Below are 72089 nucleotides of genomic sequence, written 5' to 3'. Positions count from 1 at the left end.
AAAGCAATGCAACTATGTTCTGTCAATCTAATTGACTTTTATTGGTTCTGTTGTCTTGTGAATTTTAGCTAAACGGCCTCTTTTCTGATTTTTATCTCTCAATCTATGAAATATACACGAAAACTATGTTGGAACGAAACTTCTAGAACAATATGAGGAACATTATGCCGTACACTACACATTTTTATATCATATGGGTGGAAAATTCGTAGAACAAATACTTTAAAATTCTTCACATTTTAAGATATCTTCGAGCATGAAACTAAGTGAAAATTCAATAAAATCACTTCGAATAGTCAACCTTTGACCACAAAGTTGGTAGATAACACATTAAGCTTTGCTATGAAAGTTGTTACAGCAGCTTTCGTTGTTTCAGTCTCGAGATACAAATATTGTAAGCCGTAAATTACCTTAAAAACATAAAATTAACTTGAAGCACCTCTAAATCATCACCGATTTTGCTGAAAATTTGCACAGAAGTTCAAATTAACATGACGAACAGTAATCACGGTTGACCCGTTACATTCCGAACATTTCGTTTAAAATGAACAGGTCTATTCTATATCGTATTATTTTATATTATGTCTAAAAATTTTGGTACTGATATTTACAGGCAAACTAATAACGAAGAAATTCCTAGAATTACTGGTAGAGAGAGCATCTACGTTACAAAAACCACTTTCTAAGGGTGAACGTGTATGCCGGGACGTGGAACTGAATGCGTTATTCAAAATATCTATAAAGCACGTATCAGTGACTGGTGCCGAGAGACAAAATGTACGGCTAGCAGCTGAATTGTTAAGCCACACAACAGCTGTGAACTTGCGAAGGCACTTTGGAGAGTATGAAGAGGCTATGTTATTGGCGGAGATTATTGAAAAGATTAATCTGTGGTTCGACGTTATGAACTCTTATCAGATTTACCAAAATATCCCGAGTAAAAAATGCTACGGTATGGATCTTGATAGTCAGAACAAAATCCTTGAAAATATGGCATCACTGATAAATGACATTAGAACCTTGAACCGTCACTGTTTGCCAAAAGCAACACACTTACAGGTAACTTATTTGATTTAGGTTAACCATAACATACATCATTTTAGTTTAATCATAACATACATCATTAAGTTTAATGAAAACATACATCATCATTCATTAATGTAGCGTTTCATGTTATAGTGTTGCTATAAATTATTTTTATTGTTTAATATTACAGTGAACCTGTTTTGGAGTTCTTTTTTCTTAATGTTGTACCTATTTCGTCAAATTTCGACCAATTTGGTTGAGACTGGTTCCAATCGATCACAAATAAGCTGGAGTTGTCAGTATGCAAATTTGTCGCGTGTATGAAAAATTGGTGGGATACATAGTAGTAGGTAAAAAACATCAGTCTCAGCCGAATTGGTTGGAATTTGACGAAATAAAACAAACAAAATGGAAAAAAAAATCCAGCGCAGTTGGTATCGTTAACAAGGGAATAATTTAAGTACAAATCATGCAAGTAGTTGCCATAAATAGGATGTGACTTTTTTAAAAAGGGAGTTTCTACAACTGCCAGTAATTTTATATTATCGTGAAATTAAATATTCACACGGCAAATTGCATATGCAACTTTGTAGCAAACAACTAAATGCATGATGTTTACAGAGATTTTCCAAATGATACCATTTTCATTTCTTTTCAAAATAAACTTAACTCAAATAAAATAAATCAATGGTCCCAAATTTTCCATTTTGAATAAAACTATTAAATTTAAACATGTGTGGACCATAAATCTAGACCAACAATTGAAATAGACGGAATAACCAAACGTAAACCATTGTTTACGTTTGGTTGTTCCGCCTATTTCAGTTGTTGGTCTAGAAATAACGTTTACTAATGCTAGGGAAGGATTGGCATAGTGAACAGGTGTGGCATAGCGAGCATCCCGCACTTTGGCTCTGGATCTCCAGCTGCTTGAAACAAATCAACTGGTAGTAGGTTCAATATCATTATAATATTGATCCTACCACCAACCAATTTGTTCCGAACGGCCGGAAGTCCAAGCTGGTGCACGGAATGCTCACTATGCCCTACCTGTTCACCATGTCCCTCTTACCCCTAGCACATGCTTTAAACCTCATTTCTGGTCATTTTCAACTAATGCATAGGACCAATAATGCAAAATACAAATAAAACTAATAAAAACAATACTTTTTGATTCAACAGACCTTTCAAAAAGCGGTGCTTGTATCAATATCTTCCGTAAAGCAGTTACTTTTGAAAATGCAAGTGCAGTACAATATGTCATTCATCATGACCTACAAGCTCAACCAAGATTTCATTGAAAACTTGTTTGCCGTCCTTAGGCAGAATGGAGGAACGCATGACCACCCGTCTCCCTTGCAAGCACTTCATCGTTTGCGTTTGGTATTCTTGGGAAAGAATCTTAAACAGCTTAAATCAAACCAGAATACACTAAGCAACCAAGTGGAAGAAGAATTCGTTATGGCAAAAATATTTCGCAAACGGAAAGATTATAAACGGGCTGGAACAATAGCTGATTACACCGTGGATGCACTTAGTGACGAGGATGAGGACGAACCATGGCAATATGTTCCAAGTGAACGAACTCTTGAGGAAGAAGATGGAGCAGATTATTTCGCCGGTTTCGTTGCTCGCGGAGTCATAAAAGAATTCCCTGATTTAGCCAACCATACTCATGAACTTGAACCTAGTGGGCTGAATGAAGAAAACTATGTCCAAGATCTGTCTTATGGTGGACTTATGCAGTCCACTGAAAAATGGTTCAATGTTTTTAACCAAATGGATTCCTATTTCAATCATATCCATAACAATAATGTTGGGACAATTGAAAACATTGGATTTCAGAATAAAAATAATGTTCAAAAACGTTCCATCGCTTTGCTTAAAAAGCAATTTCCGGACGTACCCGAAAAAGTTGTGCAAGCATACGCGAATAAGCGAATAAATGTACGCGTCCGACACATGAGGAAGCGACTTGAAGAGAAAAAAATTCATAAGTATAAATTCGAAACGAAGAAGCGAAAAGGAAAGGAGAATTCAGAAAATCAACAGAAGGAGCGAAATCCCGCTGTAAGAAAGAATGAGAGGAAATTAAACCATATAATCAATTGAAAGGTATATCTTATGTGTGTAATTTAATAATATCAATCATTCTTTGAATCATGTTTATTTTTGTATCTTTACAGTTTTCAGCACATGCATTCGACATGCTTACTGGCATTGAATAACAGACTCCATACGATTGAAATGATGCACAAAGGACTAAATTTTTCCGTTTGTAGAATCACGAGATTTTTATTTTCTCCTTTGTCTGTTAAATACATCTAATTTTAAGCTCAATTTGTGTTTTAACAAATTTTTGATCCAAAAGATGGCAAAAGAGTAAACATTACCTATCAACCGCTAGTACAACCTCTGGAAAGTAATAATACAATACTTTACACCCTACTCTTTTTTGCACGGTTCGTATTTTTGAAACCACAATCTTCAAATGCAATCAAAATGTATGCAACTGGCTTAAAAAACTAGGGAAAATCAAAGAAAAATAAGTTTTCCAACATAAATTGTCCATGATTATAACAAAACAAAGAGTTGGGTATTCGATGTACCTGATTAATTAAAATTAACGATCATCTCCGTTCGTGAGGAATGATTTATTAACATTTTCTTCTTTTAATTGTCCACGTGGGCTGTGTACAACCCCTATAGTTCCTGGAAGCAATTATACTCATCCACCAATTAGCTTTCAAAACGCTATCATTGAACACATTAGAAGCAATTATGGATATTCTATACTTGCTTAGCATTCTGTTTTTTTTTCTAATTAAGGGGGAAAACGGAGGAAATAATACTTTTGCATGGTTAATGCCTTTTTCATCATGGGTATGATGTTGAAATTGTGGAACATAAAGTAAGTATCTCATTTATTTAGCCGATTCTATAATTTTACTCCATATACGCCCATAGAATGTTGTGCTAGTATTACGTCATCACTCGCTAGCTCAGCGATGTTTACAACATTATGGATTCCAATACAACAAAGCAGTATGTTGACCCAGACCTTATATAAACGTCATTGGGCAGAGCCTACTCCGTTTTTCACCTAATGAAGCTGTATTAGTAACCCTAAAAACAAACGATAACGGAATTTGTAACGACACTGAGTGACAACACTAGCTGTGTGTGTCCGATTGCTTCACCTCAGTAATCCAGCTAATTGGTGAGAAATTATTCGTTGCATTAGTGTTTGTGAAATTCTGTCTGGAGAACCCCATAGCAAAAAAGTTAGCTGATGCTCGATTTGTCAAAATAGCTCCAATTGTACCAACCGTTTCCTTACAGAGGCTACATTTGTTTTTATCTCGTTTGAAAGTGCATAAATGGAAGTTCCGCGAAGTGAAATCGTTGAGTTTTGGATGCTTGGACGCAGTTATGAAAATGTTATAAAACATTTGCTAGACAAATATCCTAATATTTGTGTCACGAGTGCTCAAAAAATCATAAGAACTGAAAAACTTAGCTATTCGACGCGTTGGATGAAGTGCAAACGTACACTTGCCCGGTTCCAAACTAAGAATGAGAGATGGCTTAAGGGAAAAGTGTTTTTCCCTGCTAAGAATCCGAAAAATAACCTAAAACGACAGTTAAAACCGTTCTCCGAAAGCTCCGACAGGATAAAGAGAAACCGTTTACGAGTGGTTCGAGAAAATTTCACCACCGAAGAGCTCGGATTTGCAGCGGCATCTAGCGCAAGAGAAGCTGGTCATCGTCTTGCTGGTAAGATAATAGAAAAAATTGCGAAAAATCCTAAAGCAGATCTGACCACATCGTTCGCATCTGAGAATAACGAGGTAGTAGCATTGACTCCTGAAGAGGCTATTGGTTTTATCGTTAAAAACGACCTCAGCAAAGCCCAATATCAAGATGTTCGAATGACCACCATCAAACAAGGTGCAAACATATATCCCTCTTACAATACCGTCCTTGATGCAAAGAAACTTTGCTATCCCTCTGGTATGTAGATAAACAGAAGGGAATGCTATATTTTTAATTCATTTTATTACAATAGGCATCTCCATCAAGTCGTCCGAAGCAGATGTTGTTCTCCAAGAGCTTGTTGACCACACAGTAAAGCGTATTCTTGAGTTCCTTAAATATGATACTACAATACAGAACAAAGCTTTGGTTCTGGTAATGAAATGGGGATGTGACGGAAGCTCGAATCACTCCAGGTTAGGCACTTCTTCACTAAATTTTGAATAATCGGTTGATGATTATTATAATAAGACTATGACGTATACTTTCTTCTTAATGTTTTGTTTTGTCATTTGCAATGGTAGTTATTATTTTTACTGTCTTCAATTATTTTCCAAGATATTAAAATATAAATAATTACACGTCTCTTTGCATAGGTACCATCAAGTTTTCTACGATGAAGATGAGGATGGTGAACTGCGTGAGTATATCGACTCACATATATTTGCGGTTTCAATGGTTCCATTACGTCTGTCCGAGGAAACCAATGGGGTTCAGCAAATCATATGGAACAATGATCACCCTTCTTCTGTTTCTTTGTGTCGTCCAAAATCATTGATCTTTGAAAAAGAGAGTGCTGTTCTCACTAATCGAGTGATTGTGAAAATGAACGCAGAAATTCAGGAGCTTGAGCCGACGAAAGTAGGCGGAATATCTATTACTACAAAAATGTGTTTTACCATGGTCGATACTAAAGTGATTAACGATTTGTTGAGCACGCATTCTCAATCTTGCTACATTTGCCTGCGTAGTGGGAAAAACTTAACTTAGCTCTCGAAACAGAAGACTCGGTTGACCCACAAAAGTACAAGTTCGGTGTGTCGCCACTACACGCGTACATTCGATCAATGGAAATGTTGTTGAAAATAGCTTACCGTTTGTCCATGCAGTCCCCGAAATGGAAGGTTTCCAAGAAAAAACTTAGATGTCAAGCAACGTGAAGAACATATCCGTTCAGCTCTCAAGGAGCAGTTGGGGTTACGGATAAGCGAACCTCGTCTAGGGGGAGGCAACTCCAACTCCGGAAATGTCGCAAGACGTTTTTTTCAAGAAAGAGAAGCAGTTGCTAAAATTACAGGGCTTGATGAAAATTTGATGGAGAGGTTTTTCGTAATTCTTACACTGATAAACAGCAAGGCAGAGATCGACGTGGCAGCATACCAAGGGTATGCCGAAGAAACCCGAGTGATGTACAATAACTTATACAGTTGGTATGCGCTGTCTCCAACTGTGCACAAGTTACTTGTGCATGGAGCAGTGATTATCCAACACTCCCTACTTCCGGTAGGAATGCTTTCAGAAGAGGCTGGGGAATCGAGGAATAAGAGTATCCGAAAGTTTCGAGAAGGGCACGCGAGAAAGTTTAATAGGGAAGTCAACATGGAAGATGTTTTTAGGAGGCTATTGTTAACATCCGATCCTGTCGTATCATTGACCAATAGAAAAAGAATATGTTTTTCAGAACTCCGTCTCCCGGAGCAGGCTAGGCAGCTTGTTTTGTAATTCAACTGTAATATGTTTAATTTTTTTATGTGCAATAAAATCAAATAAATCTAATAATTCTTAATATTTTCTTTAATATACATATATCCATTACTCAATATCTATCAATCAGCCATAATAATAAATACAGGTAATGATCAAAACCGATAAAATGCTCTTTGTTTCTTGATAATAAAGCAAGATATTTAATACGTCATAATTTATTACTTTGAACATGCAGTTTGACTATGCTTATGACTTTAAAATTGCTTGAAACCCAATACTAGCGATCTACCATAGACATTTTTAAACGTATTATTAAACATGTATCCTAGAATACACAGATACCATAGTTTTTTTTTTTTTTTTTTTTTTTTGTAGTGATCCAGTGGCAGCAACTTGCTTAAACTCTACACTGGACCCCTTTTATTGATAAATTTTGCTTATATGAGCCTCTATTTTAAATCAACACACAGACGTTCCTAGGCTATGGTGCCCGTTTGGTCACTGTTGTTTTTGTGCTGATCCAAATAGTTTTGATAATATAATTGCGCATTCTTTTTTTTTTAAGGTTGATTTTGTCCCAGTCTTGTCTTCTGTCGTCACTTATTTTGTCATTTTGTCTTGTGTATTAACCCCCACTTGTCTTGTTTATTGTGTCAACTTGTGTCTATTGTCCTTCCCCATCTGTTACTCTGTCATGACTAATTTCATTGATATGTAAAAAATAGTAATATCAATTACAGGATAATATGGTTATTTCTCGATTACTTTTTCAAAGGGAAGCACCAGCTCCTGCAAACAATGCATTCGATCGTCGATCCGGCGCAACCGGCAGCTCGCACACGCTTATCAACACCACCAGAAGGTAGATGAAAATTTCCCCTATCTGATGATAGTGCCAGCCCGCGTGGGCGAGCCACCAGTTAAGCCAAATCAACGACCAAACGCACCGCCTACAAAAGCCGATACGCTCCCTTGAAAAAGTTATCGAGATTTCTACTAATTAATGAATTATTGACAATTACCTCTCATGATCCTTGGCTTTGATTTTAACTTACCACTTTTTGATTATTTATCAAATACCTCTCCCAGAATATATAACTCCCCGATGCCTTGTTGGTTTCTGGTCTCATTTGGATTGGTCCTGAATTTGTATGACATCCTGTTCGAAGTAATTCTTTGAGTTCCAGCTTGTACGTGTCTCACGTCATATGATTCGCCATTCATAAAGATAATGGGTTAAAAGGGAGTAAAACATACATAAAGGTAGATTAGTATTAGTTGTACTTGATCCAAACAATAGAAAGAAGCATAGATGACTTAGTAGAAAAATAAAACTAATATATAACTAAAAGTGCAATGGATAAGTGTTAGTTCCGGGATCATTTTAGTGTTAGTAGTTATGTTAGTTTTGATCCGTATTCAGCCCTGCCGGCCCCTCCAGCACTATTTGCAGCAATTGTCATAAGATTATGCGACACTGCTACTACTACTATGTTAGATTTTCGCAACGCAATGTCTTTCAATAAATCACTCAATCAATTTGATGTTTGAAAATTTGCTCTTAAGGGCTTTGCTGACACATCATACATTACCGAAAACTAAAGCACAACAATCCTAATTCTTATTTCAAACCTATCAACATATTTAACACATCTTTCCTAAAACTTCACTTGTTCGTAAGCGCCTGGTAGAAGATATGACTTTCGCTATTGACATTGTCTGTAATTAACAAATACACTAAATAGGAAGATTTATTATACAACTTCATAGGCTAGTCGCCTCCCTAAGCGGACCCCCCGCGTCCTATCTCTTATGTTAATTAACTTTCTGAATTCTATAACTGAAGTTTATTTAATAAATAACTGAAATCTCTAATCTACCTACACAATCATAACCCATGCTTTTAAACTACAATTTAACGTGTTTCAAGTACTTCTGGCTTTTACATATATTAATTATATCTTTGTTCGTCCCAGATGACACCTTGTGACCAAGTGACTCAAATGCTTCACTTTGAAGTTAGTTTCCAAGCTAATTTTAAATTGTATATTGTATAGGATAAATGTTCCAATTACGCTCTCACGTTTCCACTATGTGGCACCACAAAAATACATATGGGTATGTCACAATAGAAGCACACCCCAGTGGAAATCCCGAGCCATAGTTCAAACACTTATCCCAAATCAAAATGAAGCACATATAAGATTAGTTACAATACCATGTACAAAAATGGTGTTTAACATTGTTTCCTGAGTAATAATTCAATGAAAACAACAATGAAAGCTTGTCACGCAAATAGAAGGAGCACTGTTGGGCACTTTCTGAAATATTTCAATAGTATAATTCCCTTGCAAACCCAAATGAATCTATCTGCGTAAAAATAAATAAAATAAGAGTGATTTGCGGCAAAACCCGCCAGTATCACACCCAACGTCAGTGCCTATACGTAAGCGTACTACGACGCGGCTCTCAATTAAAGGAGTAACAAGTGTGATACTATCACTGCTAGACTAGATCTTTGGTTCTCTCATGCAGTGGTTTATCAGAGAGGGGAAGCTCAGTAATCTCCATTGCCTGCCCATGACGCCATTCTATCGCGGCATGAGCCAGCAACGCCGACCATAAACCCACCGTCTCCAACACTCCACTAGCATGAAATTAAGCCCGCCCACCAACAGCAAGGTGCAAAAACTAGCCAAGGGGAGGGAGAGAATACACAGATACCGTAGTGCATGTATTTAACGAGCCCTCAAGAGTATGATTCTTCTTCATATTTTAATACAATATGAAGACGATGTGTGCATGAAATTTTGATTCAGAACGATTTAAACGCTTGTTCTCGTATGGGTCGGCCTATATTCTCTACAAAAATATGTAAAAGTTGATATTTTCAAAACTAAATTTCTCTAAAACAAAAAATAACATACCTCTAATTTTTTTACACAAAGTTAAACAAAATGCAATCAAAAGATATTTTTTTGTTTGCCCCAACTTGAGATACGCATATTTGAAAAAAACCCTATTTTTCATAGAAAAACTTGAATTACGCTACACAGGTTCAATATTTTTTCAGTCTTTTAGCGTCAAAATGTGCGTCTTAAATAGATCTAAAGTTTATTTGGACACAACTTTTTCATAAAAATTAAAATAAGAAAGTTAGAGTAAAATAACTGATTTTTTTAGAGACACCCTAGGTCAACATATAAAAACTGCTCTAAATCGGTTATTTTCCAACCTTTTTAAAACATTTTTTTTTAAAGTTAGTTGAAATTTAATAAGCTACAACTTTTATAAAGAGCATATTTCTCTATCTCTTAAAATAAGAAAGTTAGATTTTTGATTTTATTGATAGTAAGGACCATCCTAGTATCTCTTGACACTAATATAAGCGCCTAACAAATAGCATCAACTTTGCTGAAGACAACTTTTTGCTAAAGTTTCAATTTCAAGCTCAAAATCCATCTTTCCAGATAAATTTGCTTTCTGGACCACTGTGCATTGTTAACTTGGAAAGGTGAACTATAATATGCGAGAAATCAATGGCTAAAGTCAATGGCAATTACACCCCTTTGAAATGTTGTCACTGATATGCACCCCTATTCTGTATTTCGTTTCGAACGAAATTCTCATACAAAAAATAATTTTTTTGTATGAGAATTTCGTTCGAAACGAAATACAGAATAGGGGTGATGGTGTCTTCGGGAATATGAATTTTTAAAATAAAATTAAGTGCTTTAAACAAAAATCGCTCTCGCAATTTTCCCACCATGTATCTAAAAAACAACGATGTTTCGAATGGAATTAAAATTTTGAAAACGTGTTTGCTCCTTTTAGAGATATTGACAATTGAAAAGTGCCAATTTTTTTTTTGAAGAAAATCGCCTTTAACTTTCTAAAAAAAAGATAGCAACTTCGTTGCTTCAGCAACCCTAGTAGCACCCTTGTCACATATCGGTTGTAGAAACTTCTTTACGACTTATTTCAGTCATAAACAAGTTGCTGCAACTTTTATTAATGGAAGTGTGCTACTCGGGAAAATCATTTATCATTGAAAGTATCCATGACAGATACGTATTTCGACTACAATGTGCAGTGTTCACCAGTGTCATTCCAACTAAAGAACTTATCAAAATCTAACCCCTAGGTAAAAATGTCAAGATCATAGGTTTAAAAATGAAACTACAATGTGTTGAATCGGAACCTACCTGACTAATAAAATCCAAAGATTTAAGTAAACTAAAGGAGAAAAATGTATACAACTCTTTAATAAGGAAAATCCCAAAGGCTTGGTACCATCATAATGAAGTAATGAAATTGAGTTGTTAGCGGAATGCCTAAATAAAACAGCAAAAAAGGTTATCTTCATGGTCATGAATACCAAAATTAATTAAGTGGAATTAAATGGAAGATAACCTTTTTTGCTGTTTTATTTAAGCATTCCGCTAACAACCCAATTTCATTACTTCATTATCTCAAACAATAAAAAAGTTCGCATTTTCAATTTACCATTTTTATGGACCACTTTAATTTCACTAACATGAAAAGATCGGCCCCAAAAATATGAAGAAACTTTCCCGTAGACACTATATCGCAAAAACCACCGTAAACATTTTTGTCTTCCTAAATACGCCTTGGGACCATTGTGCATTGATACTACTCCTAGGATCAATAAAATTTTCGTCAATTTTCCTCAATTTCCGGCAGATTTTTGAGGTTTTCCACGGGAAACCATGAGGCAAATTTACTCATCGCTGAGTTCCTGCACTTTTGGCAATTATGAGTGAACTAAGCTCAAATTTGGGTCGTTCTCGTTCGCCTTGTACCTATACCAACTCTGCTCGATATTCTATTCATATGGGACACTTATGCTTTCAAGGGCAGTATATTGAGCGCAGCAGAATAGTTGAAGGCGCTATCCAACGAAAACGGATTGTGTGGTTTTGAAATTCTTTCTTCTCACCCGATTCACTTATTATAGGAGTAAACAATTTAACTCACTTGCTTATGGCAAAGAAAGACTTCGTAGATCATTATTGCTAGCTACTTCTTGAAGTTCAGATCACGTACTGATAAGAAAAAAGTTTTGCTTAGTTCACGTCTTGCTAAACACGATTGCATAAACAAGTTTTATTATCAAGCGCAACAAATGAGTCCGAGTCTCTAAAACTGCACTGATCCACAAAACTGCGTGAATGATTATAAAACCCTATTCAGATCATCATGACAGACGTAACATTTGAAAACGGCGCAAAAAGCTTTTTTTAAACAAAACTTGTAAAGGAGAATTCCGCCTACCCGATGATGTTGTTGCGTTGCGTGGGTGTACTTCGGTTCGCGTGTAAAGGGTCTTCCGACTTTTGTTTACAAAAGCTTTTGGGCCGTTTTTAAATGTTACGCGATATGTATTCAAAACAAGTTTATGTCTTATCGTGGTATAAAATGGGATCCCCGCCCAGTTTGACCACGACGTAAAGTTTCAAGCTACCAGGAAATTCCCACAACTGTTAGATTTTCAAGTATGAGATGTTCTATTCAAGCTTCACTTTGAGCCCTCCGTAGTAAACTACGACTGCGACTAATCCCATAAACCGAGTTAGTTGTAGTATTGGATCGATTCAACAACACTATTACTTACCCTCTTCAGACTTTTTCTCGATCCGGTGCCACCAACGGAATCCCCCAGCGGCAGCGATAGGGAGATGTGCTCTTTCCGCAAATCCATCATTCTGGGCACCTTCTTCTACTCACACCTACTAGTCTGCTTGATGTTACAACGTTGTTCAAGCGTATGTTATGCTCCGCATTAATATTTGATTATAATTCCTCACGGACGGCTCAGTATACAGCTTCACTTTCCTTGGCAGCTGTTCTTTTATTTCACACTATAAACCCAATTCCATTCTCCCATAACCGCAACCGGAGCCACTTTTGGTCGTGCTAAATTTCTTAGCAGCAGGAAAAGTGCCCAGGTAGAACTCCTCCCCTGCCGCCAAATCGATTGCCTCCTTGCCTTTTTCCGACACAGCTGAATAAACAGTGCGAGGGCTTCACTGATGCCACATCAAAATTCTTTTTCGTTTCGGTGATAATTTACATCTCGTCGTCGCCACTTGCACCTTTCAATTACACGTAGCCAAAATTCTATTTCGTGGCTATGCTATTTTTATTGCTCGATTAGATCTTCCTAAACCTCCCCGTCCGCCCTGCCGTCTACAACACACAGTCCGCTTCACGGGAATCGGTTTTGCACGTCGTCACTTCCAAACAGCTGCTGTATTTCGTTGGCACAGGTAATAACGAGTAATCTTCCACTGATTTTCACAAATGCAAACCACCGCAACAAACGAGAAAAACGCTTTTTCTGCAAATAAAAATCTAAGCCACTTGCAGAACAGAAGTCTTTTTTCGAACGATTTATGTTGCTGATGACAGTTTGCCAACAAAACGCGAAGAGCGATAACATAAAGTCGCTGTCCTCTGCGAAAGTAGGGTGGTTCTTTCGTTGAAAACGACTGCGGGAAATGTTTCACTGCACGGTAACAGCAAAATACCCAATAATTACTATTAAATACTCGATATTGATCTAAGAGGAAGAAGAGACCGAGAGGCAATAAGCTGTTTTACGTGACGTCTTGATGACAGTTCCTGGCGGGCCACTCGAACGCGCTCGAGGCATTGTTATTGTTTACGTCTGATGTTTTTGTTTTGATTTTGGTCGTGGTATGTCAATAAAATAGGCCCGCTGGTAAACGTCAAAATAGGTAAACAGAAAAAAAACAGCTGATTCGAAACGTCTCGTTAAATGCCTTATTCACTGCTCTCGTGAATGAATCGAAAATACGTTTATGAAAAAAATACACAAAAATTCATCATTACTCGTCATTACTCAAAAAAATGCAAAAAATACAAAATTCGGGAAAAAATACAAAAATATTCGACGAATAATAAAAATACACGATAATTCGTCATTTGGACGAAAAAATCGAAAATATGTACAATCAAAATGCTGAATTCGAACAAAATGCGTAAATTTCCTGGTCCAACTTGAAAATTTCGATCGCCACGGTTTCAAGCTCAGGACAGTTCAGAGCTGACATAACATGTCCATTGTGCACGTTGGTCGGGCAGACCACAAAGCTAACAGCCATCGCCGATGCCTCTGAGAACTGGAACATCTTTAGTTTCACGCGGCATGTTGCTAAGCTGCATGATTCACTGGCATCAGAAGTCAACAAACGCCTTTCGTCAGATGTCGCTTGCCTAGAAGCTTAACCTCCTCCGAGGAAGCTTCCTCTAATTGAAATGGGCGATATAGAGAACACGATCGGGATCGAGAGCGACCATCAGTAAAATGGTGAAACGACTCATTTCACCGAGACTCAATGTTCATCAACAATACCGTCTCCGTTGGTTTCCAACCTCAAGCTTGAGTCGATAAATGCTACCGAACCTGACGAAGATGAAGATTTCATGATGATAAATTACAATCAAATTTGTCGATCACCCTTTTCTCTATTCCGTTGTATGGGAAATCCGTTTCGAGAGACTCGTGCCCGTAGAGAACTACCAGTCTTATACACTTAGTACGGGGCGAAGTTTACCAGCTGTGAGCTTTCATTCGCGAGTAATCGACGTCTAAAGCCATTGTTTACAAAAGCAATTCGGCCCTTTTGAAATGTTCACACCGCATTACTCAATTACGAATGTCCGTCATTGCTAAATTTAATGCGGCATGAAATCGCCAATTCAAACTCATCCATCTTCACAAAATAGTTGTTCTCAAGGGAAGCATTGAACCAACTTCCTTAGGATCCACTTTTATTCCACTCACGGATTTTCTTTCTCAACGAATCACGAAGAATGTTCACATGGTTTCTTACGGATCTTCATCATTTTTACTCCCTAAAAAAGAGTGGAATTAACAGTACATGAACGGCGGCTCCTGGTTTACTGATAGTAAGTATCCGGTCGGCGGAAAGAGAACAGCTTCCTGTAGCGCTTGTGGTGGTATCTTTGCACCAGCGGGAAGCGGATCTTCGAGTCGTGGAACTGCTTGATGTGAGCACGACGGGTATTGGAGGCCTCAACCGATTCGACCTTGATGATCTGTTGGGAAAACATTCGCATCAGTGATTCTTTCCGGGGCAATACTACCAAAAAGCAACTCACCTGAATGGAGTGGGCACGAGCACGGTGGCGCGAAGCCATATCGCTATAGCACTGCGTGACAGCACCGCCAACGGTCAGATCACGATACTCGCGGTACATGTTGTGGGTACGGGACGTGAATCGTAGCGCAGCCAGATGCCGAAGTTCTTCACGCGCAGCGGAGTTTTCTCCAGGATACGCTTGACCGAGACAATCTCACCGGTGGCCTTCTTGAACTTACGCAGCTGCCGCAGGAAGTACCAGAAACGGGACTTGGCCACGATCTGGTCCGGTGCGAAGATGTGCATCAATTCCGCCATGTATCACGCACAGACTGTCGTTTGCTTATTGGATTTTACAGGATTTTACCATAGGAGTAAAGAGCTATACCTGTATACAGAGTCACCGTCAACGCCAATAAACAACGACGATCGCAGGGGGATCTGTCATTTTCAGCGATGTGGAAGTCATGGTTGCCAGTAAACATTGTATGTTGCCGCTTGACGTTTTGACAGCTCATTCGACACAGAAACATCCTGAAACACCCAAAAACACACAAGAAACACAATCAGCACAGTCACAAAGTGGCAGAGTTACTTACCCCCTGGGGTGGCCGTTAAGTGTGCCCTCAACAATTTTACATTAACGGTTTACAAAAAAAATGCACTTTTATTAGAAAAACCCAACAGGTGGTCGTGGTAGGTACATAAGACGATTGACACTACCATAGAAGTAAGGTATGTAACATTAATCTATGTTTTGATTGATGAAAAAATGAAACAGGAACAAGAAAGTGTGCCTGTTGTATAGGTAGAGTATTCTGGAAGCTTTAAAATCACAATATGTTTACATATGTTACATACGACCTATTCAAAAACTACAAGGGACAGCCCTATAGGGTTGTACCAACAATCAATACGAAACTAACGATTTTAAATTGGCTCACCACTTTAGTAGCCTATTGGTCCCAAGCAAACGATTAACGTACCCTATTCTAGTCGAAATTCTAGTAATACGCAATGTTTGTTTTGATTCGCTATGAAAGTTTGACAGATAAAATGAGGGGTTATTGGTTTTACCTATGTTTCGAGGGGTGATTCGACAAGCTTGGGACCGAAGATAGTACCAGAGGTGAGCCAAAAAGTTGAGCACGTTTCTTCGGGACCTACTTGTCTTAGAGTTACCTCTATGGTTGTACGCAATGGAGACGTAGAACCAACAATCAATACGAAACTAACGATTTTAAATTGGCTCACTACTTGACTAGCCTAATGGTCCCAAGCAAACGATTAACGTATCCCATTCTAGTTGAAATTCTAGTACTACGCAATGTTTGTTTTGATTCGCTATGAAAGTTTGACAGACAAAATGAGGGGTTATTGGTTTTTCCTATGTTTTGAGGGGTGAATCGATTAGCTTGGGACCGAAGAGAGTACCAGAGCTGAGCCAAAAAGTTGAGCACGTTATTTTGGGACCTTCTAGTCTTAGAGTTACCTCTATGGTAGAACTACGTGGTCTTGTTTAATAAATCTTACTTGTTAACTGCAGCAAGGGGCTTATGTTTTTTTTTTAATAAACACCGTTTGGTGAGACCGGATGGAATTCAACTTTGAAATCTGTGTTAGGGAAATCGCTTGTCGCAGGCAATCGGTGATTATTTTAATTATCATAGCAACAGTTGCACGTTCGTGCAATTTTCAATAGTGACATTTTGAATAATTATGAAATCTTAAATTTAACAGAAATTCCTATCGATTGGCGTATAAAAAATTAAAATCCATCATCACTGGATCAAAATCAGACTACTTTCATACCGCAACCGACTTTGGTTTTGGAAATTGCAACTCCAATGTTGCCTTAAAGTACATGGTATGTTAGATTTAAACATATCTAGAAAGAGCTGGAATTAGGAGTAACAGCTTTTGTAAACAATGACTTCTCTCGATGATTTTTAGGAATTCAAGGCACGTCCACGCAAACCAACAGTACCATCGGGTAGAGTAAGTCCGAGAGTAAGTCTTACCCTACCTGATGGTGATGTTGATTTGCTTGGGCGAGCCTTGACTTTCAAGACATCCTTGAAGTTAGTCATTGTTTACAAAAGCTGATATGCCCTAATTCCAGCACTATCTTGATATGGGAACTGACATCCGATTGATGACCTTGACATATGTCCAAAAATACTCTTTTACAAATGTATGGTGTTCCTGCAAAAGACCGTTTTGTCGTGATGGTTGCGTAATGCTGAGCTATTAGGGTGTAAAACACAGATGAGGCTGGAGAGCTGCATGTTGTTTGGAATGAAAGTGACGCGCTTGGCATAGATGGCCCACATCGACTGACGATCAATAGCGGTGCGGTTTTTTCCTCCTTATATGGATGCTCATGTGGGCTACACCTCGCTGCTTGCAACGGTTGAGGCCAGCCTTGATTCGTGCAATTTTCAATAGGGACATTTTGAAAAATTATAAAGTCTTCAATTTAACAGTAGGAATTTTTCTGATCTATTGGTGAAAAAATAATTGAAATTGGTGCAGGGGCAGCTGAGCTATTATCGCTCAAAATCTTTCGAAATTTTGTTACATGTTCCATTTTCGGTCTTCACAAAGTGTACCCTCATATAGAAATCACAGACGTAGTCCTACGTCAAAAGCACTCCAGAATACAACATTCATAATTTTTGAGTGCGGATGAATTCTTTAATACAATCGATGTAAATATTTACATTATTTGACAAATCTCAGGTCGTCATCATTCATATTGTTTTCAATAATCAAACGTCATGATTATCTGGGTTTTGTCAAAAAAGGTAAATATTTACTTTGTTTGTACCAAAGAATATCATTTCTCGATGAACATTTCAAATGGTCCTATCTGCTTTGATCGATTCTCTTCATCGACTTTCTCTTTTGATATCCTCGCCTAAGCAAATGCATTTGGTACTATTTTTGCCACACAGTTTGATAGCAGAAGTTCTTATCTTGTGCTTAGAACGTTGAACACAGCAGGGAATGCTTTTGAAGTTGAGTTATTAATGGAAGAGAAAGTCGATGAAGAGAATCGGTCAATGTAGATAGGACCTATTTGAATTTTTTATCTAGATTTCATTTATAGTATCGATTTTACTCCTTTTTGGATTTCGAGTGTAGCTCCTATTGAAATATTTCATAGATTCGACCTCTCGTGTTCGACAGCTAAAACAGAATCCATCTCCTCAATATGCGAAAATTTAACCGAGGCCATGTAATGTAAATAGGTGTGCCAGTATGAATTTGTTGTTTCTTTCATTCTCCCGCTGTTTAAACGGTTCACGGAGTGTGACGTCTCTCGATCATCCATTTAAACAGCGAAGGAACAAAAGAGATAATAAATTCTCTGGACCTCACCTGTTTAGGCACATTGGAAGCGGATAGCGCTTCATAAATTTTTATGCTGCATTGTTTATATCAGGTTATAATCACGTTTTTCGCAATCATCACTATTTTTACAGAATTGACCGCTAACAATTTGTTAAACATTACGTATTGTGATTATTCCATATTCTAGGATGCTGGATACCCATATTGTCAGTGCTGTGGCCGTTGTGGTGTCCTTTCTCGCCGGATACACATTCGGCAACAAGATCACTGGCAAGGATGCCGGTAAAGGCGGTGGTGATGCGTCGAAGACGACAGCATCCAAAAAGGAGGAGGAAAATGTAAGTCCAATATCCTCTACTGGCAATAATTAAAAACTAACTTGACGTTCTTCTACGGTTCAAGATTTTCTCCGACTTTGGCGGCGAGTACAAGATGATCCTGGTGGTCAGGAACGATCTCAAAATGGGCAAGGGAAAAATCGCAGCCCAGTGTGGCCATGCGGCTGTGGGCGCTTTCGAGGGAGCATTGAAAAAGACACCGTCCGTGTTGCGAAAGTGGCAGCACACCGGTCAGGCCAAGATTGCCGTCAAGGTCGAGAACGAACAGCAGCTAATGGAGGTCTATCGCACCGCCAAGGCAAACAATCTGAACTGCTGCCTGATCCGCGATGCCGGCAGGACTCAGATTGAACCGAACAGCAAAACCGTGCTGGCGATCGGACCAGCACCCAATCAGGTGATCGATATGATTACGGGTCATCTGAAGCTGCTGTAAGCGGAAGGCGCGATTGATCAGTGTATTTCGAATATAATGCCAAACGAAGACCTGTCTCGTTCAAATTGAAAGAAAAAGACCAAAGTTTATTTGTTGGTAGACGTAGAACTTTATCAAAGGCTTATAAAACATGAAGGTTAAGTAGCTAGATATATATTAGTACTAAAAACTAGTTTAGAACCAGAGACCTCCTCCATCGTCATTATCATCATTCTCGTTTGCGTTGCTAAATATATCCATTTGCAAATTATTCTGTTCGTCATCACTATCGGAGATAGCCAGATCCTTATGCAGCGACTGCAGAGGTGGCAGGACCGACGGTTGTTCCGCTTGTTCTTGCTGTTGGCCTTCCACTGCCAGGATCTGTTGGTCTTCAAATTGCGATGGTTGCTGCTGGAACTGTTGAAAATTTGGATCGAAGGCGCTTCCTTGCTGATACGTAAACTGGCTAGGGTTTGCTCCAGTTTGCCCCGTACTTTCCGTGCCCAGCTGCCGGTTAGACATGCCGAGAAAATCACTCGGATCGTAGTTAGGGTCGATCTCCATTGATTCTTCCGCAGTTTGATAAAACTGGGACTGCGCGCCACTGAGTTGGACCATAGCTTCTGCTGCCTGTTGGCTATCTCCTTCCTGTGGTGGCATCATAGACGAATTCGATTGAGCATTCGACTGGTCAAGAGTAACCGATACCCCTTCATTGTCGCTCATGGTGACTTCTTCGAACTCTTCGTCATCGGTCGAATACTGGCCACCTATGTATATATCAGAGGAAGATGTCAAGAATTAGCCTATGGGGTTCAGTCTACTACTACCGAGCGAGACAAACGAGATGAAATCCGAATAGACAACATCATGAAACGGTGCGCTTGCTATTCTACGGATGAATTCATGCAGCAGATCTACAGGAAATTCGAACTTCTACTCTAAGAAAACTACATCTACCCCTTCGAACTTACCTTGCTTGATTCGCCCAAAAAGCCCCGAATCCCCAAGGAATCTTCCACCTCTGGTAGTAGTGCTATCTCGCCAGAACGAATTGTTAGTACCCGTTAGCTTGGTCCCATCCACCGCCGACGTGCCCGCATTGACCATCCAGTTCATTTCGAAGGCCGAAGCAGACGGATCGGTAGCCAGTAGCGGTGTGGAAGAACTCGACGGTATGCCTTCATACCCGCCGAGATCCCGCCCAGGTCCACCGCTGCCGTAGCCTCCGGAACCGCCGGGGCCGCCACGCACATTGTGGCTGCTGCTGTGAGTGGTTGTGGTGCTGTCCATGTCGTCGTGTTCCTTCCGCGGGCGACCGCGGGAACGCTTGAGCAGCATCCTGTTCATCATCTGTGACATCATCATGCCAGGAAATTCTAGGTAGTAGTAGGACAATACGGCGAGATAGTGAGGATAGATTGGTTTTCATTGGTCTTGTGCATTCGACGAAGAAGAAGGAGAAGAAGAAGCACTCACACGCACAGGCAAGACATATGGAAATCACTGTTTGGTGGTGGTTTAGTTCAAGCTGGACACGTTTCGAGGGTTAGATGTAGGACAGGCTCATGTTAGAGACGCTAGCTAAGGGGAAAGGCAGATGCTTGATGATGGATGTGTTTTAAACATTATGCAAACAGAATACCATAGTTACTCGGTCCGGAAGCAGCTTAACCCTTTCCTTCAAATATAGTCAAGATTCCTATAGTACGGTTAATAAATAGGGACCGCACAATACGAACCGGTATTAACGAATACATGTGGGATTAGAGCTAATTGGGGACAAACACTTATTGTAGGGTAATTTGAAGAGATGACTTCCTGGTGTCTTCTGGAAAGTTATTGACAAGATAGACCTTCTTTTGGAACAATTTTGCATCCGGAAAATCAGAACTCTGGTCCTTCGGAAGACCCGGAACATCCGTAAAAGTGGTCAATTCATGAAACTGATCCTAGAGCTCCATGTTTTTTTTTTCGAAACCGCTCATAGACGTCTTGTTACAATTAATTCGGTATTTTCTACGGAAAATGAACCCTGGGGACCACGGGATGGTTCACCGGAAGATCCGTAACATCCATAAAAGTGGTCAATTCATGAAACTGATCCTAGAGCTACGTAGATTTTTCTAAACCACTCATAGACGTTTTATCAGAATGAATTCTGCCTATGACCGCAATATGGACGCTGGGGACTACGGGATGGTCCACTAGAAGATCCGGAACATCCGTAAAAGTGGTAAATTAATAAAACTGATCCAAAAAATTCCCTTTTTTTTCGAAACCTCTCATAGAAATCTTATCATAATTAAAGTGAAATTATTACCTGAATTTGGTCACTGGAAGCCACGAGGTGGTCCACTAAAACATCCGGAACATCCGTAACAGTGGTCAATTTATTAAACTGATCCTAGAGCTACGCGTTTTTTTCAAAACTACTCATAGAGGTCTTATCAGAATTAATTCAAAGTTGTGACGAGAATATAGACCCTGATGACTACGGGATGGTCCATCGGAAGATCTGGAACATCCGTAAAAGTGGTCAATTCATGAAACTGATCCTAGAGCTCCACGGTTTTATTTTCAAAACCATTCATTGACATTCTATCAATATGAATTCGGAGTTGTGATTGGAAAATCGACCCTTGGATCCACAAAATGGCCCTCCAGAGGGTTCAAATCATTATTATTATTATTATTTATCTTTATTAGGGAGGCTTTCAGCCTTGGGCTGGTTCGCCTCCAATCGGTCCAAATCATCCCTAAAAGAGGTAAATTCATGAAACTGATCCTAAAGCTCTTCTGATTTTTCGAAATCACTCATAGATGATTTGGAAAATTGACCCTTGGGACCACGAGACGGACCAGGAAGATCCGGAACATCCATAAAAATGTTCAGTTCTTTAAACTTATAATATACTTGAGAGTAGGTAATTTTTTTGCTGGTGTTAAATAGAAACCACAGACAAACAGACATAACACTCGCAAGTTGTTCATCGAACAAGCATTTAACGGTCAATTCAAAAGTATCGTAGTTGGTAGTACCGCCACCTGTGGCGCGCATAGTCATTTCCCTTGAGTTTGACGTTTACACACTACCGCCATCTGTTCAGCGTACTACCCACCACAGTGTACTCAACAGATGGCGGTAATGTTTTAGCGACGATGTTTTACAGTGATAAATATTCAATGTGTTATGTCTGTTTGTCTGTGTAGAAACTACTATATGCGATTTACTCAAATTTGGGTTATTGGGCTGAACCCCGGAATTGAGGGAAAAGTACTTAATTTTGGGTAGTTTTTCATCTCCGTGAAAACAAACATAGTGTAGTACTGGAATTTATACTAGAATGGGGTACGTTAGTCGATTTGCTTGGGACCAATAGGCTAGTCAAGTAGTGAGCCAATTTAAAATCGTTAGTTTCGTATTGATTGTTGTTAATAGTACGTTCAGACTACAGAGTTATAACATGTTATAGCGCTATCTTGATGGCGGTTTCTGTTATTTGACATCCGTTATAACATCTTATAATTCTCCAGTCTGGACAGCGTTATGAACGAAGCATGAGAGTTCATGTTACTTAAATTCGCGAAATCGTAGGTCCCTCATAAAATGAGTAAATTTTCCGACGCTTTTCCGAGGAAAACTTCTCGAATATGAGGAGAACTGATTGTGGTTTTAGTCTGTTTTCTAGTACAATTCTAACCTGTGTACAATTTTTCCCAGGAAAGTGTCGGCAAATTTATTCAAACTATGAGTGACCTACGTTTTAGCGATTTTCAGTAATCTGAAATCAGAAAAAAAAACATATCACGCCGCCGCCGAAAATATTTTGATCGGCGCACAGGTCTACACTCTAGAACCTACATTTCGTATTTAGATCTATAAGCGAACTGCTGGTCTGAGTTTCTGTGGTATATTCAATAAGAGGATGTTGCAGAAATAAACAGTCAAACAGCACGTAATGTTGCGAACAACTTCAATGACAGCTGTTCAGCAGTGCTTCCATTTAATTTAAAACGTCCAATACCTACGAGATTGTGCCGAAGGTGTGCCGATTGATGTGCCCAAGTTGTGCCACTCAGTCTTTCTATGAAGCACTCAAACGTAGAAGATAGTGCGACCTCAGTCATCGAGCAAGCGTGCACCGCATATTTGGCTACGTCATACCCGAACAACGTTGTAGATGGAGATATTCTCTGCTTTTGGAAAATTAACAGCCTTGGTTCGCAAGGTATTGTGTGTGTGTGTGTGTGTGCCAAGTGAACGAGTTTTTAACATACATAGCTGGGCCGATCGTATCTGCACCCGGTCAGGCATCCACCCTAACAATGTGCATAACATAGCTCGGCAAACTGAATGTGGTCTTAGTCTGTCCACTAGTGCACTTCTAACCTGTGTACAATTTTCTTAAATTTTCCCCATTTCAAGAAGTTTTCCCCGGGAAAGTGTCGCAAAATTTATTCATACTATGAGTGACGTACGTTTTAGCGATTTTGAGCAATCTGAACTCAAATGTGGGTAGCATTTTTTGAACATGTGCGATTAGTTTGAAAAGTAAAACATTAAAAATAAACTCACACCGACCCACGCCACCACCGCCGAAAGCAAACGGCGTGACGCCGCTACGCCGCCGCCGCCGGAAGAAAATAACATATCACGCCGCCGCCGAAAATATTTGCCTTATGAAAAATAATGTCGACAAAAAAATAATTAAACGGAGCAGCCTGGAACCATAGAGGTAGCTCTAAGACAAGTAGGTCCCGAAGAAACGTGCTCAAATTTTTGGCTCAGCTCTGATACTCCCCCTTATTATGCGCCACGAGTGAGGTGCGGTGACTCGCTGTCACTAGTGAGGTGACAAAAGTCACCGCGAGTGAGGTGACTCTCTGTGGAAATCAAATGGAGAGTCAACTCACTCGCGGTGACTATTGACACCTCACAAGTGACAGCGAGTCACCTCACCTCACTCGCGGCGCAGAATAAGGGGGACTATCTTCGGTCCCAAGCTAATCGATTCACCCCTCGAAACATAGGAAAATCCACTAACCCCTCATTTTATCTGTCAAACTTTCATAGCGAATCAAAACAAACATTGTGTAGTACTAGAATTTTGACTAAAATGGGGTACGTTAATCGATTTGCTAGGGACCAATAGGCTAGTCAAGTAGTGAGCCAATTTAAAATCGTTAGTTTCGTATTGATTGTTGCTGGAACCGAACCATGGAAGTTGAGATTACGGGTCCTGTGTTTAGACCACTCACCTGTCAACGCTTATGGGTAAAAAGAATGGCTAAAGGCGTATAAGAGCTACCTTATGTTAGACGAATATCTTTCATAAATCGCGCTTATGAAATTCATATGTCTCGTTCATAAGACGAGCCTTATGAAATTCTTAAGTCTATCTGCCTCAGTGTAGTACGTCAGAAGCTTCCTTTTTTATGGCACAGACCTGTTGGTCCATATTTGACGCGTCAATATCTGTCATGATTACCTGAGTTTTGTCAAAAAATGTAATTATTTATGCTATGTGCAGCGAAGAATGGCCATACGTTTCAAGTATAATAGCAGCCGGCGTCGGTGGTGTAGTGGTAAGCGTGACTACTTTCTAACACCCCAATGGGCCTGGGTTCAATCCCAGCCGAGGTCGGTGGGATTTTTCTGAGGCATAAAAATCTCTGGTTACGTCTTCCTTCGGAAGGGAAGTAAAGCTGTTGGTCCCGGCCCATGTGTGTTGAATGGGTGCGATATCCTACGCAGGTGTGGAAGCTGCCTACCTGCACATTCGATTGCCGTCAATGGATGGCAATCGATGTCTGTCGGTGATTGGCACTAGATTGAGGAACAGAGACCGACGTTAAATAAAGGAAAGAAGAAGAAAGAAGTATAATAGCTATATTTATAGACTGGCGGATAGAATTTCGATCTATCAGAAAGCGGAACCAATTCAATATATTGTAGGTCAACAATTGAAAAGGTACTATCAGCTTTTATAAACAAAATGTTGATTATTCTTTCCACGCCAATCGAATGCAAATTACTAGCATCATCAGATAGGGAACAAAATTTCCCCAACCCAAAGATGGTGTTAGTTTGCGTAGGCGAGCCTTGAGTCACGAGAAAATGGTTTCTGAAGTTTTGTTCACAATAGCTGATGTGCTCTTTTCTGTTGTTGATCGTGATTTGCTCGATTGGTTCCGCTATTTGACAGCTCAATTGGTTCCCGAGATTCTATCCACCAGACTATGAATATAGAGAGGGTCTAGTATAAGAGAGGAGCGGATTAAAAAAATTAAATTGTTGTGTCCTAGACACGACCGCAGTATGACGTAGAACCTATCTATCTCAATCTATGATGCATGATATGCATTGTGGTGGACACGCCATGATACACCTTTGGCAGCTGACTTGGTCCTGCTTGCTGCAGGACCTAGTGCCACGCTGCCCGAAGCGGTTATAAGCAGAGGCAGGAGAGCAGCGTTGATTTATATCTTTTCAGGTTCATGCAGAATGATGTGCAACCAAGTGGTATTCGTTTATGATGACTGGGTTTGGGAAACAGGCTTATTTCATTAAAACAGTGAAAAAATTATCATTTGTACATTTTCAAAAGCTTAATTACAGAAAAATTGGAAAAATATTTATTTCAGCAGGTTCGTAATGTAATATCCTATCGATTGGCGTATTTGGATTTTACTTTCATCTATAAAGAACAAAGTTACAAGCGTTCAAAACCTAACACTCCTTCACCACACATATTTTTTGATTTGCACCCCAGTATAGTCGACAAAGACGTAGACCTACGTCAAAACAAACTGCCTTGGCAACCTATGCCTAGATGGTTTCTAGTAACACTGCCAATGCAATCAAGATAGGCGCCAAGGTAGTTTGTTTTGAATCCACCGAATCCACTTCTCTCTTATACTAGACCCTCTCTAGTTTGAAGACATCGGGTCGTGTTTTACTTTAATACCCCGTACAGACTATGGCTTATATCATGTAATATAGGCTGGCTTGCAATGAGCACTCATACACATGTAGTTTTCACTGGAAATCCTATGTATGAGTGCTCATTGCAAGACAACCTATTCTGTGGTACAAGCAATGTAAACATTTACCTTATTTGACAAAACTCAGGTAATCATGACGTTTGATTATTGAAAACAATTTGAATGAAGAAGACCTACTGTTGTCATGATTACCTGGGTTTCGTCAAATAAGGTAAATATTTACATTGCTTGTACCAAAGAATATTACATGCTTTAAGCCATAGTCTGTACGGGGTATAAGAGATGAACTAGCCTCAGGCTAAAAATCTCTATAATAAAGAAAAAAAAAAAAAAAAAATGTCCGGGGTATAATCAACAATCAATACGAAACTAACGATTTTAAATTGGCTCACCACTTTAGTAGCCTATTGGTCCCAAGCAAACTCTAAGACAAGTAGGTCCCGAAGAAACGTGCTCAACTTTTTGGCTCAGCTCTGGTACTATCTTCGGTCCCAAGCTAGTCGAATCACCCCTCGAAACATAGGAAAATCCAATAACCCCTCATTTTATCTGTCAAACTTTCATAGCAAATCAAAACAAACATTGTGTAGTACTAGAATTTTGACTAGAATGGGGTACGTTAATCGATTTGCTTGGGACCAATAGGCTAGTCAAGTAGTGAGCCAATTTAAAATCGTTAGTTTCGTATTGATTGTTGGTATAATCCTGCTGATAGGTTATGGGCCCAGCGCAGTAACCATCACAACCGATCGACAACTGAAAAACAATTTCAAGAACAACGAAAAAAAAAACAATCCTTCAACAACAAATTAACAGATAAGGAATTTCCAAACTGAATGAAAGCAGCTACGGTATGTGGAAAACCAAAGTCAAGTTCCTGCTTAAGCACTACAACCACAGAAAATTGAAGCCTCGAACACCAGATACCAGAAGGCCACAGAACAGAAGGGGAAGTGCAAACAAATTGGTGAATCAAAAAGTGGTTCGTTTTCTGCTCAATAAGCGATGTGTTGTGGTAGCGTTCCACACGGGCTTTCTATGTGCACTCACACTATCACAGCATGCTGCCTATGTTAACTGCGGGCAGAAGATGCCTTCTACCGCTAGGTGCGCTAGTGTTAGCAAATGACAAGTGGAGCCACTTTTTGATCCGAAGTTCCACTCCTGTGAGAAGGCGCTTGCCACGAGTGGGCTGCTTCTGGAGGATAGCCCACTGAACCTGATTAAAGCCTCAAAACGCCGCAGCAGACTTAGGGCGCTCTCCGGGCGACGCTAATTATCAAAGAAGTCTAGACTAACATTTGAAATGGGCCTATGTCCAAAATGTAAACAAACCAGAAAATGAATTTTAAATTTTTCCGCCACTATTCAATTCATAGTTAAGAAAATTGAAGTATTTTAGGCATTCATATTGTTCACAATAACAATAGTAACTGCATCTCAGCATTCAACATCCAAAATATGTGAAATCCTTTCAAAAATATATGAAAATTGATAAAAATTTAAAATGCATAAATTAATGCCTTTTTTGTGAATCTTGCAATGGATAGGCCCTTTTTGTTAAGCCGTTGTGCTTTGATAAGCCTTTTCGCAACGTCAAATAAATTCAAAACAAATCATCGGCCCTGCAGTAGGGCCTAGCTTTGGTTTGAAAAATTTCAATCATCGGCCGCCTTGGTTCTTCGTTCGAAAATTTTGTGAGAGTGGAATTACGCCCGGAGATTTTTGGGTCTTCTTTTTGTTGGTTGTTTATACGTGAAATATCTATCGGATGCATTTCAAATGAATCGGGCGTGACTAGATACTACAGAATTAGTACGTTTGGCATATTAAAACAATATAATTCGTAGTTCTGGTGCAAGGCGTAACAACCAGATGCATAAAAGAGTTGAAAGTTGGAAATACGCTATGTAAGAAGAAACGTTTTTGATGATTTGAAGTGATATTTTCTTCTACTTTTTCGTATTATCGATTAGTTTGTGAACTGTTCTCTATATATGTGGCAAAATATGGTGTGTTTACATTTTGGAGTTACGCCCTTTTCAAATGTTAGTCTAGAACTGCTATTGATCACCGATGAACCGACGTGACAGCTCATGCATGCTACTTTCAAATTCGTGCCCAAGACGCCTTATTTAAAATACGTTAAACACTACCGACATCTATTCATCCGATCGCGCCATACCATATGAGCAAGGACACGAACCCACGTATATTTTATGTTGCCTTGGTTTGCGTCTCACCTCGTTTGACAGATCTGATCGCCCGTTTGAAAGTTCGGATCGCTCGTTTGACAATTCGAATTGTGGACAAAAGAAATGCTCCTGTAGCATGTCGGTTCGTCGGTGTGTTGATGGCAGTTGACAATGGTGTTACGAAGCTTGCGCGAATCATTCAACACACTCACGACGGCTTTGGAGGCCAGGTCTGACAACCAGTTGGCTCTCGAGCTGATCAAGTTCAAGCTGAAGGACGAGGTTGCCAAACGAGGAGGCAGGGGATGCAGTGAATCCCAACGATGCCAGATATACAGACTTTTGTACACGATAAAGATGGACACTATCTTTTTTGAACCCTTGTAACTTTAATTATAATAACAATTTTTCTAATCTCATTAGATATAAAAATAGTTACATATTTTAACTAGTTATTGCATTAACTGTAGCTTCACAAAATACTTCATTTGATATTTTTTGGATAAAATTAAAAAGCGGTGGCCACTTTTTTCGTGTACAGAAGTCTGTATATATGGCATCGTTGGTGAATCCGTGCTCAAGGCTGACGCTCATTTACAACTATTGCCAGAAGCCGGGTCACAAACAGAAGCAGTACTGAGCTTTGATGAAAAAACAGCGAGGTCAAACGCGCTACCGAGGACCATTCAAAGCAGGATTTGTCGTTCTGGGAATTGCAGCAGAAGAGCGGACGTGATGCGTGGATCATCGACTCTGGCGCGACGTCTCAGATGTGCATCGATCCAGACTACTTTGTTGCGTTGGACAAAAGCGTGAAGCAGGTGGTGTGCCTTTCGGACGGCAAGAAGACGTCATTTCTTCAAACCCTGCACCAATGGCTGGGACTTAAAAAATTGAGAAATTGAGGGAAATTTTGCAGCCTGAAATGATTTTCTATATTTTAAACATATGGAATTTGAGTTCAGTCCTTGAACATTTTTAATGCTTAATGGAAAACATTTTTTAATAATGGACATACATTTTTTTTTCTTAAGTCCAGAGTGATTGAAATGCATGTGGTATAGCGATGGCTATGATTCCACCTCGTTTGTCAGCTCAGATCAGCAAATTTCGTTTGAATTATTAACATCATCGTTTTGAATGATTTGCGTTATGGAGCTGAACCAATACCATATGCATTTCAATTTAGGATGACAATCATTCTGCAGAGAGCATTACACATTTCAATTTTTCGCAATGTTCATCCTGTATTCGAGAGGAAAATCATCTAATTTCAAAACTACCGTCATCTAGATGCAGTTATCATCCCAAAAAGCGATTTCGATGTGTCGATTTTAATTGTCTGAGCTTTTATACGATCAGAGGATGATATTTCAGTACGTGTAGGTTGGTAAATAATTCCTCAATTTCGCGAGATAAATTAATGCATGTTTCCCTTCCTAGAAATGAATTGGTTGAGATGTCATCCACTGCTTCACTATTGCGCACGTGTTGACATATATACATCCGCTTTACAGTTCGAACAATCCTAATTCATCTCCGGGACGCACAATAGACCGCTCTTTGGGAGCTCCTGGTTCCTCCAGCCCAGTCGTGCCGATTCCTGCCAGCGTTCAGCATAGTCGTCCTGGACATGGGGCCCATACAAATTTTAATATTTTTGTATGGACAATTGTCTACGCAGGGGGAGGGGGGGGGGGGTGGGTCAAGAATCCCAAAAAACCTGTCTACGTAGTTTATGAACAAACCCCTATTTCTATGCGCTCTGTACATTCCACCTGATCGAGTCCGCGACAATGCACTCATCGATACTCACTGTCGGTCAGTTTTCACAGTTATCGAAAGTGCCACTCCAGTTGATGAGATATTCATTTTTGGTGACTTCCATCTGCCTGGCGCTTCGTGGAGTCCATCTCATAGCGGATTCCTGTATCCAGATCCTGATAGCTCTACATTTCTTCCAGGAGCTATTAGCCTTCTCGACAACTACAGTGCAGCGACGCTTTCTCAAATTAACCATGTAGTTAACGAAAATGGTCTCAGCTTGGACCTCTGCTTCGTGAGCACACAGGACAGGGCTCCATTAATTTCCTCAGCTCCTTGTGCACTAACTAAGCTAGTTCCACATCACCCTCCTCTAATTGTCACTGTTGAGGACAAACTCGTGCGTGATTTCGACGATTATCCTGCTACGGTTTCTTATGACTTCCGTAAAGCTGACCAGCATCATAAATGTATTGTCTAGCATGGTATGGGAGAACAGATGACGTTGAGGCTGCAGCGCAAACCTTTTCACATGTCTTGGCATATGTCATTGGCAGACACATCCCGAAAAGAACTCACCACAAAGGTTGAAGTCACGCTTCCTCTGAAACTACATTATAAGAGGCTGAATCACATGTACCAGCGTGTCAGTCGTGAATGCTTTTCAAGTTTCCAACGAGGCATCCAGCACAAACTTAAGCTACACCCGAAATCCTTTTGGAACTACGTGAACGAGCAACGCAGGGAATCCGGCCCACATCGTCTATGGAATTCAATGGAGAAGTTGCTGTCACCGTTCAGGATATATGCCGCCTTTTATCCGACAAGTTTGCTAGTGTATTCACTAATGAGATACTAACTGACGACCATATTAACCTGGCTGCCAGGAACGTTCCAGTAAATGATCAAACGCTGGGTGCAATTGATGTTAATGCTGTGATGATTTCTAAGGCCGCGACTCTGCTCAAGTCATACTTCAACCCTGGACCTGATGGAGTTCCATCTGTATTTTTGAAGAGACATTGCTAGCTTGTTAATTCCGCTTCTTCGCCTGTTCCGAATGTCTCTCTCCAGTGGCATATTTCCATCTTGCTGGAAATTTGCGCACATGTTTCCCGTCCACAAAAAAGGAAAGAAACGAGCTGTGGATAACTATCGAGGAATTACATCGTTAAGTGCCGTTTCGAAGCTATTCGAGCTAGTGATTATGGAACCGTTGCTGTCCCATTGCAAGCAGTATTTGAGTGCTGATCAACATGGGTTTACTGTCGGCCGCTCTACAACCACCAATCTGCTGTGTCTCACATCGTATATAACCGAAAGCATGTCGGATCGGGTTCAAACGGACATCATTTATTCAGACCTATCCGCAACATTCGACAAGTTGAACCATGCTATTGCATTTGCTGAGTTGGTTTCGATCATATCTTACCGGTCGCCAACTAAAGGTTGCCAAAAGAATACACATAACAAACCGCTTTGTACCCCTTGGTCATCAACTTCTCGAACACACTTCACCCCGACATTCCGACCAAATTTTAAAACAAGAAACGATCTTAAAAAGTAATCGGCTGCCGCTACGATGATTGGCAGTTTTGCAACAAAAATGACATGATCTCAGAGGAAAATTGTATTTTATGATGACCTGAAAAACAAGTGTGCAGATGATACGGGTACTGGTAAAAGATCGGTTCCATGTAACAAAGCCGGCAATATTTATGAGAAAGCACAGAATAAAGAGGACCGCGAGCGAACTAACAGTACCGACAAATGAACGTTTGAATCTTTGTTTGCAAAAGCAGATACGTCCGTTTGAAAACTCTCTCTTGAGTTTCCGCCTTCTAACCCATCCCAACTAATTAGAAAACTATCAATCAACCAATCCAAATATGATCTCGCAAGCGATCAGCATGCATTTCGCGACAAGCATTAAACACCTAAGTCAGAAAAAGCTGATGTGCATTAGCCAATTACCAATAATATCCACAAACACCGTAAAACCCATCCTCCACCTACCTTCTTCGTGCTGCATCTTCCGTGGCCTGCCGCGAGCCTTCTTCCCATCTAGGTTCGGTTTCATCAACCCACTGGGACCGGGCCGACTGGATGTCATCGAGCCGGCCGACGAAGGCCGTTCCAAATTGCTGGCATCTTCGTCGCCAAAGTCCCGATCCGGAGAGGTGTCACGAGATCCGTGGAAATACTACAGGCAAAGGAAGGAGTCATAATTTGTAGAACTATAGCGAAATTATCCCCGTATCGCAACTGCAATACCTTGCCATCCCGTTCATCGTCTTCCCAGTCGATGTCTTCATTGCGGGCACGTTCCTGAACCAGGGCAATGTTCTTCTCCAACTGAGCCATGTTGTCCATCTGCGATAAAAAAAAATCGTTGCATTTTTAGATTTCCACAAAACATCAAAATTCCCTACCGCATCCAGTGCCTGTTTGACGACTTCCACCATGTGCCTTGCCTGCCTGGTAAAGTTTGCCTCCGAACCGTTGTACGTCTCGCAGTTGTCAGCGATCAGATGAATGTCCTGCAGAAAATCGACTCTCGAATGATACTTGTGCGTTGCCACCTTCTTTGAAATCTTTTCCAGGTCCATCGGCTTCCGAATGATCGTATAGTAATCCTTCACTAACCGCTTGTTGACCGGCTTCAAAAACGGCCAACTCTCCGGCATCGCCTTCAGCGGACCGTTCACGTACTCCCCAAGCATGTAGGACAGGGCCACCTGATCGTCATCATCCAGCAGCGGGTTGATACTCTTCTCCAGCCGAGTCAAGCGCTCCTCCTTTTCCTGCATGCGATCCTTGCACTTCTGAAGCATCCGTTGCGCTGCGATCGTTAGCGAACTTTTCGGTCCATTGTAGAGCGAGGAATTTTCAACGATTTGGTTAATGTCGGCGATGAACTCCTCTCGGGTTTGATACTTTTTCTGACGGATATTCTCGCGGATGGTCTGCAGATCCATCGGTCGCTGAATGATCTTGTGATAGTCCACGACCTGCTTGGCGTTCACTGGGAACATGAATGGAGCCACGTCCGGCATGTCCCGTAGTTCATTCAGAATCTGTTCCAGTAGCGAAGACAGCACGACAACCGGATCCGTTCGCCTACGGTTCGCAGTTTTGTTGTGTCTCTTCAAATAATCACAATTGGAATCACCTCCGACGCGACGTCGTTTCTTGCTGACCGCTTCCTTGGGAACCTTCAACAGTAGCGTTCTTCTCTTCACATCTTCGTGCCGTTTCAATAGCTTGCCACTTAACTTTACCTTCGTTCCGTCAACATTTACCAAATCTTCATCATCTGCATTCAGTTCCTTCTCGATTTCCTCTTCTTGCTCTTCGGTCATTGCCACGTTCAACGACGGTGTCGGAACCGTTCCCGTGTACAGCGGACATGCTTTGTTCGTTCTCATATGCCCAACTTGACCGCAGGCACCACATTTCAACTTCAGATCCGGCTTCAGTTTGACCTTCTTGCGAGACGAAGGACTCTGTTCCTTGGTGTGGCTTTCCTTTGGCGTCGAAGAATGTGCACTGGATTTGGAACTACCCGGAGTTATCCGGTCACCAAGACTGATGGGCGTTCCTACCGAATGCTGTTGATGCTGCTGATTCATCATTCCGATTTTCTGTTGGTTACGCTTGATTCGTCGCAGTTGCTCCTGAATACGACGCTTTTCACGTTTCATCTCCTCCTTCTGCGCCTCGTCCAGGGTGGCAAACTGTCGGATAAATGCCTCATCCTTGGTGGTACGTATCTTGGTGTAGGCTTCAATGACTGGCGCTCGGCGGACGATTTCCACACGGGTGTACTCTCGGCCTTCCGAATTTTTGAAGGTTCGAGTGATTTTCAGGATTTTTGCTAAAGAAGAAAGTTAATTCAGTCGTTACAAATAACGTTTCTCATAGTTGGGAAACTTACTGGTGGGAGTTTGTTGGAGATCCTTCATATCGTCGTCCTTCTTTTTACCTCTATTGGAGCTACCCTGCTCCTCCATGATTTTCCTCAGCAGGTCCTGGCGTTCCTGTTCCTCCCGCTCCAGCGACAGCTGCGTGGAAGTTTTCTTGTTGGCCAGCATGTTCTCCAAATTCTTACCCAACTCTTCCAGATCCGACTCCTCCGATGCCGTCGACTCGCCTTCGTCGGTGGACAGTATTTCCGACGAGGCCAGCACCCTGTTCTGCAGATCGAAGATACGCTGGCACTCTTCCTTGTAGCGTTCCTGGTGTTCGGCAATCGAGAACCGATTGCCGCGGGAAAACTTATCCATTCCCTCCTCGCCGGCTTTGGCCTTCTCGGTCGAAAGGGTACGCACGACGTCGATGACTTCCCACCGGGAGAGTTTCTTGATTTCCTCTTCCGGTACCTGGAACTTACGCAGCAGCGCTTTGGCGTTGTTCAGGGACAGTCGACGCAAATCGGCGTCCGTACCGGTGACGGTACGTTTCGGCTGGCTTTCAATTTCTTCTTTATTTTGCTGCTGCAATGACATATAAAGTAAGTAAATTATTGCAACATAATAAAATTGGACGACTAATGAAATGTTCCAATTTTGAGACAGAAGCTGACTTTTGGGTGGTCGGCAACTATGGTAAAATCACAGCCCATACCCCGCCTCAAGACACTTACCGTTGGTTTGTTTGGCATCCGCACGTACGAGAACCCCTCGCCACATCCGGTCGGATCGGCCGGCCCGTTCAGCTGCAGAATACACTTGCCCCGCATGGCCTGAATGTAGGCTCGGGTCGTATTCCACGGTGCCACCTTCACCTCGTCGTCCATCTTCAACTGCATCTCCTCGTCGTCGTCTTCCTGCTGGGCAAAGATGAACTTCTCGCCATAACCGGCATCCTTCAGTCGCTGCTCGGCGGCAATCATGCTAAAGTACGCGCAACACTGCTCCGGCGAGACCATCGCTCGAATTTCCTCCTCCGAAGGCAGCCGGAATTCCGGTTTGATAACCCAAAAGTTCGAATCCATACCGGTACGTTTGAAATCGGCACACTGCTTCAACCGCTTACGGATGCTGCTCTCCGAATGGGCCGGGAAGGCTTTCTTGATGTCGTCCATGCGGATTTTACGCGGGTTGTCTCTGCTCTTCCAGAACAGACGGTAAATGAAGACCTGGAGGAAGTCGCGAACGAAATTGTTGGCCCTTTTCGAATTCGGACCGGGCACTTCGTACAGCGGACATTCCTGACCGGCGGTGAATATGGCGTCCACCTCTCGGATGTAGTAATTGCTACGAGTTCGGATGACCAGGAAGTCGGATTCCAGCATGTTTTGTGGGTAGATTGGGGCTCGGTACATGTTGTTTTCGACCACTTGGATGCAGTGACCCGGATGGAGGATTCCCAGAAATGGGGAAGTGTGAGCAAAGTGCAATTCACCATAACGGTACTCCGGGGGACCGGAATCTTTGGCAGCTTTGCGTTTGTAGTAGTTTTTGATCTTGGTGGCCATACCGACTTGGTTCATCAGGGGTGGATGTTCTTCGCAGAATTCCACGAGAACCAATTCGCCATCGCGACCGGAGAGGTCGTCCGGCGTGCGCATGAAAAAGACATCACCACCACCGGAAGCAATTCGTTCCAGTTCTCGCTGTTTGGCCTTCTTTTTGATGTTCTTCAGTAGCGGTAGCACTGCTTGAGGATTGCCGGTAGCAAGTGCACCGTGAGAGTATTTTTTCATCGGAGGTCGATGGAACATTCGCAGCTTCATTGGACCCATATGGGTCGGGATGAAGGGAGCGCGCAACTCAACGACTGGGGTGGAATGTTGCAATAGGTTTCCTCCGCCCACTTTGAGCTTCAGTGTGGCTTCCGATGATTTGGCCATGTAAAAGACGTCGTTAGAGATATTGTAAGGGTCACGGTCAGGACTTTTCGGCGGCGGAGGAGGCGTATCTTCTGCAAGAACGTTAATGACACCGGCTTTTCCGAGGAGAATTTTGGACTTCTTAACGTGCGGGTGCGGGATTTTGACCTTAGGGGTAGGTCCCGTATTCCGGATGATTTTTGAAGGGTCAATATCATCTGGGATACCGAGAATGATGTTCTCGTCGTTGGGATCCAGAGTGAGGACTTTGGGTTTTGGAATTTTGCTGACTGCTTCAGCGTCCCAAATGACTTCTTCCTCCCATTTGCTGTAGACCAGTTCTTCGTTTTCAACCGGGAAGATGCTGTACCACGTATCGTCGGTTTCCTCTAGCTGTTTGTTCTGGGCAGCGGCGATGATCATCTGGGCTTTGCTCATTTTCCCTTGACTGGAACTGCTGTGTTTTGATCCGGACACGGCTGGGGAAGGTGGAATACTCTTTCCCGGTTGGCTGAATGCACCTGCAGTTCGAGATCCACTGGACGGTAGCCAACCAGCTGCATTGATCTTGGAGTTAAGTTTCTGTAGCACCTTATGCTTAATGTCATTCCCATCCCACACCACGTCGTCTTCCCAGTGCAGCTGGGAGACCATCAGGAAAGCATCATCCGGTATTGGATCGCCTTTTATATCCATTTCCTCCCTTCTGTCCGTAGTTTTGAATCCATAGTTGAAGTCTTCTCCCGTTTCCGGAACGTCCAGCATATCGTACCAAACCTGGGCCGGTCCAAAACGCCAATCCGCCACCTTTGGCTTAGAATCGCCACCTTGGTCAGTGTCAGGTTTTTCTTCTTTCTCTTCTTCCCGAGTTAGACTCAGCAATCTATCTTCATCGTCCGACTCCCACTGATCCCTTGCTGGAACCGGAGCATAAACACAATCATAGCCATGTCTTCGGCGAGGTTCATCGGAATCCGAGGTTGAATCCGAGCCGTCTTTCATCTTTAGCTTCTGAAGTTTCTTCCTCCGTCTACGACGGACGCTTCTCCAGATCTGCGGCAAACTAGAAATTTTCCCTGGTCCGAATAGTCTAGAAAACCGAAGAACCTTATCCGGGCGGAAGTCCGGAAACAATTCACGCACGTCTACGTCCACATATTTCGATGGTAACATTGCCGCCAGAGGAGTATCCAACTTTCGCTCTAACTTAGGCTTTTCCAAAGCATCCTCACTATCGGATTTCCCTTCTGCTCCACTGATCGGGGCGCTGGGCGGGGGCATCAACTGTTTATCATCCACACCATCTTCCTTCTCATCGTCTGCATCCCTACCGCCATCGGAATGTACCCCTTTGACATCCACCTTGCTAACCGGAATAGCCGCCTCAATATCATCATAGTCATCCTCTCCACCGGAACCTTTCTTCCCGTCGGAAGGCTCAATCGCTACCGGTAAATCCTCTGCCAGTTCATTAAAATCCGAAAAATCCACCGCATCCTCCGCTTTTATCTTATAATTTGCATTATCATCATCGTGATCGTCATACCGATGATCATCGCTGGACGAAGAATCATCACTATCACTGTTCTCGAACGGTGGCTTCTCCGTTCCATCCGTTAGAACGTCCGCCAAAAATGACGACAGACCCATCCTGGAAAACAAATCACCAATAAATGTTTACCATTTTAGCCGTAACTAGTCATCCAACATACCTCGATAGCGAAGACAGGTGCTGCTTGGCTTCCTCGTCCAGAAAGTCATTCTCCAACCGGCCATGCTCGTCGACATTGCCAAACAGAAATCCCGCCAGATTGAGCTCTCCTTCGTTATCGTTATCATTGTCGGGATCATGATCGTTGTCACTATCGTTATCCATCATGATGCACTAAATCAAAATAAAAACAACAACACTACACCCACCCACTCACGAATGCCGCCGCCGCTGTTTACCAACAACAGCTGACCACCCGGTACCACGAATGGCGCCGACAACAAAAACAAAAGGCTTTTCCGAACGGTCCCAGCACTCGGTTTCGCTTCGGCTTTTTTTTCGGATTCGGACGAGTAAAATTTGACAACCTTTTCGCCGACGGATCGAGGTTAGACTCGCCAAAAAGGCTTGAGAGAATCGAAGATTTCCGGGCGAATTTCACTTTTCCCCTGAAAATAGCACTTTCCCCATTTGCACGGGGTGTTCATCTACGCTTCTGAACCAATTTCGACGGAAACTATTCGGATTTACCGGGGTTTTCGAGTAAAAAACTGAACCGACGACATGACGCGAAGTTAAGCGATGGAAAAATTGTCTTGATATGACAGTTCGAAACCGTGCGGTGACGCACACAAACAAAGTGAAAGGCCTTTTTTGAGGGTCAGCCGAATGCGGAGCAACACTATTGAGTAAAACTTTAATTTTTGATTATTACTGCTCTAGAATGAATTGTAATTTAATTTGAAAGCCTAATTTTCCCGTTATAGAAGACGTTGTATAATGAAAGCCTGCAAATAAAGCAGAAATTGATGATAATGCGATTAATATCAATAATGCTGAATTGTACTTTTTCGTCATTCATGGAAGCACCGCAGTAAACCTTGTGGCTGAAGATGGTTGACAGTGAACAAGTTCAAAAAATTTGAAAGTAAACAAATACCTCAGTCTACAGCAAATTGAAGCCACATAAGATTGTGATATACTCGAAAGATTTTCAAGTCTAATACACTCAGAAACGATTCACTTCTAAATAGTATAAAAGCTACGCTAAATCGCAACTCTCCTGCACTGTACACAAACATCATCCTCTGATCGAATGAAACCTCAGACCATTCCAAACAAATCACCGAAATCGCTTTTTCGAATGATACCTGCAACGGATGACGGTTGTTTTGGAATCAGATGATTTTCCTCTAGAATACAGGATGAAAATTGTTATGAGAATGGATAGGGCCTTCAGTTGAAATGCGTAATGCTCTCTGCAGAATGACTGTCATACTAAATGGAAATGCATATGGTATTGGTTCAGCCCCATAACGCAAATCATTCAAAACGATGATGTTAATAATTCTATGGAATGTCATTTGCTGATCTGAGCTGACAAACGAGGTGGAAGCATATGTATCGCTATCAGAGCTGTTTCGAACATAGGTAAAGGATGAAAACCAATGTTTGACTAATTCGAGGTGGAGATTTCCTTCACCATTCAACCATAAGAAAATCATCCGAAATTCGAATGCATATTGTTAAAGGGCTCGATCAATGCAATAATCATTCGAAGTATTGCGGATGTTTTGGTTCAGTGGACCGACGCATACACACGATACACATCAAATTTAAGAGCAAATTTTTATTATATCGTAAGTAACATTCGCACCAATCCGAGAAAAATAAAGTTTTGTTTTGATGACCGAAAAGTTATTCCTATTTCCAATTAAACACATATAATCTCATAGTGATAGCAATATTTAACATATTTAGCAGGGTTTTAATCATACAAATGCAAATTGCTAGCTTTCATGCTAAAAATACTGGTTTTTGAGTCAAAAGTTATTATACGTCGTTTGGTGGCCCCTATTGTTACTTAAGTCAAAGTGTATTTACCAGGATATTCAGGAGAATTATCAATTACGTCTCCTTACGTGCAGCCCATTCATCATTTAAGGACCACCGAAATCATCTTAGCAACAAACAGTTCGATTTATTCACTTTAATAATGAGAAAGCAAAACGACGAACGTACACTTTTCACGGGTTTCTCAGCGCTGTTACTTAAGGCAAACGGCATCTCCATAGAAATCGGGTGACTTAAGTAACATCGAAAACTATTTTGATCGGAAGGTGGTTACGTCAAAAAGCAATTTGACTGGTAAATAAATTTAAAAATGGGATGTGATCCTATATTCAGACAGTATATAGTGTAATAGCAGGAGCATCGATTGAAACTGATAGCTCGACTTTGTTTACCTTTGTTTTTTTTTTCGACGTAATGAAAATTTGCTCTTGAATTTAAGTTTTCATTATCAGTAAAACGAATTGCTGGATCATGATCAGAAATCCAATGCTTTACTGGAAAACAGCAAACGACATTTTTACCGAAAAAATCAGCTAACATAAACTGACACCCAGTCAAGAGCTGTCATTCTGTTAGCATCACAGTCGCAAGTATTTTTGCATTCGTACACCACCGGTCAATCCACAGGAGGAGGAAGAGGTAAACTACAAATAAATAATATTATGTAGGTAAGGACACTGGCTTGTACACTGGTTATATATAATAAATCTAGACTAACATTTAAAATGGGCCTATTTCCAAAACTTAAACAAACCAGAAAATGAATTTTAAATTTTTGGCCACTATTCAATTCATATTTTTAGAAAATTTAAGTATTTTAGGCATTTATATTATTCACAAAAACAATATAAACTGTATCTCAGTCTACAACATCCAAAATATGCGAAAAGCTTTCAAAAATATATGAAAATCAATAACAAGTTAATTTCATAAATTAAGACACAGCTCACTACTTGACTAGCCTATTGGTCCCAAGCAAACGATTAACGTATCCCATTCTAGTCGAAATTCTAGTACTACGCAATGTTTGTTTTGATTCGCTATGAAAGTTTCACAGATAAAATGAGGGGTTATTGGTTTTTCCCAACCCGGGGGCAACTTGACAAGTCCAGTACATTTCCACTGTACTCCGAAAATTTGGTGCTGGTGGTTCTGTCAAACTCACAAATTTCAGAAGTGTTATCTGAATAGGGCGAATGCAGATATGTAAATAAAGTAAATAAAATACTGAACATAAAAACAGATAGCCTCATCTGTTCCATGAAACTTCAAGTTGGTGGGGAACAATGTTAATGAAACGGACAGGTGTAACAAAAGACAATCACTGAAATTTATTCGTTTTAGAAGCTCATTATGAATATCTTTTGTTGAGAGACGCTTATTTTTATCTATTTTATTTATTTCTTCATGTTTAAATGGATATACGAAATATTAATGTTCACACAGCAAACCTGCTACTCACCGCGAATAAGAATCAATTTTGTATTTTTTTTTGTCACCCCTCAATAGCGAGATGGGGAAGTAAACGCTTTTTATTGATACGGCTTTTTATTGCAAGTCTTCATCGCACAAGTATGCTCAGAAACATTATTCTCAAGACTGATAATATTCAAGAGCAAAATATAATAGAATTATCCAATGTGTTTTTATTTCCATTTGATTATATAAGAAAAACTTCCATCAATCTGTTTCAATTTGTTTGGATTTATTTCATTTCACCACGAAAATCATACATCGCTCTTTTCACATGGCATTCTTGCTTGTTGTTTGACATCCACACATGGTGAAACAAAAAGTTGCCTTCCCATAGGCTGTTTCTATGCACCACCAATGTAGAGTGCGCTATGCGCTTACTAGAGGAAACGTCAACCAAACCGTTTGTTTACATCCAAATTACAATTTTACATCTCAAATTAACGCATATTGTTATGCGTATCTTGCATATTTCCATCGGGATGGGTCTTATTTTATTATTTTTCACATATTCGATCGGATTTACAGCTTAAATAACACCAAATTAAAAATCCGGAAGATCATAACCGCTGGGGTAGTTTTATAAATCTTCGTTTTTCTTAACCAAAATATGTGGAAGCACCAGCCGTTCACTTCAAAATCGATACAGAAAACAAAATATTCCATTTGGATGTTGATTACAAGCACCTGCGATGGATAAACTAATCAGAAAAGTTAAAAACATTTACCTCTTCCTATGCTTCGCGGTGAAAATTTCAGCCCTCATCACTCTTTTGATGGTTCTCTTATTCACCACCAGAGGTTGAAACGATCGCTTAGTTTCCATTGGATTCGCCTATAGAGAAATACCGTTGCGGCGGTGAAGGGCAGCCCCTTTGTTTACGTTGTGTGGCGACATCTACTATTTGCAAGTGGGTACGTGAAACTAAGATTATCTGTCACCTTGCCGGGGACTTGGTTTTTCCTATGTTTCGAGGGTTGATTCGACTAGCTTGGGACCGAAGATAGTACCAGAGCTGAGCCAAAAAGTTGAGCACGTTATTTCGGGACCTTCTGGTCTTAGAGTTACCTCTATGCTACTACCATAGAGGTAACTCTAAGACCACTGGGTCCCGAAGAAAATCATTATTATTTTTGGCTCACTCAGTACCAGAACAACGGTCCCAAGCAGTCCCAAGCTATTTCACTCACCCCTACATGTTCTGCATGAATCCACACACCCCTGATGTTATCTGTCAAACTTTCATAGCGAATCAAAACAAAAATAGTGTAGTAATAGAATTTCAACTAGAATAGGGTACGTTAATCGTTTGCTTGGGACCAATAGACTACTAAAGTGGTGAGCCAATTCAAAATCGTTAGTTTCGTATTGATTGTTGCTACTACTGAGGCTCTGAACCATTTGGTGGATTATTTTAACTTTTGGTTAAAATTTGACAGATGAAAAGTTATCGATTAACCCTGCTATCCGAGCATGGTTATTTCTGACAGACAAGAAGTTAAATTTTGACAACCGTGGCTCGAAAACCGGTCGATCGACAGCACGGGGATTTTCGAACATAGAAAATAACTTTCGAAATGTCACTTTTAACCACGAGTTAAATTTAACTCGGCAAATGGTTCACAGCCTGAGTAATACAATTTTGAGTTGAATTCGACTCAATCCCCTCTCATCGACCGTGAACTCTTGGAAATTTTGAGTCAGATTTGGCTCAATTTTGAGGACTCTAATTTAAAGCCCTACAGTAAAAGTATGGACGACTGTCACCACAAAACTGAAAAAAGCTGTTCCAATCGAGCAAAGCGGTGCATTTTGACGGTTCGATTGGAACAACTTTTGACAGACGTCCATACTTTTACTGTAGGGCTTTACTCTAATTGGCCGTGGGCTGATTTAATTTCAGTCACAGGGGCTACCCATACCTATGTTCGAATTTCGAGCATCAATCTGTCAAACGTATTTTTGTATTCGCTCGTTGATCAACCGTCGTCGGTTTTTGCGCTGTTGTTGAACAATTTATTGTAATTTTACAACATTAATGGACCAATGGATACGATCAAAAATCGACCGTTAACTCTGTCGGAGTACAGCACTTGGCTGCAGCTAATTTGCGCCGAAAGCGCCATGGTTTCCCAAGCATCCGAACATCTTACAGCTCGGGCGGAAAGAATCGCTAGAGTTAACGGTAGGTAACAGTTTTTGATAGTAAGTGTTATTTCAATGTAAGTTTAAAATGCTCTCGCAATCTGCTGTTCACGATTTAAGAAACACTAGTTCATCGGACCCACGAAGCGAGACTAAAATCCAAAGAACTGGAGCAGGAGATAACTGAGTTGGAAAAGTCCGACCAATCGGTTCGGGAATGCCTCGCTGAGATGGAAGCCAGACTGGAAAAACTTAAGGAGAAAAATCTGGAGCTGAAAAATAAACTAGCTGAAGTGCAGCAACCGACTGAAGCTGCCACGAAAGGGTTGGAGCAATCCGAAGAACGATTGGAGACGCTGGAGGCGGAGAGGTGAATAGATCATTCCACGACTTAATTAAATGCTGGTAACATGTATCCTTTTTTATTTTTAGGAGAAAGCTGATGTTTCTGAAACGCATAATAAGTCAGAGTATAAATGCCGAAAATGTGTGGAATGTAATGCCAGCTATTCTGCAGGAAGACAAACTGAGAGGAATGGTTGAAGCTGCTGCTAGTGATATTTCGTCATGGGAAGAAGTACTTAGAAGCTGACTTTCGTTTATTTGAATAATTATTAATTAAGTATTGGTAATTATTTTTGGTTTGCTTCTTGTAAGTTACAAACGCTGAAAATAAATAACTATATGTTGTGAGTCTGTTTATTCCAATTTAAAGGCTTTAAAAATCATTCTGAATTGATGGTAAATAATTTATTAGGTTTTATATCACTAGGCCGAATGACACTAATCGGTGGGCGTTGGCCAAATTTGGATTTTGCAGATATAATCCTAAATAGGACCTAGATTATTTAATACTCTAGTAACCTCAAGTCCGTGCTCTGTCACAATGTTTCATTGTGATTAATCAACACTCAAAGGGGTAAAATATATATTTGGGGTAGATTTGCTAGAAAGGGAACTTGGAGTGTAGAGCGCACTGCCCACTGGACGATTCTGAAGCCTGGCCAAGTGAGTAGGGTATGGGTTTATTTGATTGAACGTCATTTCCAATGTATATATTGATACATTCAAACCATTGGCATTTGAGATAAGACAGAGACAGGATGCGGAGGGCCTCCCTTAGCTCAGACGGTAAAGGCGCAGCTACAAAGCAAGACCATGCTGGAGGTGGCTGGGTTCAATTCCCGGTCCGGTCTAGGAATTTTTCGGGTTGGAAAATGTCTCGACTTCTCTGGGCATAGAAGTATGATTGGACTTGCCACACAATTATACCAATGCAAAAATGGTACAGGCATCGAAAGCTCTCAATTAATAACTGTGGAAGTGCATCTAGAACACTAATAGCGAATTCGTTTATTATCGGGGTTAACACCAGTTCCAACCCAGTGCGAAACCGAACTTTTTGTCAGTGTGAACCTCAACCTGAGTTAGGTTTTAAAAACAAACGAGCAAACTGACGTTTGTCAGAAAACAAGCAGACCCAATCTTGATACCCGATCCAGGTTGGAACTGAACAATAAACGAATTCGCTATAAGTTGAGAGCACGCAAATAAGCTAATATGCGATACGCAATAAGCTTGAAATGCGAAGAAGAAGATGATGATGCGGAGGCCCGCTTAGGAGGAGCGTAACCCATGTTACGGTTTCCATTTATTAAATAGTTCAGATAGGCTAGAAATGACAGGTTTATAGTGAGAGAATATACCATATTGGGAAAGCATAATTTTCATAGGGTTCAGAGCGGCTGAGCTGTTCGTTTGTAGTTTGACCTTCCTTCAAAACCAATTTGGCTCTAGAACAATTTTAAACTTGTTCTGCATTATTCACATGTTGCAATTATTGAAAAGAGCTCGATATAAGATAGCCACAGAGAACAGACGTTGAGGCTCCAAAATTTCTCTAAAAACTTGTGTAAAGATTCCTATTCGACTTAACCGCTACTAACGGTGACTTCCCCACTTAAAAACCCTCTTTGCCAACATGATGGCGCTGGCGTTGTAAAACTTACACTAGATACTAAGTGCTGGTAGCGCAGGTAGCAGGTAATTTATCGGTACTAGCGCCAAATTGGTCGAAAGTGATAAATTTATAGAGGAAATCAGGAGATGCTAGCGCTACTTAACGGCAACGTTTCCACTTAACTTTACACAAGTTTCTGACCGAACTTGGACGTCTGGTCTCTGTGAAATAGCTGAATACAATTAAATAGAAATGCTAAAATCTTACCGAGTAGTTTAGCTGTTCTGATTTCGGTACAGTTTGTTGAGGTCGGGTATAGTTTCTGAGTATGGATGCCCATTTTGAAATAACTCATATTAGCACAGAGTAATAGTTTTATTGCTAGGGAACTTTCTTTTGGGATCGTCTTTTCTTCATACAATTCTCATTATTCATACTATACTAATCATGTTCAGTCTTAGAAAATGTTATATGTTTAAGCCCCGTTCTAGATTTGTTTCTTATTCATATCTTGTGCATTGCAGCTCGCAAGAGGTTACCAAATATGGGTTCTTTTTCTCATCCAAGGTAAATTAAGCACTAACTTTTTTCTACCGAGCTCGGCTGTGAAAATCTCGGCAAAACAAGTTTTACTTGGATCTCAGCAAACATTTCATTTGTTTACTAAGATTCAGCTAAGCATTATCCGAGACTCAGTAATCAAATGTCACTTTTGTTGAGATCTCAGTGAAACTTATTTTTGCCGAGATTTGCACAGCCGAACTCGGTAGAAAAATCTAAGTGTGTAGAGGTAACTCTAAGACTAGAAGGTTCTGAAATAACGTGCTCAACTTTTTGGCTCAGCTCTGGTACCATAGAGGTAACTCTAAGACCAGAGGGTCCCGAAGAAACGAGCTCAATTTTTTGGCTCAGCTCTGGTACTATCTTCGGTCCCAAGCTAATCGATGCACCCCTCGAAACTTAGGAAAATCCACTAACCCCTCATTTTATCTGTCAAACTTTCATAGCGAATCAAAACAAACATAGTGTAGTAATCGATTTGCTTGGGACCAATAGGCTAGTCAAGTAGTGAGTCAATTGCAAATATCTATAAAGATCAGTAAACTTCCCTGAAGTTCTGTAAACTTCTCTTAAAATCCAAGAACCTCAATAAAATTCTGCAGATTTTTCAGTAGATCTTCTCTGAAGTTCTGTAAATTTCTTTGTGGATTCTTGGACTTCCATAAAGTTCTGCAGAGCTATCTGACATTCTTTGAAATTCCCTAAGGCTCTACAAATTATCTGAAAATATTTTTCTGAAACTGTGAAACTTTCTGAACCACTGCATGTCTCTGAAGATCTGTAAAATTGCTTGCTGTTCTACAGATTTTTCATAATTTTATCTACTCTCTTGAAGTTCTGCAAATACCTTGAAAGTTCTGTAAAGTTGTCTTGAGCTCCGTAGTTTTCTTCTCAAGATCTACGAATTACCTTGAGGCTCCATACAATTCTCAGTAGATCTGCAAACTTGTCTGAAGTTTTGTAAATTTCTCGGTAGGCTCTCGGGCTACCCTGAACATCTGGAAATGCTCCTGCAGATCTTCTAAATTACCTAAAATTTTCAAAATTTATCTGAAAATAGTTGACCTTCCTTGTAGCTTTAAACGTTTCTCTCAAAACCTACAAATTTCACTGAAACCGAATAAATATTTTTTTTAAACGCCAAACTTCCCTTAAGTTCTGCAACTTTCACTGAAGATCCATTAAAATTTCTGCACACTTTCTTGAAGGTCCTCAAATTCATCTGAAGATCTATAACCATTCTTGGGATTTTTTCAAAATTGTGTAGCTTTGGTCTGAATATCTACGAACTTTTCTGATGTTCATTTATTTTTTAGTAGATCTCCAAACTTCTGTGAAATTCTTTACAATTCACTGTAGTTTCTTGGACGTTTCTGAAGGTCTGTGAAGTTCCCTGAATATTTGCAAAATTTCCCTTATAGTTTAACAAATTGATCTGAAAATATTTTATGTCTTTGAACATTTTTCTTAAGATCTACGATCTCTCTTGTGAATTTTTCTGAACTACAGCAAATTTCTATTAATTTCTGTAAAATGTTCTGAAATTTTGTAGTTCTGTTCTCAAGATCTATGAGCTACCGTCAACAATCAATACGAAACTAACGAATTTAAATTGGCTCACCACTTTAGTAGCCTATTGGTCCCAAGCAAACGATTAACGTACCCTATTCTAGTTGAAATTCTATTACTACACTATGTTTGTTTTGATTCGCTATGAAAGTTTGACAGATAACATCAGGGGTGTGTGGATTCATGCAGAACATGCAGGGGTGAGTGAAATAGCTTGGGACTGCTTGGGACCGTTGTTCTGGTACTGAGTGAGCCAAAAATAATAATGATTTTCTTCGGGACCCAGTGGTCTTAGAGTTACCTCTATGGTGCAACGCCGTCCGAAGCGGTAATGAGCAGAGGCAGTAGTAGTAGTAGAAAAATTATGTTTATTTCTGTTGATTATGGTAGTACATTGATTTATCATATTAATTGATTAGCCTATCTGGCTCTTCATCTTTGTTTAATTTGATATTCTAATTTAATATTTGCGTTTTTCAACTAGTTTACAGAATACCCCTTTGGGGATGTGTTTTATTTGAATTGAAAAAAGTGATAACCTACCTAACTACGAGTATAACTTAACCTAACGTGCTAGATCACGTATGATCTGATGGTTTGATCTCAGACAGGTGTCTCTGAACCTTTCCAGGATGAATACTCTCCGTTCTTCTAATGTCTGAATTCCAGCCAGGAGGTGGATCTCAGAATTTCTAGTTTGCGGGGGACTGTTTAGGACCCATCCTAAGGATCTTGTTTGGATCCTTTGGAGTTTAAGGTAATGGCATTTTGCGCAACTCTCCCAGATTGGCATACCGTACTCTATTACAGGGAGGATGATTTGTTTGTAGACAGCAAGCTTATTTTTCAGGGACAGGGTTGATTTCCTGTTGATAAGTGGATACAACGATCTTATCAAGATGTTGCACTTGGTTTTCGTTTTATCAACGTGCTCCCTGAAAAGAAGCTTGCTGTCTAATGTTAGCCCGAGGTACACGACCTCTTTGGACCATTCCACCACTGAGCCGTTTAAGCAGATCTTATTATTTTCAGACGGAACAAGTCTGGGAGATTTTGAGTGTGGAAAGATAATGACCTGGGTCTTTGCCGCGTTGATACGGATCTTCCAGCTGTTGAAATATTCAGACAGGACGTCCAGGCCTCTCTGAAGTTTGGCAGACAGAGCTCCGATGACCCTACCCTTGTAGACGATGGATGTGTCATCTGCAAACAGAGACAACGATCCACCACCAGGGAGAGCCGACATATCGGAGGTGAACAGGTTGAATAGAATGGGGCCAAGGATGCTTCCTTGTGGAACTCTGGCACCGATGTTGAAAGCATCCGATGTGATGCTATTCAGAGAGACTCGGAACGTCCTGTCCGATAGGTAGTTGTTTATTATCTTCACTAGGAAGATTGGAAGACCGTACTGCTGCAATTTGAACACCAGGCCATCATGCCAGACATTGTCGAACGCTTTTTCAACGTCCAACAACGCCATGGCAGATGTTTTCGAAACAGACTTGTTCCGTCTCAGAATGTTTGTTACTCGAGTCAGCTGGTGGACGGTCGAACGACCTTTCCAAAAACCAAACTGTTCCTCGAGTAAGATGTTGTTTTGATCGGCAGATGTTAGGAGCCGGTGGTAGGCTGCTCTTTCAAACAGTTTTGATAACCCTGAGAGAAGGCTGATTGGTCGATAACGTGAAGGTGAGGACGGATCCTTCCCAGGTTTCCAGATGGGTATGACTTTAGCTGACTTCCAACACGAGGGGAAGTAGCCAAGTCTGAGGCAGATGGTTGTAGAGTCTGGAACTCAAGTGTTTGAGTTCCAGATTCAGGATGTTGTCGAAACCTGGGGCCTTCATGTTTTTAGATGATTTGATATAGGCCAACAGTTCGTCAGCCGTAATCTCGGATTCCTCTGGAAAATGTTAGGAATCTGATGAAGATTGGTTGCATTTTCAGCAACCTCAGATTCATGAGGGCTGACGTTGTTTTGTCCGAGATTATGGGAGCTGACGAAATGTTGACTTATCGCGGCAGCCTTCTCTTCTGGAGTTATCAGATGAACCACTGGGTCGCCGGGACGATCCAGTGGGGTCAGTGGTGGACTGGGCCTGGGCTTGTTTTTAAGATTTTTCGTTAGTTTCCAGAAGGGCTTTGCACAATCTGGGAGAGAGCGGATTTTGTTAGCAAAATCTTGATTTCTGAGGTCCACCATCCTGGCTTGGATGGTTTTTGTAAGACGATTGCAATGGGTCTTCAAGACACGCAAACCAGAACGCTGGTATTGCCTTCGGATGGAGTTACGGAGTCTGATGAGATCTTTGGTAATTCTATCAAGGTTCAGAGTATTGCTCACCTGTCTGGATACTGGCACGTGTTGGTCCCTGGCCCGGGATAGCGCCTCCTCGATGGAACGCAGACAGCGGTCAACGTCTTCGGGCGTCTCCGGAAGGACACCGTAGTCGACTGTGGAGTCGACTGCTCCCAGCTGACACGATGGTAGTCGGGAAGCTTGGAATCGGTTGACAGATGAGCCTACTTCGGCCACCACCGGATAGTGGTCCGAACTCAGCTCCTGATGGGTCACAGGTAGCGAGATGTTGTCTCCCATGTTGCTGATGAGGATGTCAATGGTGGAGTGAACGCCAGACCGGCTCAACCGGGTGGGAGAGTCCGGCGCTAATATGTTGTAGCGAGCCTCTTGCAGGTCGTCGTTGAGGATGGTGCCATTTTGGTTGCGTCGACTATTGCCCCAAGCCTGGTGTTTGGCGTTCAGGTCACCAGCGATGATGTACTTTTCGCGCCGTCGAGTTAGTTTGATGATGTCCCTCCACAGGTCTGCTGCCGACCCGTCCCTGATGGTGACTTGCTTTGGGCAGTAGGTCGCAATGATGGTGATAGGGCCGACAGGAGTGGAGACTTCTACCCCTAAAGGTTCGATGGTTTTCAGCTGAAAGCTCGGCAGAAGCCGACAGCAGATGTTTCTTCTTACAGTAATAGCAACTCCTCCTCCCCCGGAGCTGGTTCGATCAAGTCTTAGAAGCCGGAAGTCAGGAAGGCAGATGTTTACCTCCGGTTTCAGGTGGGTTTCGGTGATAACGGCAATGTCGATGTTTTGTTTCTTTAGGAAGTCAACGAACTCGATGATCTTGCTCTTGAGCGAGCAAGCGTTCCAGTTGGCGATCTTGATGGTTTCACGGTCCATAATTGTCGATGAAACGTGATGCAGCAAGAATCTGCTCGGTTCTGGTTCTGCAGGAGCGCTTGATGATGATTGCTTCTGCCATGATGGTAATAAGTTCCTCTGTTGTGAGTAGCTCTTCGTTTTCATGCGATGGTAGGGCATCATCTCGACGCCACGATAGACCCGGGGGAGGAGACGAAACCGTTGCCGCATAGGACTGACGGCTCGGATTAGCCGGATGGTTTGGCACCTCAGCAGTTGGCGGGACGATGCAGCAGCAGCAGCCAAACGGTTGTTGAGTGGTAGTGGCGGAAGAATCGGAATCGGACGCCCTTGGCTAATGACGGGGAAATTCTGCTCATTGCGAACCGGTACCTTTTTCCGACCCGGCTGGTTCTGCGTGGAGGACCTTTTGCGGATTTCCATGAATTCCGCACGCTTCGGACAAGACTTGCTGGTAGCTCGATGTGCTGCACCACAGTTGGCGCATTGTGGATCGGCGTTCTCCATGTTCTCGCATTCTTCGGGTTCGTGTTGTTTGCCACATTCGTTGCAGCGATGAGCCATGTGGCAATTTTTGGTCCCATGCCCAAACATGAGGCAGTTTGAGCATTGGGTGACGTTATGGGGGCGAGGTTGGTAGCATTCTCACTTAACCACGATGTGGAAAAGCGCCCGAATACACTGCAGGTCCTTCAAACACGTTTTGTTTCGCTCGAGGTGGACCAAATACAGCTGGTCACGGTACTTGCGGGAGGCGTCATGCCGATTCAGCCTGAAGATTTGCGATGGCCTTAGGCCGTTCTTCTTCAGCTCATCTGACAGCGCGGCGATGTCCATATCGGGCAGACCACGGACGACCACCTTGAGCGGCTTGTCCTCATCGATGTCGTGAGAGAAATACTCCCATTTTTTCTGCTTCAGCAGCACTTCAACGGCCTTGTAGTCCTTCCTTGCTGGTACCATCAGCATGATGCCTTCAGAGCACAGGCGCGTGGTGCACTTCAAGAAGCCTTTCCCGATGTAGTACTCGATGTTTTCCCGAAGTCCAGGCGGGAATCCCTTGACAAAAAAGGGTGGTAGTTTCTCCTTCTTCTTTATTTCCGGTTCATCACCATTTTCCAGAATGGCGTACCGGTTGTTGGACAGCAGTTTTTTCGAGGCCGACTGAGCGTTGGCGATTTCCTGACGGGAACGCTTCCCGGACGAGCTTGCAACCGCATCACCACGCGGCGGTTTTCCCATACTGGGATCGAACGATGTTTCACTTATAACCGCGAAAGGAAGACGCGAACGGACTGTCACAGAACTAATACTCAAGAGAGAGAGCGGACGAAACCGGACTGGACTGCTTGACGATCAAGCAGTGAATGATGAGCAGAGGCAGGAAAGCAGCGCTGTTTTATATCTTTTCAGGTTCAAGCAGAACGATGTACATACAAATCGTACTTGATTATGACGACTGGGTTAGGGAAAATCATAAACGAAAACAGGGATAAAATTATCGTTTATACATTTTTCAAATGTTTTTTTGTGGAAAATCGAAAAAAAAAATATTTATTTCAGCAGATTTGTAATGTAATATCCTATCGATTGGCGTATTTGGATTTTGTTTTCATCTATAAATGACAAAGTTACAAACCTAACATTATTTCACCACACACATTTTTTGATTTGCACCCCAGTATAGTCGACAAAGACGTAGTTCTACGTCAAAATAATTCCTTTTAAGATTTTTAGGGTACCCTCGAGGCCCAAGGAAGACAACCCTATGTTCCTATCAGAGACGTGTTGGCAACCCGTGATCTCTGCTATATGCAGTCCGTTTATGTCTTTCTTCAAATGTCTAGTATAAGAATTTAATTCCTTTTGTCTTTTGTCTCTCTTTATTAGTTTTTGTTTGTCTTGTCCCCCGTCTCGATGAGTCTCATCGTCGCCCACTGGTCACCCACCATAGCCGGTCGAACTCCGGACGAAGCTAGAACAGCACTACCGTTCATACTGGCGACAACGCTCTGATGAGACAACGAAACCCTACCCCAAGCTTCTCCCCTGATCCTATCCTTCGAAAATGTACCCTTCTAACCTCGAGTAAGCCGCGAGTAATCGGCCCAACTCCTACTAGACATAGAATTAAGTGAATCTTGTTACACACAGTGAACAATGAATTATCGGCTCCGTAAAGCTAACGCGATTGAGCCTTCCAAATAAACGAACTAGATAAAAAAAAAAAGATTTTTAGGTGTAAACATAGATTTCAGTTTTTCTACCACTGTAGCAGCAACCAGATTTAAATAGAATGCTCCATTTGCAAAATAAAAGCATTTTAAGATTGCACTCGTATATAGTTCTTCTATTCTCCATGAGTGCCATCTTTGATTTGCCAATTGGATTCTACTTTTTTTGTCGTGAGAATCGTGAGACATAGGAAGCGGAAAACTTTTTCATTTTTCCTAATAAATAATCAATAATCTGAGATCCTCAAAAACTTGATCTACAGTTGAAAACTTTGATTCTTTATATTTTTGTTGAGAAAATTAGAATAGTGCCTTAGTGGTTATGATCTTTTGGATTTCAGGTGTGTGGATAGTTAAGGTGCAAATCAATTCAGATCTGTGGAAAATCGTACAATAAGACAATTACTGATGGAAATGGGTAATGAAACAAGCTTTAATTTGCGTTGTGGCTCTACATGGGTGGTGCATTAAAAAGGCCAATTGAATTCGCCTATAGCAGTTTGCTGATCTTTCATCAAGTTTAAAAAACCAGCAAAATGTTGTTGATCTTCAGCGATTCAAATTTGGTGTGTTAGTTTCACGAAGAAACAAATTTGATCAATAATCAACCCCGAACTGTACCGGGAATTAAATAGGTTGAAGGTAGCTAACTACAAACTCAAGAGAAGGAAAATTGTGCTGTGCCTGTAGTTGATATAGATTTTCATACACCTCCACTTGTAGCTCAACACACTTTCATCACTTCACGCCTGCGCAAACGCCCAAAGGAGTGTCTATATCGCCATCGCTTGCACTCACGCTGTATTTATTCAATATTATCATACAACGGCAAACGTTCTTTCCATGTAGAGGAGCATGCTTCATGTTTATATTATTTTATAGCCGAGTAGGTATAAACATTGGCGTAGCTAATGGGTGTGGGGGGGGGGGGGGCTGGCTGGTTCCCTCCCGAATGATCCAGGCCTCCTCCAGATATTTTTGGTGATTCTAATACCGGCAATTTAAATTATATTAAACTTTAAGAACATCTGCAGGATGCCTAGTATCAGTAACACCGGTAGATCACCGTTTCGTAGTGCGTTACTAGTAAATGATCTACTACATCGATCTCTGGCCCTAAGCTCTTCTTGTTGACGGTTATGAACCTCGGAGATTGGAAATAAATAAAGGTTCGGACCAGGGTTCTGATGGATGGTCGAATATCAGTATCATCGCTTGTTTTTGTAACTTGGAAGATCTTGGAAGATCTACAGTGTGAGTGTGGAGCAAGGAGATTTACTAGAAAGAGTGCCTGGAGAAGCGATTGATGCACTTCATCAAAAGCCACAAAGAAAACCCTTTCTTATGGAACGATTTGTCATCATTATGCTTAAACTGTGATGGAGTGGTACGAAGCCAATTAAGTGAATATTTTACCAAAAACCGCAAATCCGCCGAATTGTCCAGAGTTACGTCCAATCGATAGATATTGGGCTCTGATGAACCGGAAGATTTCTCGAAAGAAACAAGGAATCAAAGATATCAAACACTTCCAATCAATTTGGACAAAGACGGTCATATCTGAGGAGTCTGTACTACCCCTAATGGATGTTTTACTTAAGTTTTGATGTGTCCGAATTATTGTGGATACAGACCTTAAATACTATTATATAAGTCTAACCCTTATATGGAAGCGTTTGGTTCGGGAGATTCACGCTATCTTCTGCCTTTTCCTCGATTTCAAGTTGTGGAGTGGTCTTAGATACTTATTCGGATACCACTCGATTCCTTGGAATCTGCTCTGCGGCACATGCTGCGCAGTTGGGCTGGTCGTTGACAAGAGTAATGACGCTGCGTTAGGGCCACCCACATTAGATTCGGATCTGGCGCGTTTGCGGTAAAGTGACAGCTAAATCTATTGTCTAACTGTCAAATTAACGTCAACGCAACGCAGATTATATTAGATTAGCTTAGATTAGCTAAGATGAGATTAGAATAGGGGCGTATATGATTCTGGAGGGAGCCTGCCCCCCCCTAGGCACATCCATTAGCTACGCCATGCATTCCTGCGCTCAAGCCGCCACAGCAGAATCATCACTCTTGTGGTAGTAGGCCTTGCGCGTTTGCGTACAATCAGTTTCGTTGGTTCATCATGTGCTGCTTGCAGTCGGTCAGTCAGTCAGTCACTCAGTCAAAAAGTTTAGTCGGTGGAGTTCAGTTTGATTTGCGGTATTCGCTGGAATAGAGGTTGTAATTTGTTTTCTCACGAAACGGGTAAGTAGGTATTGACAGAGTAAATGGGGTTGATAAACCGAATAATCTCCCAAATTGAATAACACTGGCGTTGAGGGAAAGTTGTGTGCACACAGATAGCACGTTATCAGAGTTAGTTAGGAAAAATCCCCCAATCGTAAATCGGGAAACATCTGTCATCGTCGGGCATCCGTCCGAAGATAACAACACATCGAGAGTCGCGAAAATGTTTCAACAGTTTACTCACCCAACACCATATAAATATCATCATAATCATCATAACGATCATAACCGTCGTCATTACAATCACACGTAGTTCCAAAATCGTAAATCGGTGACGAACGGTGGAGTCCCGGAAAGGCTTGCGTTGATTTGCTATCATAATTCTTAGAAATTCCATTCCCATTTCCGAAGGTGGATAATATAATCAATAAAAAAAATGAGGGTCATAAATCTTGAAACGCTGTGATTGATTTCATTTAAAAAGTGACATCATGTTTGCTGAGCTGTGAATTACATTCACCGGAAATATTGCAAGAATTCATGACATCAATAGACGCGATTGAAGATAGGCGCTTTTTAAATTTCTACATTCTTTAATGCTTTAACATGTTTTGGGTAAAATAGTAAAACGGCTATCATACGTTGTTGTCGATTGTGTGGCAGATTTTCAAAGTATTCAATCACACGGCTCTTTACACTGTTGTATAACCGCATGAACATATTTAATCTGCGTGTAATGCAGTTAATCCACTCAAATCCGACTGTGAAGTCACATTTTTATCGCATTTGGAAATGACGGTGTCATCACGATTGAACCCAAATCAAACCATGCGAGGCCTCGCCTTCTATGATTACCGTGTGCCGAAGCGAGCGTATGTCAATAAACCTTTTTGACAGTTCGCCTTAAATTTGGCCCTCCTGACCCTTCTGGGTTGGAGACTAATTAGTCGCGTGCGCAAATATTGCACCAAAAATTGCAGTCCCCTTCGCTCATACAGGTGTTTGTTGTCCTACATCACCGCGTTATACGGACGCTTCGGAATGTGTTTCCATTCATTGACGACTTTTTACTTTGTTTATTGTGTCTGATCGTAAGAGATACCTATACCTCGTCGGACAAAGATGGGAGAGAAGCTGTTCTCGGTGAGGGGAAAAAATAAAAACAGATCCCCTCTGAACATCGTGGCGCTGTTTATTTATAGAATTTTAGTCATTCGACAAGAAACCAAATCGGAAAATGTATAGGAAAGTATATAGGCTAATGCTAAACGGGATTGTGGAACACAAACAGATGCGCGCAAGTGAGCGTGGGTTGCGATGGATATGCTTGCTACCGCTCGTGGGGGCTTTCTAAGCAAGCGGCGCATCAAAACTGGTTCTCGTTCGTTGAGCCACATTACTATTTACAATCTTGGTTTTGTAAACAAGTGTGTAAGATCCGCTTACATAGGTGTGAGTGTTGTTATGGATTTGGAGCTGGGTTGGGTGGTTTGTGATGACGGTGAAGACAATGCGCGGGTGCGTGCTTCTGCTGGGTTTGTAACAAATTTTCGGTTCGCGCTCGGGTGATTCTAAAATATTTTGGTAAATAATTTATGGCTTCTCGTTTTCCTCTGAAAGATTAACGATTTTTTGCGTTTGCAAGAAGTTGGAGCCAGTGGAGACGAAGCAAGAGAATATTTTGATGTGTTTTGAGTTTTATTTATAAATCTAGCAGTAGGATCATCGCTTATTGTTGTCAGTCTAGGACTCTCATGTCCGATCTAATTGCAATAGAATTTTGACACCTTATCCAACTAGTGTTATCTGTGATAGCTTAAGTTTCCTACAGAAATTAAAGACTTTTCTTAAAAAATAAAGTTAGAAGTAATATTTACCATATTACTTAAAAGGTTTCTAACTGATTTTCTTTTTCATTTACTATGTCAGGTCGATCGAAAAGTTAAGAATTCACGTATACTACGTGGCACTAGTGTCCATAAGCTATATTTTAAGATCTTGGCTGTCCAGAAACCTGTTGTCTTCAGAAGTCATGCCCATCTGAATATTCTGCCAAGGCCATCTGAATATTTTGTATTATTCCGATTTGGGAAAAGTTTGATATATGCAACAAGAGCTAGTGTTGCGTCTATGATTGTTGAGATTTATCGCGTGTAATTTTCATATTAGTTTGCACAAGTAAAAGCAAGAAAGTATTTGCATGTTTGTGAAAAGTAAAGCGTTTTTAAATCCTTCCGATCGCAGCCTGTGAGATACACTATCCAATTTAGAATAGGGAAGTGTCACTAGCCATCACTAGTGGACACTGTCGCAGCGAGGAATGGTCGGCACAGGGGTGGTGTAATCAACCGGTGAACACTCGTGTTTATTTCAGTTACCGTATCGACGTAATTTGTGATGAGCCCCGGTCCTTTTCAAATTGTATCATTATTTATGTACGGTCCATATATTTGAAATGACGTTTCACATTCATCTAGTGATGGCCGATTTCATTCGAATAATCGATTAATCGATTAATGAACCGAAAAGTAAAATATTTGTAATCGGTTATATCATGCCGATATAAGCATTAACTTCTCCAGAGGATCATCACCGCTCGTTTCAAACATGTGCTGCACTTTCATTGGTGGAAATATGGCAGCACAGCGAACAAAAAAAAATCGATTAGTTGTTAATCGAGTAATTAAAAAATGGGACACCTCTGATTTTGGTATGTTTGTTTTGATAAAAATGATCGCAACATTTCATCTCTGCCGAGGGGGCAGCAAAACCACAAAATTACCTTGAATACGGGGGGTATTCATTGGATGAAAGGGACCGTGAAAGAGGACACTAAAATAGAAATTTTTTCTTCCGACAGTTTCATCTTAGTATTCATCTTTGGTGTTGGGGGCCATTGCGTGTACGGATAATTCGAGGCACAGTCTGGTCATCATCACTGGAACTATGGTCACACTGTCGAATAGAAATTAGAGAGTTAGTGAAGTTGAAAATTAAACCATAAAGTTAAGTGTAGCATACCGAGAGAGAAGGAAAAGTGGAAATTACCAAAGAGTATACGTCTTTTTAATGAAAACTAAGCGATCGATTCAACCTCTGGTGGTGATCCCGTAGCATTTTTGCATGGATCCTGTAGTGTTCAGGAATATTTTGGTTGATTAATTATAATAGTTGTTATGATCTTCCGGATTTCTTGTGTGTGAATAGTTTAGGTGCAAATCAGTTCAGATTTGTTGAAAATCATAAAATAAGACAATTACCGATAGAAAATCCTTATTCTGAGATACACACACGGTTTGGTTGACGTTTCCTCTCGAACTCCTTTCCTGGCGCCCTCTACATTGGTGGTGCATTAAAAATGTCTATTAGGTTGTTTTTCGACAAGATTAACCATTGCAAAGCTACAGAGACTAGGAGTTAATGGCTCACTTCTGGGATGGTTCAACGCCTATCTAAACGACCGCTGGATGAATGTCACTATCGGCGACTGCCAATCGGACGTTTTCAAGGCTACGTCAGGAATTCCACAAGGTAGTCACCTCGGTCCGCTGTTATTTTTGTTGAACTTAAACGACGTGAACCTAGTGCTGAAAGGGCCTCGCCTATCATTTGCCGATGATCTAAAGATTTTTTTTTATCGAATCCGCTCAATTGCCGATGCTCTTTTCTTGCAAAATCAACTAAAGTGCTTTACCGGATGGTGCACACTGAATCGAATGGTAGTCAACCCAAGTAAATGCTCAGTGATTTCATTCTCACGGAAAAAGTAACCAATTAATAACAAATATACCTTCTCGGATGCGGAAATCGAACGCGTCAGTCATGTTAAAGATCTTGGAGTTATACTGGATACCCAATTTACCTTCAAGCAACTTGTATCGTACATCATTGATAAAGCATCAAGAACAATGGGCTTCATCATACGCATAGCTATGAACTCCACCGACGTCTACTGTTTAAAATCGCTGTACTGCTCTTTAGTGCACCCAATTCTAGAGTTCAGGGATCGAATCTGTACAACGAAGGTTCGTAAGATTTGCCTTGCCTTAGGCTACCCTGGCGTGATCCTTATCATCTGCCCAGTTACGATAGCCGCTGCCAGCTTATCAATCTGGAGACCCTGCGGTCTAGACGAAACGTAGCCAGAGCCTTGTTCGTAGCAGACATTCTTCAGAGCAGAATCGATTGCCCCGCCGTTCTGCATGATATCGCCATAAATGTCCGGCCTAGAGCCCTACGGAACAATCATATACTGCGCTTACCTCTACGCCGCTATCGATGGCATCCAAAGGACCTTCAATAGAGACGCCTCGGTATTCGGCTACGATATCCCTCGCCTTACGCTAAGCCGCCAATTTACTGAGGTCTTTTCTGAAGCGACGAACAATTGAGAAAAACTCTAAGATCGTTTTATATTATTATTATTATTAGTGTCCAGTGAGTATTTAGTTTGTTTTATGTTTTTCTTTTATCACTTAACTTATGAATGTCAGTCTTAAATAAAACATCATTAGGTTGATCAATAAATCAATACATTAATAAATCAATAAATCAATAAATCAATAAATCAATAAATCAATAAATCAATAAATCAAAAAATCAATAAATCAATATTTCAATGAATCAAAAAATCAATAAATCAAAAAATCAAAAATCAAAAAATAAATAAATCAATAAATCTATAAATCAATAAATCAATAAATCAATAAATCAATAAATCAATAAATCAATAAATCAATAAGCGGTGCCGGTGGTGTAGTGGTAAGCGTGATAACCTCTCACCCCAGCAGGCCTGGGTACAATCCCAGTCGGCGCCGCCGGGATGTACTGAGGCATAACATCTCTGATCACGCCTTCCTTCGGATGGGAAGTAAAGCCGTTGGTCCCCGGTTCATGAGTTGATGGGTCGATAGGTAGGGTCCAGGTATGGGAGCTGCCTTCCTGGCGTCGGTAGCATTGGTGCTCAGCACGGAAAACAAGGTCGACGGAAAAAAAAATCAATGAATCAATAAATCAATAAATAAATAAATCAATAAATCAATAAATCAATAAATCAATATATCAATTAATCAATAAATCAATAAATCATCAATAAATCAATAAATCAATAAATCAATAAATCAATAAATCAATAAATCAATAAATCAATAAATCAATAAATCAATAAGTCAATAAATCAATAAATCAATAAATCAATAAAACAATAATTCAATAGATCAATAAATCAATAAATAAATAAATCAATAAAACAATAAATCAATAAATCAATATATCAATAAATCAATGAATCAATAAATTATAAAATCAATAAATCAATAAATCTATAAATCAATGAATCAATAAATCAGTAGATCAATTAATCAATAAATCAATAAATCAATAAATCAATAAATCAATAAATCAATAAATCAATAAATCAATAAAACAATAAATCAATAAATCAATAAATCAATAAATCAATAAATCAATAAATCAATAAATCAATAAATCAATAAATCAATAAATCAATAAATCAATAAATCTTATCAATAAAGCAATAAATCTATAAATAAATAAATCAATAAATCAATAAATGATTTTTTTTCGATTATAGTCACTTTAACACTCTTGGGTCATTCGAGACTTAAATCAATAAATAAATAATTCAATTATTCTACAAATTAATATATCAATAAATAAATAGGTAAATAAATCAATAAATCATTAAATCAATAAATCACAAATCAATTAATCAATAAATCAATAGATCAATACATGTTTAATACTATAAATCTATAAATCAGTAAATCAATTAATCAACAAATCAAAAAATCTATCAATAAAGAAATCAATATATCAATTAACTAATTAATCAACAAATAAATCAGTTAATCAATAAATCAATAGATCAATAAATCAATAAATCTATAAGTTAATAAATCAATAAATCAATAAATTAATAAAACAATAATTCAATAGATCAATAAATCAATAAATCAATAAATCAATAAATCAATAAATCAATAAATCAATATATCAATAAATCAATAAATCAATTAATCAATAAATCAATAAATCAATAAATCAATAAATCAATAAAGCAATAAATCAGTAAATAAATAAATCAGTAAATTAATAAATCGATAAATCAATGAATCAATAAATCAATAAATCAAAAAATCAATAAATCAATAAATCAATAAATCAATAAATCAATAAAGCAATAAATCAATAAAGCAATAAATCAATAAATCAATAAATCAATAAATCAATAAATCAATAAATCAATAAATCAATAAATCAATAAATCAATAAATCAATAAATCAATAAATCAATAAATCAATAAATCAATAAATCAATAAATCAATAAATCAATAAATCAATAAATCAATAAATCAATAATTCAATAAATCAATAAATCAATAAATCAAAAAATCAAAAAATCAATAAATCAATAAATCAATAAATCAATAAATCAATAAATCAATAAATCAATAAATCAATAAATCAATAAATCAATAAATCAATAAATCAATAAATCAATAAATCAATAAATCAATAAATCAATAAATCAATAAATCAATAAATCAATAAATCAATAAATCAATAAATCAATAAATCAATAAATCAATAAATCAATAAATCAATAAATCAATAAATCAATAAATCAATAAATCAATAAATCAATAAATCAATATATCAATATATCAATAAATCAATAAATCAATAAATCAATAAATCAATAAGTCAATAAATCAAAAAATCAAAAAATCAATGCATCAATGAATCAATGAATCAATAAATCAAAAATCAATAAATCAATAAATCAATAGATCAATACATGTTTAAAACTATAAATCTTTAAATCAGTAAATCAATTAATCAACAAATCAAAAAATCTATCAATAAAGAAATCAATATATCAATAAACTAATTAATCAACAAATAAATCAGTAAATCATTAAATCAGTAAATAAATAAATCGATAAATCAATGAATCAATAAATCAATAAATCAATAAATCAATAAATCAATAAATCAATAAATCAATAAATCAATAAATCAATAAATCAATAAATCAATAAATCAATAAATCAATTAATCAATTAATCAATAAATCAATAAATCAATAAATCAATAAATCAAAAAATCAATAAATCAATAAATCAATAAATCAATAAATCAATAAATCAATAAATCAATAAATCAATAAATCAATAAATCAATAAATCAATATATCAATAAATCAATAAATTAATTAATCAGCAAATAAATCAGTAAATAAATAAATCAGTTAATAAATAAATCAGTTTTTAAATGAATCAGTATATAAAAAATCAGATTTTAAATGAATCAGTAAATAAATAATTCAGTTAATAAAACAATCAGTAAATAAATATATCAGATAATAAATAAATGCGTAAATAAATAAATCAGTAAATAAATAAATCTCTGAATAAATAATGCAGTATATAAAAAAAATAGTAAATAAATAAATCAGATAATAAGTAAATCAGTAAATAAATAAATCAGTAAATAAAAATAAATCAGTTGATAAATAAATCAGTTAATGAATAAATCAGTAAAATTAATAAATCAGTACGTCAATAAATCAGAAAAATAAATAAATCAATAAATAAATAAATCATTAAATAAATAAATCAGAAAATAAAAAAATCGTAAATCATAAAATCAGTAAATAAATAAATCAGTAAAAAAAAATTAATCAGTGAATAAATACATCAGTAAAAAAAATATATCAGTAAATAAATAAATTACTTAATAAATTAACCAGTAAATAAATAAATCAGTAAAAAAATAAATTAGTTAATAAAGAAATCAGAAATTTAAGAAATCCGTAAATAAATAAAACAGTTACTAAATAAATCAGTTAATGAATACATCAGTTATTCAATGTAGCAGTTAATAAAAAAAAAATCAGTTTATTAATGAATCAGTAAAAAAGTATATATATATAAGTTAATACAATACAACAGTATCAGATAATAAATAAATCAGTTAATAAATAAATCAGTAAATAAAACAAATAGTTGATAAATAAATCAGTTAATAAATAAATCAGATAATAAATAAATCAGTAAATAAATAAATCAGTAAATAAAAAAAAGATAGTTGATAAATAAATCAGTTAATAAATAAATCAGTTAATAAATAAATCCGTTGATAAATAAATCCGTGAATAAATAAATCAGTAAATACATAAAACAGTAAATAAATAAATTAGTTAATAAATAAATCAGTGAATAAATCAAGCAGTAAATAAATAAAACAGTAAATAACTAAATCAGTAAATAAAAATACTCAGTGAATAAATAAATAATTAAATAAATACAACATTAAATAAATAAATCAGTAAATAATCAAATCGTGAATAAATAAGTCAGTAAATAAATAAATCAGTAAATCAATAAATCAGTAAATAAATCAAGCTGTAACTCAAAAAAACAGTAAATAACTAAATTAGTTAATAAATAAATCAGTGAATAAGTAAATCATTTAATATGTACATCAGTAAATAAATAAATCGTTAGTAAATAAATCAGTAAATCAATAAATCTGTTGAAAAATAATCAGTAAATAAATCAAGCAGTAAACAAATAAAACAGCAAATAACAATATCAGTTAATAAATAAATCAGCACATACATCAATCAGTAAAAACATAAATCAGTTAATCAATAAATCAGTAAATAAACCAAGTAGTAAATAAATAAAACAGTAAATAAATAAATCAGTAAATAAATAAATCAGTTAAAAAATCAAGCCGTTAATATATAAAACAGTTAATAACTAAATCATTTAATGAACAAATCTGTTAATAAATAAATCAGTTAATAAATAAATCACTTAAATAAATAAATCAGAAAACAAACAATTTATTAAATAAATAAATCAGTAAATAAATAAATCAGTTAGAAAATTAATCAGCAAATAAATAAATCAGTAAATAAATATAACAGTAGATGGGTAAATCATTTATAAAATAAATCAGTAAATAAATAAATCAGTAAATAAAGAAATCAGAACATAAATAAATCAGAAAATTAATAAAACAGTAAATAAATAAATCAGGAAATTAATAAAACAGTAAATAAATACATCAGTAAATAAATAAATCAGTTAATAAATTAATCGGTAAATGAAAAAATCTGTTTTTTAATGAATCAGTAAAAAAATAAATCAGTATATACAAAATCAGTAAATAAATAAATCAGTTTTATTAACTGATACAGTAAATAAATAAATCAGGTAATAAATGGATTAGAAAAAAAAAACAGTTTATAAATGAATCAGCAAAAAAATAAATAAGTAAATAATAATAGCAGTAAATAAATATATCAGTAAATAAATGGCACTAATGGCCCTTCGCTCAACTTCAATTTTCATTCAATTTTTATTCAAATTTTATTCAATTTTTATTCAATTTTTATTCAATTTTTATTCAATTTTTATTTAATTTTTATTTAATTTTTACGCAGCCGTACTCTAACGGAACTACCAATCTATACTCTTCAAAACTTTCTGTATCTAATAAATTATCACACTTAAGCTTCATGTTGATATTAGTATGTATAGCATTTCATCCCAGCTCTGAAAATCAGCTGTAGTTAACCTTACAATAGTCTTGAAATACTTTTTTCTGTAAACCATCTACTGGATGCTTACGTCAGATGGCGGCTTGAGTGTGTAACTATCGATAGAACCGTTTCCGCACATTTGAAGTACATGAACAAATCAGCGATCATTTCTTTTGCCAGTGGTGGTGGGGATCACCCCTCACTACCCATCATCAACGGATGAGTTTGGTAAAGGGAATGCTCGATCCTATTCGTACTTTCCTCAAAATTGTCCTTTGCTTGCTTTCTACCTTCTATATGCAATTTTAACACTATCATACTATAACGGAACTATACGTTCATCACATATTTTGTATAAAATGTTCACTTTAAGTCTGGTATAGACGTTAAGCATCTCCAACTACGGAAATTTTTATTCAAATTCCATTGAATTCCTTTATAATCATCCCAATTCATTTCAAAACTCATTCGGCATTCTCATCATAATTCTCTATCCAATGCTTTGGAGTATCAGAATCCAAAAATGCTGTCCAAGTCCAAGAACCATTCTTTTTAAAATCTGAGATATTTAAATGTTACCATATTTAAAGTCAGAAATCTCATAAGGATCAAGATTGTCAAAAACTGACCTAGCGTCAAATTATTGAAAACTCTAACCTTCAAAAGAATTTTTTAGTAAACATCATAAAATTACCTTAATTATGCTAACCAAAAAAAAAAAAAATCTGAAAATTTACCTTGTTTTCAATAGAGGGGAAGATTTCTCCCGTGTTCAGCATTTAAAAAAAAATGCCACAACCCTTTTTTCCGTGACATAAATAGCTGAAATCAATCATATCGGTATTCAATTTTTACCACATTTAGCTATTTTTTTTAAAGAAAGTTCTAAATTAAGAAGAAGAAGCTATTTTTTTAAACCGGGAAAATATGTTGGGCAAACCAAAAAAAAACTGGGAATTTAATTTCTTAAATTAAGTGGCCACAAGTGAAATCTGGAATTCCGTGCCAGAAAATCATTTCGAGGCATCGATTTTTTATCCCTAGATATTTGTTCAAGCCATTTATAGAAAAAAATCTCTAACTTTTCAAAATTGAATTTATTGACCCATTCAGCCCAGTAGCGTTCAGCCGCCCCGAAAAATGCGTATGCTTCTGTAACTCATCAAAAATAAAATTCCGACGCTTTGAAAACTTTTAGAGATCTCGGACTTTGAAGAATCATCTGATTTCTTGGGTTTGGAAAATTTCTTGCGATCTTGGTAAACTTTTTTCAATATTCATGTTCAAAATCAACAAATCAGAATTCTATGTTACTGAATAAGGGGCAGCTGGCATTCACATGACTCTTCCTATAAGTTGCGATTGAGATTTGTTTTCTGTTGCATCTTTACAAGCCGTTTATTGTGGAAAAAAGCCCTTTGAAAACGATGTTTATAATGTTACAGCAAGGTGAAACATGAGATCTTCCGCAACGTGCAACTACCGGACGCAAAGTATGTTTAACCTCAAAACCTATCAAATCCATCCATTTGTAAGCATGTGTCGATATTAGCAGAATTGCGCGCAGTATGCAGACGAGTTTTAACCATTCAATACATACGCAAGGAGTCAATCGTGGGTTGTTTACATCGACACCATTTATAGCGATCACGATCATCGTTGGCATGAACCTCACCACACACGCCGTCGTCTGTAGTGGTGAAAGGTAGTGAGTGCCTATCGTGCCGATGCAACTACTCTTTCACCACGGTCGGTATACTTTACGATTTTGTTTTGATTCGGCTTGCTTTTCTCGTTTTCCTTCTTGATACCTACACCACGGAACGCTTACTTCATAATTTTCCCATATCGCTGTTTGATGAACGTTGCGTTGAATTTTTCCAGCAAGAAAGCGTTTATGGCCCCCATTCTTGGTGAAATTGTTTGAAGTTGTTAAGATTGTGGTATTTGTGCATTGCTTACACTTCTGATGCCATGGAAATTGGTATTAATTGTCTGTTAAAATAAGAACAATTACCATGTTAACATGCACTCATGCAAGTTGGTGCGATTTAATCAAAATTTGAAAATATGCACACGGTCAATGAGATCAACCCAATAGACTGAGAGAATGCAATCTTTACTTTTCTCGAATTCAGGAATTTTTTCCTGGAAAAACCTGAACAAACATGAGGCAAATATCCTGCAGTTTTTGCGGTTCATAAGTAAACTGAACTCAAATTTGGGTTGATCTCATTGGCCGTGCATATGCATAAAAGCCGTCACCTTCGCCCAAAGTGACAAAACTTGTTTGAATCGCAGTGTCGCTTACCTAGTGGGCGAATCGAACGACTCGATGACGTGATGAATATTGCAATGTAGTTGTTTTGTTAGATCACGATGACCCTCGTGAGGTTACGGTTGTTGTAGATATTAACGTTGATGCTGAATGATGCTGGTGCTGACCAAACCAACCAGATTCTGCCATTCGGATTTCAGAAGTGATGTCAACAGCGATGATCTAACATGTGATGGCATTTATGGTAATGTTCGATTTCTTCTAACGAAGGTTGTCAGCATATGAATGCGACTAGCCAGAAGGATCTGAGCAAGTCGAATAGGTCATTGGCGGATAGCGGGCTGAATGCGTTGATCAATAGAGCTAGATGTTTGCCCGAATTTGTTTGCTTTTAAATTGTTCAAACAGCTAATTATGTTCATGAATTCGATTTGCAATTAAGTACGTTCCGCTGGTGAGGGGAGCAGGCTTTTAAGAAAATGTGACACACAAAGTATTCAATACAGTAACCCCTTAAAAATATGCGGTGTTTGGTACCGTCCACCGGGAATTACTGTTTAAGAAAAAATACGACATAAGGTTGTTGAGGTCTAATTTCCTCAGTTTTGCGTGCCGTACTTTATGAATAAACCTCGCTCCGGCCGAGTAAGTGACTATCAATAGAAAGTTTATGGTGTTGCTCACCATACCATTTGTTATTTCTGCTGCCAACAAATTTGACTAATACAGAAGACGAAGCAGAAGCAAATTGACTGATTGTTAGTTTACTCTTAAGATGGACAAGACCTATTGGATGGTGAACAGTTCAGCTCAGAACATTTGACTTCTAATTGTTCGCATTAAGGTGATACGGCACGTCATGCAACAATGACTGTCCCCACAATCATTAAATAAACGTGTTTGGGTATGCGTGCGAAAGACATCTTGCTACAAAATAGTAAATTACTGATTACATATTTGAAGACCTTTGCCAATTCGTTCACGCATTCGTAATATTTGCATTCAAAAGTACGATCAGTCGATTTTGTTCTGCTGAGGGCATGAAATTTCAATACATGTTTTCACTAGCTTTCACTTCTCACAACCACACTAAAAACAATTACGACACGTGTTTCTACAAGCACTTGCAAGTTAATTCTCTTTTAAAGACGATATTTACTTAAATAATGAGCCTTATTACGGGTATCACTTCACGGTGAAAACGAAGTGAAGTGACCAGTTGTCACTCACGGTGAAGTGATTGCCGTGTAAATCAAATGGGAATCACTTCACCGTGAAGTAACATCTGTAATAAGGGCCAATATCATTTGCATCGTTAAAAACGCGAGCCGAGAATAATGTTGTAAGCTGAAACTGTTTTGTTTACCTTTTTTCTACACACCGCATTACGAAGGTGTGTGTACGAATCATTTATCATCGTATCCCTCGTCATATCCAGTGTTTTCGATTTAATTGAAACAAATGGTGTAAAAACAATGCTTTTATTGCTTTTGAAGGTGCTTTAACCATAGAGGTAACTCTAAGACCAGAAGGTCCCGAAGAAACGTGCTCAACTTTTTGGCTCAGCTCTGGTACTATCTTCGGTCCCAAGCTAATCGATTCACCCCTCGAAGCATAGGAAAATCCACTAACCCCTCATTTTATCCGTCAAACTTTCATAGCGAATCAAAACAAACACTGTGTAGTAGTAGAATTTCGACTAGAATGGGGTATGTTAATCGTTTGCTTGGGACCAATAGGCTAGTCAAGTAGTGAGGCAATATAAAATCGATAATTTCATATTGATTGTTGGTTGTACCACAGTAGCGCCAACCAGTGGACACTAACGATTTTAGTCTATTGGTCCCAAGTACATCTATTAACGTACCCTATTCTAGTAGAGATTCTAGTACTACACTATGGTTGTTTTGATTCGCTATGAAAGTTTGACAGATAAAATGAAGGGCTCGTAGATTTTCCTATGCTTTGAGGGGTGCATCGATTAGCTTGGGACCGAAGAGAGTACCAGAGCTGAGCCAAAAAGTTGAGCACGTTTCTTCGGGACCTTCTGGTCTTAGAGTTACCTCTATGGTAGCACTGCGCTCGAGCGAAGGTGGAAGCAACGCATAGAAAAATGATTAAATACACAAACCTTTATTCTGAGGATGGATCCTTTGCTATCCAATTCGTTCGGAGCATTTACCTTTGAGCGGCAGATGATTCTGCCTGTTCCATACCGGACGTATGAGAAAATGGAAGAGTTGCCAGTCTTTTTGATATGATGTCTTTGCTTCAACCTTAATTTATAGCGAATTGGTTTATTATTCAGTTCCAACCTGGATCGGGTATCAAGATCGGCTCTGCTTGTTTTCTGACAAACGTCAGAACAATCGTTTGTTTTTAAAACCTACCTCAGGTTCAGGTTCATACTGACAACAAGTTCGGTTTCACACTGTTCCAACCCTCTGTTATTAGATTATTGGATTAGTGGTTTAGGCCACTGTGAAATATTGACGATAGTCAAATGTCATCACTAAAACAATCGTTCTTTTTTATATCAGGCATAACATTTGATAACGGCACAAAAGCATTTGTAAACAAACTTTCTAAGGCCCTTTACATGCGAACAAAAGTACGCCCACGCAAACCTACAACATCATCGGATAGGTGCAACTATCAACTTTCCGAAAGTGGTATTGGTTTGCGTGGGCGTACTTTGGTTCGCGTGTAAAGGGCCTTAGAAAGTTTGTTTAAAAATGCTTTTGTGCCGTTATCAAATGTTATGCCTGATATAGTGTTTTATTGAGGATATTTGCAAAATTCACCATAGGAGATCAAGAAAATGTTTGGACAAAGATTATTGAAATAGCTCGACCATGTTTCCAAATTGGTTTTGTGCAGACGGGTTCAGAGCGATTGTACTGCCGTTCCACTGCCGTTCCACTGCTGTTCCACTGCCGTTCCACTGCCGTTCCACTGCCGTTCCACTGCCGTTCCACTGCCGTTCCACTGCCGTTCCACTGCCGTTCCACTGCCGTTCCACTGCCGTTCCACTGCCGTTCCACTGCCGTTCCACTGCCGTTCCACTGCCGTTCCACTGCCGTTCCACTGCCGTTCCACTGCCGTTCCACTGCCGTTCCACTGCCGTTCCACTGCCGTTCCACTGCCGTTCCACTGCCGTTCCACTGCCGTTCCACTGCCGTTCCACTGCCGTTCCGCTGCGAGAGTTCCAGAGAGAGTCTCAGGGAATTTTATTGATTTTACACAGACGGAAGAATTTTAAGGCAGTTCAATTAACTTCAGGAAAATTGCAGGAACTTTAAAAAGTTCTCAGAGTTTCAGGGAAGTCTAAAGAACTTAATTGAACGTTTTAGACTTTTATAACAGTTCCATTAGCTTCAGGAAAGCATCGAAAATTTCAGAATAGTTATAGACTTATGGGAAATTTCAAATATCCAGAACAATTCATAATTTTCAGTAATTCGTTTCAATCCAGGGGATGACATCTCCATCAGGGCTTGTTTTAGATTAAAATCGTAAAAGTTTTTGCACTGAACGCAAGACATAACTTTACGTTCCCTGTGAAAGGCCAATTCCTATGACCGAAACGTCTGACATAAAACGTCGTAGAGTTTAGATTAGTATGTATAAATTTAATGGCGAGCTGATTGCAGAACATTTTTATCCTTAACCTAGGTTTAGTTAGAGGTAGCTAAATTGTGTGTTAGGTCTCAAATTACAATTATAGTCACTCCTTAACTCTTCGTCTGTCAAAAAAAAAAAAACAGCTTACGTTGTTTGTATCTTGGGGTCAATTTGACCCCAAATTCAAATTGTCATATCTCAGCGAAGATTCAACGGAGTTTTAAAACTTCAAATGTTTTGTAAAATGAATTTAGTGTAGTTTTAGATAAAATTATCATAGTTTATTTTAAGGAGGGATCCTTTTTTTAAAATATACCCATGAAGTGACATATTTTGATGATAGAGATGTTTATATCTAGATAGAGCTGGAATTAGGGCGTAAAAGCTTTTGTAAACAATGACTTCTCTCGTTGATTTCTTGATACTCCAGGCACACCTACTCAATTCATCGGGTAGGGGAAGCCTTCCTCCCCTCGATGGTGATGTCGATATGCCAGAGGGAGTCATGACTTTCGAGAAATCATCGAGATCCCATCCGAATAGGATGGTGCTTCTTTCTGCAGAGCTATTCAGGAAAACAAGGTATTTAAAACTATGGATAGCGTATAACAGAATATACTTACTGCCATCGTGCTAAAACGAAAATGTTCAAGTTGCGCCATCTTATATACACATTATTTAACGCTGCTCATATGCAGAGTGGCCAGATTATTTTTTTCATTATCGGTAGCTTCTCAAAACTTTTATCGGTAGGACGACTTAAGAAGGTTTTCCCGATACTTGAAATTTTTGTGAGCGGGGGGGGGGGGATGACTCTGCTCCAGAACAATACACTGTCCTTCAGTTCTTCTGCTTTAAACGTGTCGAAATCAATTTTTCTAATTATACTCTAAAAATCTGTGATTCTCGGAAGGAAAAGTGAAAAATCGGTAGTTTTGAACCTTTCGTCTGTGAATCGGTAGGACTACCGATAAATCGGTAGGTCTGGCCACCCTGCTCATATGGATGGCAAAGATAACATTTCAAAAGATCCTATCTGCATTGATCTATTCTCTTCATCGACTTTCTCTTTCGTCAATAACTCAGCTGCAAAACCTTTCCCTGTTGTATTTGACGTTTTGGACGCTAGATAAGAACCTCCTTATCAAACTATGTGGTAGAATTAGCGCAAAATATGTTTGCATAACAGTCGTTATGAAAAGAGAAAGTGGATGAAGAGAATCGATCAAAGCAGATAAGACCATTTGAAATGTTCATCGAGATATCATACTTTGGTTGTCACAGAAGATAGCGACTGTAACCTTCAACTCGGGGGCAACTTGACAGCTCCAGTAAGTTTACTCCGACAATTTGGTGCTAGTGGTTCTGTCAAACTCACAAATTTCAGAAGTGTTATCTGAAAAAGGCGAATGCGGAAATGATGTACAGTAAACAAAATTAAAGTTTAAAATTCATCTTATTGTCGCGCGCTCACCAATCCAAACACGCGACGTTAGTGACATAGGAACTCCAGTGATGCCAGCTAAAATTTTCGTTTGATTCTCAGCAGTATGTACCTACAATGCATAATCAGTTTATGAAACTTTTTTTATATTGAGTATCATATGTATTTGAGCAGTACAGAATCAAAAGCTTAACCATATGATTTGTAAAACGAAAATATATGATTGTCATCGAAGTAATTGGAACAAATGAGAATTGAACAAGGATACTATCGGTGTTTTCAACGCTTTTGCTATTATCGTCGATTATGAACAACGAAAGAATGGTTTTGCAGCGAGTAAGAGTGTACTAATTATACGCAGAGGTACTAGCATAAAAGAGTACAACGGTGTACTTTGTACGTATGTCGAAGGCTTTAAATGCATTTAAGCTAAATATGTGATTTATTGTTCAATTTCACTGAATTTTAAATATCTTGCTACAACGGATCTGTAACCATTACTCATGTGTAAAAATCATCAGTGCTCAATTTTAGCTGATATTCTTGAAAATACTGATTAACAATCACTTCACTTATATGATCACTACATTTTTCAGAGTTCTTCATGGTATTTGTGTTGTCATTGTCATGCT

At 39.2% G+C, this 72089-nt stretch overlaps 3 protein-coding genes and 1 pseudogene across 4 annotated transcripts; 2 read left to right on the top strand and 2 right to left on the bottom strand.

Annotated features, from left to right (window-relative positions):
- Window positions 1–14412: 14412 nt before the first annotated feature.
- LOC135707786 (large ribosomal subunit protein eL20-like) lies at window positions 14413–15032 on the bottom strand (annotated as a pseudogene).
- A 3212-nt stretch (window positions 15033–18244) lies between these two features.
- Window positions 18245–18876, top strand: LOC135707781 (probable peptidyl-tRNA hydrolase 2). Its single transcript, XM_065229664.1, has 2 exons — window positions 18245–18394; window positions 18459–18876. The coding sequence occupies exons 1-2, from the start codon at window positions 18245–18247 to the stop codon at window positions 18828–18830; spliced, it is 522 nt and encodes a 173-aa protein (XP_065085736.1). The 3' UTR covers window positions 18831–18876.
- Window positions 18877–18940: 64 nt separating this feature from the next.
- On the bottom strand, window positions 18941–37898 carry LOC135707780 (transcription initiation factor TFIID subunit 1-like). 2 transcript variants are annotated; one of them, XM_065229662.1, is made up of 8 exons: window positions 37325–37898; window positions 34425–37263; window positions 33717–34275; window positions 32212–33656; window positions 32054–32152; window positions 31796–31982; window positions 19787–20191; window positions 18941–19582 (listed from the first exon to the last, which is right to left on the bottom strand). In XM_065229662.1, exons 1-8 carry the CDS (start codon window positions 37489–37491, stop codon window positions 19005–19007), a joined length of 6279 nt encoding a protein of 2092 aa, XP_065085734.1. In that variant the 5' UTR covers window positions 37492–37898; the 3' UTR covers window positions 18941–19004. The 2 variants fall into 2 exon arrangements, with proteins under 2 accessions (XP_065085734.1, XP_065085735.1); XM_065229663.1 differs by lacking the exon at window positions 19787–20191.
- A 4799-nt stretch (window positions 37899–42697) lies between these two features.
- On the top strand, window positions 42698–43451 carry LOC135707785 (centrosome-associated protein CEP250-like). Its single transcript, XM_065229666.1, has 3 exons — window positions 42698–42836; window positions 42917–43166; window positions 43229–43451. Exons 1-3 carry the CDS (start codon window positions 42698–42700, stop codon window positions 43386–43388), a joined length of 549 nt encoding a protein of 182 aa, XP_065085738.1. The 3' UTR covers window positions 43389–43451.
- The last annotated feature ends 28638 nt before the right edge of the window (window positions 43452–72089 follow it).

The sequence above is a fragment of the Ochlerotatus camptorhynchus genome, unplaced genomic scaffold (genome assembly GCF_037179485.1).
Source record: "Ochlerotatus camptorhynchus isolate MF236.1 unplaced genomic scaffold, CSIRO-AGI_Acam_v1.1 ptg000318l, whole genome shotgun sequence".
Lineage (NCBI taxonomy): Eukaryota > Metazoa > Arthropoda > Insecta > Diptera > Culicidae > Ochlerotatus > Ochlerotatus camptorhynchus.
This window is presented reverse-complemented; position numbering and strand designations above follow the sequence as displayed.

Excerpts from the sequence above, each read along its gene's own strand:
- LOC135707781 (XM_065229664.1), top strand. The coding sequence starts at position 18,245 with ATGCTGGATACCCATATTGTCAGTGCTGTGGCCGTTGTGGTGTCCTTT. Across the intron at positions 18,395-18,458 it reads CCAAAAAGGAGGAGGAAAAT|ATTTTCTCCGACTTTGGCGG; the intron begins GTAAGTCCAATA and ends CTACGGTTCAAG.
- LOC135707780 (XM_065229662.1), bottom strand. The coding sequence starts at position 37,491 with ATGATGGATAACGATAGTGACAACGATCATGATCCCGACAATGATAAC. Across the intron at positions 37,264-37,324 it reads CACCTGTCTTCGCTATCGAG|GATGGGTCTGTCGTCATTTT; the intron begins GTATGTTGGATG and ends TTTGTTTTCCAG. Across the intron at positions 33,657-33,716 it reads TCTCCAACAAACTCCCACCA|CAAAAATCCTGAAAATCACT; the intron begins GTAAGTTTCCCA and ends TTTCTTCTTTAG.
- LOC135707785 (XM_065229666.1), top strand. The coding sequence starts at position 42,698 with ATGGATACGATCAAAAATCGACCGTTAACTCTGTCGGAGTACAGCACT. Across the intron at positions 42,837-42,916 it reads AAGAATCGCTAGAGTTAACG|AAACACTAGTTCATCGGACC; the intron begins GTAGGTAACAGT and ends TCACGATTTAAG. Across the intron at positions 43,167-43,228 it reads GAGACGCTGGAGGCGGAGAG|GAGAAAGCTGATGTTTCTGA; the intron begins GTGAATAGATCA and ends TTTTATTTTTAG.